Source organism: Solenopsis invicta, chromosome 13 (assembly GCF_016802725.1).
Source record: "Solenopsis invicta isolate M01_SB chromosome 13, UNIL_Sinv_3.0, whole genome shotgun sequence".
Lineage (NCBI taxonomy): Eukaryota > Metazoa > Arthropoda > Insecta > Hymenoptera > Formicidae > Solenopsis > Solenopsis invicta.
The window spans coordinates 3,751,680-3,823,768 of NC_052676.1; the positions used below are offsets into that span (position 1 = coordinate 3,751,680).

Here is a 72,089-nt window from a genome sequence, read left to right on the forward strand (position 1 = left end):
TACGTGATGCGTGTAAAGCATCACGAAGTTGCACTCGAATTCCACGAGCATGCCAAACTTTGCGCGCGCTGAGTTAACGAATCTTATTATCTCTATCGATATCATAAAATTATCTCGCACGTAATTTGTTCGCGCGGTCGATTTGTTCGCACCCTCGGTTCGCAAGATCCGAGACGCAGCTGTAGAAAGTGAGGGGGACTGGTCGGGCGGGCGGCGATTTCATATGTAAATTGTCGCACGGTGAATAGGACGATGCACAAATTGCATCCGCGGGGGCGGAGGGCGGAGGCAGCGATCGCGTACGGCCGAGACGACGGACGTGAGGCGAGGCGACAACCAACGTAAGGCTACGCCGCCGTAAGTGTGTCGTGGTGAAGCGGTACACGCGACGGATCCTCTGTCATAATATGTAGTTTCACAATGGCGGCTATCGAGGGCAGAACACCGTTAGTTCCTTCGCTGCTCGCTCGGCACCGTGTTACCCAGAGAAGAGAAGGAGGAGGAGGGGGGTGGACCACGTACGTCTCCGTTTCGTTTCGTCTCGCCGCCGCCTCCTCTCGTCATCGTCATCGTCATCGTCATCGTCGTCGTCGTCACGTGCGCCGCGTCGCGTCGGTCCCGGCGTGCACGTTTTACCGGTGCGCACGATCGCACGAGATCCCCGTGACGGCCGACGACGACGGATCGGTTATCCTCGAACTAGACCGCGGCCAAGAGTCGCCCGCGGGTCTTGGGAACGGAGGGACAGATGCTCTTCGTCTGCCAGTCAAGCCGCCTGACATTGCTTATCGTAGCTTCGTGGCTCGCGGTGTAGTATCCCCTCGGAAAGATAATAAGCTGTCTTCTTGAAATGTTGTCAAGCAAAGTTGAGCCCTTTGCAATAATATTTGGTAAACTTTAGCTACGAACCAAGATATCTGAAAAAGGCCCACTTATTTGATTAAGAGAGACTTTTGTTTTTCCTAGAGTTGGTACACAGAGAAAAAATTGCTGGTGAATCGACAGCATCGATTTAATTGGAAATATCTTGTTAATTCAATAACAGTATTAATGAAACAAAAAGATTAAAAATAAAATAAAATGTAATAAACAAATTAATGAAAGTAAACCATTTTAATCATTCCGCAAGAATAAATAATGAAAACTTTATATATGATAGCAATTTAATCTTATTTGAAATTGGTATAATATGGATATTACATATTTTTTTTTTATTTATTTATTTTTTTTTCTAATAATTATTCTCCTCCGAAACTTTAAACATACGTACAATCTCGGTGAAAATCCGAAATATAAGGCGTTTTATCAATTATTTTCTTAATTTTTTAAAAATACTGTCATATATTTCTCAAAATATTAAGAAAATTGTGGAAAAATTACAGATTATCAAATTGATCTTCCAAAAACCTTTATTGTGTGTGTTCATCTTCTAAAATTTTGTTCCAATCTGACGGATATCTTTATATTTGACATTTTGTTAAAGGACTAATCTCGTTACATGTACGACAGATATATATTATATTTATAACGACGAGCGGATGAGACGCGGCGGGCGTTTATCGGTCGTCTTCCAACGCAACGCGTAAGGTTAACGACACGCGTTACATGGGAGGCTGTGCTGCAGCGCGAGCGCAGCATCCAGGATGTCCGCAGTGCGCGATAGGAACGTCGCGGGCTGCAGTATCCTGGGCCGTCTGGTTGCGGCGGAGTGTGCGTTGCGAGTCCCCGTATCAACGCAAGCGCGTCCCTTTTTCTCGGAAACTCTGACCGTGATAGAGGGTCCCCCGACGATCTCCGATCTCAGGCTCCGCGGCTCTCGCGCAGTCTTCCTCGTTGATGTAACAACTTTTGCCTCGAATATTTCCCCGTTTCGAGCCTCGCTTTCCCGCGGATTTGCCTCTCCGATTTCCGCATTTGCGACATATCGATGACGAATGATCGATGATGACGCAATGCGATCGCAAAGTGTAATCATTAGAAAGCTCGATTATCGACAAGCAGCTACGAACGTAATTTGCATAATCGAATCTTGCAAAATCTAGTTTATTTACCTCGTTCACATTTAGTCTGTCTCATGTATTCTACTTTTCATTTTAATTTAGTTAATTAATTTGCACTAAATGTTAGTTTCCCCGAGTACTTCTTCCGTTCTAATTTAAATTCAATTCCGTCGCTTCATGTTCTCGTTTATTTAGCTCTGCGATTGCGAATTTTTCACTCACGTGCTAATTTAGTACAGTTTTTATTATTAAAATTTTGATAGTTTACAATAACACTCGATACTATTTTTTTACATTAAAATAGTGTTGATTTAAGAGTATTAATATCTTACAACCTGTATTAAAAAAAAGAAAACTTAGAAAAAGTGTAAAATTATGCATTGAGAAAAAAGTCATTAACTTTACTAAATTTTTCAACTCGATTAAATTTTTTCAGTTCAACCATTTATGTTTTGACTCAAATACGTAAAATGCTTAAATTTCAGCTTAAGTATTATACCTATATTTAATTTAAATACATAAATATTTGAACTGAAGAAATTCGATCAAGTCATCGTCTCGTTTTTTCATACTCCGAATTTTCAGATTCGAGCTTCACCGTTGCCCCAGCCAAATCTCTTCAGAATCTTTTAGAGATATCTCTAAAAAATTTCATTACATTTTATTTGATTCTTTTCAAGGCGATGTGTGTCTTAAAAGCCAATGTATCTCTAGATTCTAAATTGTCTCTCTTTATCCTTGCCGTAACTTTTTAATCATAAATGGGGGGGAGGGGGCACTGACTTCACGGACTGAGAAAAATGCCTTTAATTTTTTTTCCTTAATAACAAAGCCTCGTTTCTTTCCCACTCGAAAGTCTCAAGGTCGATAGATAGACTAAATCCGCTCGGGTTTTGTACTAGCTCGTCTTCTACGATGAATTAGGAGACATTTCGAGCGATGTGCAGTCGCATGTTTTTTTTCTATGACGACTATCCCATCAATACGCGGTGGCGCGCGCTAAAACCGGAGGCTCGAGCCTTGGCGAGGGGGGGGAAAAAAGAACGCGGTGAGATAAGTGAGTTTCACGTGCATCCTTTCCGTGCATCGCTTCGTTTTCGAAGGCTGTACGCGGCGCTCACGAGGCTTATGCACGAGAACTCGACAGCTCCGGCGTCTATTTCTGTCCCGACACCCTCTTTCCTGTGCCTGCCTCTCTCCCTCCCTCCCTCTTTCGCCACTGCCCCTCTCTTTCTCTCTCTCTCGCACTCTCGCCCTTCCTGGCGTTTCCCTCCGATATCTTCGCCCTCCGCGTCCTGCGGCTGTGCCAGGGTGCCGTCTCCCTTCTTCCGTTTTGCCCGCTCCTCTCCGTCCGCCCGGTTATGTGTCTTGCCTGCCGCCGCTTGCGTCATCACCAACGCCCCGCCATAACCTTCCTCAAACGTTAAAAAGATCCGGCCGCTTTTGCAAGGAAGTCTTGTTAAATCGAATTCAAAATTACGGGAAGCAGCGTATTTCCATCGCGCGATCGCGCGAATTTGTATTATCACAATTCCCGCGGTATTCCGACTTTCGTGGCCGCGAGAGCACGCGAGCGACCGCGAAAACCGAACGATCGCGTTTAATCCGAAAATAATCGTCAGTGGGCTTAATTCTTACCTAGATACATTGAGAGAAAAAAGTTGTTGACTCGACAGAATTTTTGATTAAACTTTAATTCAAGATATTTATTTAGATGTTTCAGTGAGTATTTAATAAAAACCTATATTTACTGGCCTTAAATACTTCTAAATACTTAAACTGGAATTTAATCAAGTTGGAAAATTTAGTTAATAAATAAAAATTTATTTAATAAATGCCCATATTTATTAAATATTTATCTTAAATAATATAACATAGGTATTTATAAGGTAATTAATAACATAAGTACTTGAACCAAAGAAATTTAATTAAATTGAAAAAATTAGTCAAATTAACTACTTTTGTCCAAGTGTACAATAAAAAAAGAACTACGCAGCGATAACGTAACGATATTGAACTGTCTTTGAGTAATTTTTTGTTCAAAGAATTTGAAGCCCAATTTGTACAATTTATGACTCATATATTCAAAGTACCGATCTGTTGAAAGCACTATTTGAACGTAGAAAACAGGTGACCATTTATGTTATAAAGTTGATCAAGCATGATAAAAGTTTATATTATAAATGATAATACAAGTTTTTAAACGAGGTTTGAGTTAAAACGTATTACAAGCTATTAATATCATTGTTTTTCTTCTTTTTTATACGATACAAAAAAGTTCATCATGTTTCTATAAATGTTTAATGAAAAATACTTTATATAATTTTTATGTTACACATAATAAAATAAATTATTTTAATAATTTTGGAAGAACAAAAAAATGTATAAATAATTTTATATCATAGCCTTATCTTAAATTTTTACACAGTCGGAAAATCTGTGTTAAATTTAACATATATTCCATCTGTCAAACGGCCTACTCAAATTTTTGTGTTAATTTTACACGATGAATGTGTTAGAAAGCAACATAAATATTATGTGAATAATTAACACGAAAAGTGTCACACTGACACAATATGGAAACAAATTTTCTTCAGTAAAATAATTAACATTTACAATATGTTGACACGTACATTTTATTTTATTTACCTTGGAATTTATGTATTATTTTTATGTTATTTGTAATATTATTACATTATGTGTTAAATTAACATTTAGATATATTAAAAATTCAACGGGAAAATTTCAACTGTACTACGATAGGTGTTAAATATCAAATGTTTTCTACTATACAGAATGACTATTTAATTTTTTTAAATAACTATTTATTAAAAATACAATCCCAACTAAAAGATGCAATATAAAAATTTAATTAATTAATTATTATTCTTCATTTGTTAGAAATATTGTTATAATAAGCTGTGTGCTTCTTCCGTTTGTTGAATATTTTCTTGGCTTCTCCTTACTTTTTTCAGAAAATATTGATTGACTCTATATACATAATGCCCTTAGATATTAATAAATTATAGAACAATCAATAATATATCTACAATATGTAGTTAATAAAACATTGACTTTTAACTGGGGTGTAAAAATCAAACCCCGGGCGATGATCGTTCACGCAAAAAGGAATGGGGGTGGCCATTCCCGGATTAAGTGCCGCGTTCCGCAGTTTCCCCATTTTCGTTCACTTCCTTCCTGTCGGATTTTCGAAAGCGGGCGAGTCCTCGTCGGCCGATGACGCGACATTTCGCAATGCAACGGGACAAATCCATCGCGTCCACGTAATTCGGTCGGGCAACGTGTGTCGCGTCGTTCTCGCCGTGGACAACGGGGGTTGGGAAGGGAGGGAGGGGTAGTGGCTAGCACAGATAACACGATCGATAGAGCTAAAAGTGCACGCAGTGAGTCACGATGAACTTACGTGTGCGTTACGTATCGCGTCGCGAGACTTCGCCGCTATGCGCGACAGGGCGTTCGAGAGGGAAACGAACGAACGTAGCGAGTTTTTCTTCCCTCGAAACAATCCGATTTTTTTGCGCTACCTCACATATCGAACGCGCGAACGGATGTTCGCCGATACGTCGAACGATTTTTGCGCTAATTATTGGCTTGTCGTCGACTTCCGCGCGCGCTCTCTCTCTCTCTCTCTCTTCCGCGCCTTTACGAGGCGCCATAAATCATTTCGCATTCACGTGTTTTATGAGCGACTATAAATTTGTCCCGGTAAATCGTTATACACGCGTACAACAACAATCCTCGCGGGTAGCGTCTCGCTGTCAATGCAAATGATTTCAGCCCCCGTCCCCGCCCGCCGATTATTATTGTTTCGCTGCTGCGAGATCGCTGGCGCGCGCGGGGCGAAATGCCACGCGCGATAAATTACGCATCCGGTGACATAACAATGCGCGACGCGCGCGGCGCGCTCGTTAAAATGTTTTCGCGGAGCGCCCCGCGGGCGCTTAATACGGCCTTAATGACGCGATTGATTGAACGACGAGCGAATAAATCTCCTCCCCCGTGCGTCCGAAAATTCTCTCCATTGCGCGTTCTCGCGTAATCCCGGCCAGATCACTAATTTTATCGCGCAAATTTACGACTAAATCGCGATCCGTAATGACGATACGAGAAGCTCTAGCGATTCGCCCATTTCTCACACGTGTGTGTGTGACATGTAGCAAGGTCTGGCAATCTGGCACCCCGTTTTGTTTTTGAATAATTTATTATATTTTTTAAACGAAAGCTAAATATATATAAAACTTTTATAACACGTATAAATACGTATTAGAAAGTGTCTTCTATTAGTTTTCGTAATATTTACAGCGACTTGTGTTTCAAATCGCATTACGATGAAAGTATGAAAGGGAAAAATATGAATAAAACAGAGTTAGGAAGCTACAAACATATGAAAGGATTTAACATTGCCAATAATACACTCATTATTGTTTCAGCTGTGCAATATGCGAGAGAAAGTCGTGCAAATTTTAGTTTCTTTTTTCGAGAATTTGTTTTTAGCGGCTTTTAGATTTCATAGAACAAAGTCATGAATATACGAACTATGGGTCTTTATTCCTTTAATTATTTATTTCCATTTTTTTTAATTATTTAAAGATCATATTTTTATCATATATTTATATTGTTTTTAATATTAATGTGGTGCAACGTTGAGCTTCCGAGAAATGCGGAGGTGGCCGCTTCAAGAGAGGTGGGCCAGTATCGACGATTTTCCTTCTATACGCGATATGGAATTGAATAATGCATGAAATTGGAGACCTTAGCGCGAATAGCCTCGCTCGCGGTGTTTATCGCGCAAACGGAAATGCATATTTTTCGTGACGTCACGCCTCGCGGAGTCGGAGTCCAAGTGTCGTTGGTATCCCGTGCGGGACAGAAGACGACGGAGAGACCTATTCGTGTAGGTGTGCGCGCGCGATTAGTAACGCGAGCAGAAAATTGCATTACATAAGCCACGCGACTTATGACACCTCGGTTAAGGGGACCCGCGGTGCCTTAGCACCGGGGAATCACGTTGACACGAGACTCGCGCGCGAATATAATCACATACTCCCGGCATAATAGCGCGGAATAGGTGTGTTAGGTATTCCTGTTATTTTTCCACATCGCTCGTTTCACGACGCAACAATGGCGCCCGCCTGCAATCTATTCTCGTCCGTGGTGAGAAGAATGGCGTCTGCATACGATAATATAATAATGCTCCCCCGTCCCCACTTCCTCCTTCTTCTCCTTGCAAGTTTAGTTACCGAGAAATACCGAACGATGAAAGGGTTAATCAACCCCCGTATGCGGGACGCACAACAGGTGCAATGTCTAGAGTGTCTAAGTTGAATTTTTCGGGGGAGTTGAAAGGGTGTTCTAGCTTTTGGGATTCAAATTTTCTAATAAAATTAAGTAGGTTAATAATACAATGGTCAGTAACGAGCTAAAATAATATGGATTTCAAATTTCTTATTATTTATTATTTTCTAAGTATTTAGTTTGAATTTTTTTCAGTAAGAAAATCCTGGGAAAATCGATTTTTTTTTAATTTAGCTGTTTATACAAAAATTAATTTTTTAATTTGATTATAAATCGGGCAAAAACTTTATTTATATAAGAATTTTTAAAAATCTTTGTCCTGGATAATTTCTGCATCTTAAATGATGGCTACAGTGAGCCGCTATTTTTTTAACATTCTGATGCAGTTTTACAAATAATTTCCAGAAAATCTTTTTCAATGTTTGTAGGAAATATTCACATATAAAAAAAATAAATATTGTATGTATATCAAGTTTCAAGAGAGTTTGCAGCTTTTATACATTTTTTCAAAAAATTTCTAATAATAGATATAAAAATGGCAAAGGAGAGAAAAATATATCTCTTTAATTTTTCTTTTATCTTTATTTTTAAAAAGTCCTCAATCTAGAGATGTTTAGGCTTAATTAAATATCTAGAGCTAATTAACTCTACATACAAGCCTTATAAATTTGCAAGTGTTTTTGCGATATTCAAGTTAAATTTCTCGAGAGAAAAAGAAACTAATCCTCTCTGCGCCTTAATTCTTTTTGGAAATGTGTCTAGACTTAAACATATTTAGTGTTAATTAATTTCCGTTTATGCACGGAAATGAAAGTGCTTGATATTTGTGACTTTAATTGCATGAGATTTTTATAATTATTAGTGTTACAATGTAAATAATAATATACTTGTATTTATAGTTCTCTCAATTGTGAAAAAATTTTACTCTAAATTTTAAATATTGATATCGTAAGATATCAAGACATGAATGGTAAAAGTAAAATAAACACTTTTTTTGTAGTAAATGCCATCACAATTATTTTTTTAGCATTTGCTCACAACTTACGTAGCAATAATAACTAATAGCTATAATTTGCATGGTTAAGATTAAAACAACTGTAAATATACAGTTGGTACCGAAAATAACTATCAATTATGGTTAAATCATGGTAGTTGCAATAATTTTTTTTTTCTTTCAATATAAGTTGCATAAGTTTCCGCGTGTTTTCCGCAATCTTTAAATCAAGTTTCTGGAAAGAATTTTATATCGTTTAAATTTCAATTTGCTCGCGAAAAAATTTTAAAAGTCCGAAAGTTAAATCTTGAAATTTAAAATCGCGACGAATATTTGCCGAACATCGAACGATTTTCGACGACAACGCGCACGCCGTTGCGTCGTTACGCGTGCTGTCTCGTAATCAGGAGATTATTATCTCGGGGACTGCAACGGGGGCTTGACACGCGATCACGGGACGTGAAATTGTACGAGAAAGTCAGGCGGCAGCCCTTGAATGAGCGGCCGGTAACGATCGACGACATTTGAATGATAAAGAACGTATATATAGCGTTGTCGCTCGAAAAACCAAAACTTTCCGTCCACATCACGAACGGGAAACTGTACCTTTCACGCTTTACATCCCAATCCCGATCGCCTAAAAATACCTAGTAGCTGCGGCGGCCCCGAAACTGCTACACCCAACCACTCTCTAACTTAATCAAGATTAATTCTTTCCCGCTCTCTGACGAAGGCAAGAATAATTGGCCCTCGCTCGCAGATGTGCTCGAGAACGTTGGTCCCCCTCGTGCGTAAGGCATTTCGCTTCTCATTAGTTATTCTCGTCCTGTCAACATCGTTCACCCCCTGTTTCGGTGTGAAATTATGGCCGCGAGTTGGGGCGCTTTCCGACGACTCGTGCGCCTAGCTTAGTATCGTTTTTCGTGACACGGGGCAGCAGATTTTATTTTTAGCTCGTCGACAACCTGATGTCCCTTCTTGAAACCAAAGGACGTATGATCGAAAAATCGAAGCGCCTCAATATGTTTAATATTTATGTGGAATATTATTTAAAGCGAAACTTACGTTACATTAAAATTTCACATTGCTTGACCGTGTGGTTTCTAAAAAAAAAAAATAAAAGTTGGAGTTTTATATATGGCATCTTACGACAGACGTATCGAATGACTGATATCACGTTACGTAATTTTTAAAAATGCTTCGATATACATAAAAATTATATACACGAATTAGAGCAAAATTTTTTTATATGCCTTTGCAGAAATTCAACTCCATTCGTGATGCAGTTTTTTCGCATACAAGTAAAAGTACGCTTATGAACTGAAGAAATATAACGAAAAATTTAGCAGCACTATTAACAAATTACTTAAAACTTGTGATAAAAAAATTAATTAAGAGCATTAAATTTTTTGTACACTGAGGGAAAAATTACTAAATGTAAATATATATTTATTTAATACAAGAACCACTAATTTAATTTAATTATTATATTTTTTTAACTGAATTAAGTTAAAGTTAATGACTTGTAAAATTAATTTAGTTACGCGAACAAAAAATCAACTAATTAAAAGTTAGTTTAGAAAAACATTATTCATATTAAATTAGAAATTTGCAATTTTTTAAAGTCAAATTACTCCAAATAATTGCAATATAGATCATCCAATAAATATTCAATGTTTTATTCGTAAATTAAATTTATATGAAATAAATGTTGGAACGTATTTTTTCCTTCCTCATAGATGAGATTTTAATTTAGAAAAAAAATTTAATAAATAAAAGTTTGTGTTTTAAAAACATTTAGTTGACAAAGTTAAAAAATTGCGTCATTTAACATATTATCTTTTTAACTTTTAACCTTTTAACTACAGTCGCTACCAAATGTTGCTTAATACCGACCCTACAGGTCGCGGCCCTTTTCTTTATCGAGCCCTCTAATCGGCTCGGATTATTATCGAAGAAGGAAAGAAAGAGATTGCGCGAGACCGCGGGGACACATCGCAAGCCGCGTTACAAGTTTCAAGTACGTGTAACGTGGCACTCGCCGTTCCGCTTTCTTACTCTTCCGGAGCAGTGCCACCACCAGGTTCGCAGCTGCAATTTCTAGAGCAATGCCGCGGTGGGGAAACGCTGACGCGTCCGCGAACTATCGTTGCGATTCCGTCGCGCCGGGCACGCAAGGTTTCTCCTGATTTATACCTCGTAAGAAACTAACTTACAAAGCTCATCCATTGATCGCCGCGGCACGCACGGCAACCTTACGTAATCGGGATCGAGGGGAGGCACGAGGGCGATTCCGCGGCCCTAACTGATCACCAGGAAACGCGGTGCGCGATGTTGATTTATTATCGCGGCGTCAGTCGCGGAGAAATTACGCTTCGTGCAAGAAACGCAAAAATTTCTTGTTCCGACAGGCCCGAGTCGACGATAGTTATCTTACTAACGAGTTATCTAATGCGAGAGATATCACGTGTATTTTTATCCGTTCTGTTCCATCGACGCTGCAAAAAAATCGCAAGTAGCCGTTGCAACGCGATTGCGGAGCGACATTGTCTTGCGCGCGCGAGTAATCGGAGAAAGTCGTTGACCCGCGGTTAGGACCAGTATGCACTTGCGACAGGAGGATCCTGAATCGACAGATTTTTCGCCGAATTGGCGGAAGTAATGTCGAAAACGGCAGAGCCGGCCGGCCGTTCGTCGACCCCGGCACGTCGATCTCCGAAATCGCGGACGAAATACGTGACAGTATGCAGTTCCTTAATCCGATCCTCTCCTTATGACTCATGGCTATAAATTTAGTTTCTGTCCCACCGCCGCGAAAAGAAAAAGAGAGAAATACACGTGCAGCGTTTCCCACAAAAATCAAACAAGTTCAAAAAGTCATATTTTTCAGAAAATTAGAAGCTTCTCATCTTTAAACCGTTCGTTGTATAAATATGTCAATTTTTCCAGTCATATAATATAAATACAAGGACAAAATTGTAGACTCTAATTAATTACTTTAAACGATCTATTTAAAAGAAAAAAAATTGAAAATATCTGGACTTGCTTGATTCTGCGAGAATTTTACATTTATTAATGATAAAAGATGAAGGTGAAGATGTTATTCAAAATATAAAGCAATAAGATTTTTTCACTTTCTATTTGCAAAGTTTTATAGGCTTTAGGATTAATAAATAAAAGGATTTAAAAAATTCGTTAAAAAAAATGCAACTCTTTTGGACTTGTTTAGTTCTTTTATATTTACATTTTCCATTTTCGGTTTGATTTTTGAAACAAAATTGTTTACGTTACGAATAGAGATTAATTTGAAAATTAATCCAATTTTTGAAAAAAATAATGGACTTGTTTGATTTTTGTGGGAAACCCTTTGTATTCATGTACGATATATATGACTCGTGTTTGTTCATAAATGGGAAAATACATAAATCACGCTCGCTGGCACGTATAATAAGTTTGAAGTAAATAAATAATTTTACTCTCGGCTGAATTGCGGTCGCGCCTGCCACTGTGTAATCGTAATAAAATTTATATAAAGCCGTTCTCCATTAGATCGGCGTGGACTCTGTGTAACGTCTAATAACAACTGTGTAATGTCTAGGATACGTGTGTTGTAACTGCGCTGCGTTTCCGCAGTATTTCAGATAAAGCAGCATTACGCCGAAAGTTCAAATTACGCGAGACAAGAGAAGTAGGGAAAAGCGTGAAATTACGTCAGGGCAACGAGAGACCGGGTGTAGTAGTTTGTTGGCTCTCGGGCCCTTGTAACATAGGGGCCACTGCGCCCGTTATGTTTCCCCCTTCCTCTCCCTACCCCCGCGCGTTACGGAACGTTAAGCAGTTATGAAATACGCTTATAAGGGAGCGAGTTGCTTTCTCGCGCGCTCTCGTCCCGTTTCCGAAGAAAGTTTCTACGGCAAGTGCATTCGTACATTTGAAAGTCTTCTCTCCAATCTCCTGTCCAATCGGTCGATGCTACTCGCTCTCTTCCCCGTCCGTCGCATTGCTCGGTGCACCGCTATGCAATTCTATTCAGCTCGCGATGTATGCGGGATCGGAGCGAACGGATTAATCTGCGTGATGCGTCGAGGAAATCGACGGAATCGCTCGCCGATCCTCGCGGATACCCGACTCGACATTCTAAATTATGAGGTTTATTGAACTTAGAGTTCTTCGAGAATGATCCCTATAAGCGCTAGGTTATTATTTAATATTAAATAATATTCCTGAAACGATTCCTGATTTTAATAAAAAATAGGTGTATGTCCACTCCTGATATTATAAATTTTACATGTAGTAATTATTGAGTTTATGAATACTTTGTGAATAATAATTCACATAAATTGTTGATCATAATAATATTCGCGTGGAACATTTTCGTAATACTTCCCGGATATTGAAATAATATACCACGAATATTATGTAAAAACGAGCATGTAACATTAGCACAATATTTCCATAATATTAAAAATATTGAATAATATTCTCGGAATATTACTTCAATTTTTAATAATATTCGTGTAATATTCTAGGAACATTGTGTGCTCGTAGGGACGGATGAAAGAAAAATATGTTTGATTCAATCGATTTCTTAATTCTTAAATAAATAATTCAGAGAACGTCACGCGGAGCGTCGCATAATTAATGTGGGCGACACATTCAATCTCTGAATTAAATGCGCTCGCGTCAGTTTCTTTCGAAAATGATGCACGTAATTTAAATTTAATTTGCCCGCTCGCACGCAAATTATCCAATTTCCACATAGTTTATTCGACGACGTTGTAAGTACTTACGTGGAAATGCGCCTCGAGGATTCTGAGAAGAAGAAAAGGAAAAAGAATTGCACATGGACAGCCCACGCGCGTGTTCATCCGTTTCGAGCGCGGACGTGTCGTTCACCGCGAAAGAGAAACCGCTCGAGCGGTGCATTTCTTATTACGACGCGACGTCGTCGTCGTCGTCGTCGTCGTCGTCGTAGTACCGATCGGTCAGGACATTGGCCTTCCACAACGCGCGCACGGTACCCGGACTCGACTTTTATGTAACTCATTCCGCGCTAAAGCGAAACGCACGCTAACCTGCCGAACGCCGCCGCGCCGCGCCTCGTCGCCGCTAATCAGCGAGCGGCGCGGCTCGGCTTTCACGCGCGTATCGCTAGCTCGCCGAGGGACGTGCGTATCGCGCGCGCATTAACGAACATATTGCGAATCAATTAGGTGTATTTAGTACGACGGGCGTGCACGCGTTAAAATAGTGGCGGCAGGCAGGCGGAACGTGTATATTGCGTACGTGAGATAACGTCGACGGCTCTGCGGCTTGCGTTTATCGTTGCAGATTTATTCGACTAAACGATATTTACTCTCGATCGCTCCAAGCAGCTCTTTCATACTTTCGATTGTGATTTTCGTGTGTAAACGCGTGAGAATCAGAACTTGAGTCGGAAATCAATTTTTCTTTTGACCCGATGACGTCGCGTTTACGAACGACTTGATTCGCTTCTGGCTCCTGCATGGCATATTCTTTGAAAGACGTTTTTTCACGGTTCTTTAGATTAATTAACTATTAATAGGGTTGGGTATGTTAATGTATTTTTAAATTAAGTTGAAGTTAATGGCTCATAAAATTAATTGAGTTGCGTTAAAAGTTATACGAACAAGAAGAAAACTCAAAAGTTACGTCAAGATTGCATTAAGTTAAATTAAAAACATTATTCATATTAAATTAGAAGTTCGTGATTTTTTAAAGTTTGGTTACTCCAATGAATTATAATGTGGATCTCGTCAAACAAATTTAACATTTTTTTTTTTTTAATTATAATTGATATAAAGTAACAAAGAAGCATTGTCTTTCATATGAAAATGTATTTTTTTTTTTTTTTTAGATAAATGAATTTTTAATTTGAGAAAAAAGTTAAAAAGTCAAAGTTTCAAAGTTTTGAGAAACTTCCGTGGATAGAAATTGGTTGGGCACGGAATACCGGATGATTTGGATCTTGAAGATTAATTTAATTCGCAGATCCTGGATCTCGGCGGAGGATCTGCAGACGAGCGTCGTACGGTATCGCGGACGGTTACGGAGCGAAGATCTTTTCTTCACCTTATCCGAGTTACGCGCTGTGCAATCGCGAACTCGTATAAGAACAGGCGCCGGCATTACACGCTATTACACGCGGTAGCGCTTTGCTGACTATATAAAGCGGATGCGCGTTACGCGCGGACTTGCGTGTACGCTTGCGTATACGCGGTTAAGGGTATGTAACATCGTATCTCGTGTTATACATTTGCAGCTAGGCTATACACATGTTTATACGCAAACTGTATTCGCTTGAATAAAAAAGAACTGATAAAATGTTTCAATAAATTGATTATTATATCACGGTAGCCGATGATATTTCGGTTAAATGAATAGTAATCATCAGCTGCTGATATAGTAATCATGAGTTTATTGAAACACTTTATCATTTCTTTTTTTAAAGGTAGAGTAAGTATTTTTTTTAAATTACGGATTCTTAAATAAAAATAAAAATTCATATTTTTATCAAGAAAGATGTTGAAGCAATAAAATGTTTTATAGTTACAAATAGTCATAAAGAATACTTTACACACCAAGAGAAAAAAAATTGTTGTAATTATCATAATTTAACGCATTTAATTGTAATTCATATTTTTGATACCGATTATATATTTCTAATTATTTTAATCATGCCAATTATTAATTATTATTATTACGTAAATTATACGTGAATGTTGAAAAAATAATATTCACTGTAATTCACTTGTGATTTATTACATAGAAATATTTATTTTATTTTTACCATCTATATCTTGATATTTTACTATATTAATATTTGATATAATCACATTTTATAGTAAAATTTTTTCATGATGTTAGAACTATAAATTCAAGATTATTATTACTAACATTGTAGCTGTAATATAACTATAAAAATGATGTTTCTAATCATAATTTTTTTTATCAAATATACCAAACTTTTCTCTCAGTATAAAAATAACATTCGACAATGATTTTCCTAAAATTTAATTAGGATCTTTGAAACCAGGGTAAAAATTATATTTATAAAAAATCATCGTGTTTTTTTGTTTATTAAATATATTTTTAATGTTTTAAACATGATTTTTACCAATTCTGTTTTGAATCCGCTTTCTCGGATTTGTTTTCAGTCCAACTTTAACGGACAACAGCTTTCATACGCTACGCGTACCTGCGTATGAGACACGCGTTGCGGCACGCGTGACGCTGTCCATCGCGCGCGATCGGCTTATCTCTCGCACGTGCGCACACGCGTGTCCCTCCCTTTCTTCCGCCCTTCGTTCGTCCCATCGTCGGACACTTTCTCTCTCTCTCTCTCTCTTTTTCTTCCTTTCCTTCGCCACGGAGCACGCGCGACGAGCAACGATATCCGCGGCGTCTTGTCTCGCTGCAGCGCGCGATGCGCGCGAGTCGCCAAGACTCGCGATTATTTTGATCCCTTATGCTACTTCCTTCCCGGAAGACACATGAGGCACGCGTGGCAGAGAATAATTAACAACGCGAGCGATGGCAGCTTACGTAATTTGCAACACTTTACGTTTGTCTCGCATTTGAACGCGCAGCGGCCGGGATTCCGCATCTCTGACTCCATCATAAATTGTGGCTCGTTGATTATAATTAATTCATTAGTTACACGTTTCATAAGCAAACAACGATAAATCAGCGAATAAATTTGGCGTCCAGTCAAGCGTGCAAATTAAATTATTTCTTGGTAATGATGTCGTCGATTCACTTTCTTCTAAAAGAAATTTCTAAAATTTTTCGTTCATTTTTCTAATTTTTTTAAATCCTCTGTATTTCTCTATTTGTCTTTTTATTAATAAATCTTTGAGTGTGTGTTGCCGGTCGATCTCTTTTTTTTTTCTAAAAAAAGATTAAAATTTTCCATCCATTTTTCTGTTTACTTCTCCAATTTTTTAAAATTCCAATTACTATTCTATTTATCTTTTTATTATTAATAAATATATAAGTATTGCCGATATTTTTTTTTCTTTCTGAAAGGAATTTCTGAAATTTTTCATCCATTTCTCTGACTTTTTTAAATCCCCTGTTTCTCTATTTATCTTCTTATGTAAATCTATAAGTGTTGGAATGTATCGCTATCCTTTCTCGCGGCGGCGCGTTAATTTTTTCCAGCGCGATTTTTCCCCATTGTTCCGAGTCGATCAACTCGGCTGCCGCTCGATTACAACATCGATCGTGTAGCGGTTGTTGGCGCAGAAATGCTAATGCAATGCCGAGTTAGCATCGACACCTTTTCCAATCCTCGTCGACTTCGTCATCGACACGCCGCGCGCCGGGTGTCAACAACCTACAGCAGGATGTGTGCGACTCGCGCGAACGTGTACACACGCCTCTCCTCTCCTCTCTTCGCGGACTAATTTTACTTTCTACCGGCTGCCGATCGTGACGCCCCGTGATACTTTTTCATGCTTATTTTATAATCGCCAACCCTCCCCGATCGCGATAATAGCACGCCACCTGTTTTGTGCTTACGTAAGCCCGCGATCGGCTTAGCGATCGCCGTAATTACCGCCTGGAAGTGCCGCCGAGAGAGGAATTCCCGATGACTTTCTTCGCGCCAACTTGTATTGTAATCCCTTACGTTAATTTAAATTGTAATCGCTACCCGCTCTACAACGTGCACGCCGCGCGAGACGCTACTGTAAGCTCGATTATTACTTCGTAAACACGGCCTCGCGCAACGCGTTATGCAGGCAAACGTATCACGCGTCCAGGTTTCAGACTGTAATTTATTTTAGTTTGAAATATTAATTTTCAAACTTTCCTCGCATTTTTTTTTAAGTTTGTAATCTTGAGAATATGTGCACACACTCAGAGAAGAAATGGTTGCAATTACTCATGTAATTTAATTACAATTCATAATTACTTTCGGTTCAAACTATGTAGGTATTTATTATAATTATCATTATAAATAATAGGCGAATGTTAAAAAATATACCGAAGGAAAAATTAGTGAATTTTAATAAATATTTATTCGAATGATATTAATGAAATATTTACTAAATGTAAATATATGTTTATTTAGTGCAGTAACCACTAATTTTATTTAAGTTTTAGTTTTTTATAGAGTAAATATTTATATACTGCAAATATTTTATTAGTATTATTTAAAGAAATATTTATTCAAATTAAAAATTGTTTTTCTTAGTGCAATTACATTTATTATATCTTTTATTGAATTTACTGCATTAAAATGTGTATTTTATTTTTGATATTGATACTTTGATGTTGTGTAAGATTAATATTTGAAATTTTAATTTGTAGTTGGTAGAACTATAAACGCATGATTATAAACGCATGGTTGTTATTGCTAATTATAGCAGTAATAATTACAAAGACGGAGCTCCTTAAAATTAAATCATTAATTATTTTACCACGCAATTATAGTTACAATATAATTTGCATATTTTATTTCACTGAAATTTTGTTTTAACAAAAATATTTGTTTTTCCTGTATGAATTTATGCGCACAGTTTCATAAGCCTATCTATTTTCAGTGCTGCAGACCCCCTTAATTTCAAACGGCCTTGAATTGTATGTCCTTGAATTGTTTGCACTTGCCGGTGGCAATGATCTTGTATGCAAAGATGAATATTTTTAGAATCCATTTACGTCAACTTGTTGTATCAAATTGAGAGCTTACATATACATACCTGTTTATTAAATTTTAACCTTTAAAATCAAATCGATAATTGATTTCTTTGAAGAGATGTATAAATAATAAAAGCAATATAATGTAATATAAATAATTCCAGACTTTTTTTTCAAGGATGACTCAGTATTGAAATTATTAATTGCGAGTTTCTTGGGTTTATTATTTTCCAAAATGAAAAAAATTTTATCGTTAATATCGAAATTGTTGCTCTGAAACCGACTACAAAGAATAAAACGATGATTAATTTAGCTTATAACAATTTATAGAGAGAAAATAACTATGTTCAAATAATTTTTTAACACGTAAATAAACTTTTGCATAAACAATTTTTACATTAGAGTTTTATAGTACATATATTTAATAAAAAATTTGATTTAACTTGCAATACTATTTCTTCATAAAATTTGCAAACAAGTATTACAAATCGCAATTTTGCAAAGAATCCAAAGTAAACAAAAAATTAATTAACCTTCAAGTCAATAATAAAAAACAGTGCTCAAATGTTACACAGTCACTCAAACACAATAACATAACAACCTTTAAAGTTTTCATATTGTTGGTAATGCTTTGAGACGCGACAGGTACTACTCATCCTTAAACATTCCGTCATCCTCCCCCGTCATCTTCCACGTGAAAATTTTCCCAGGTGTGACAGCGACATTGCATCCCGCGGTTGCGCGCGCGCGCGCGCAACCGCACCGCGCTTTTACGTGTGCGCGCGGATATTCTCGCCGGTGGTACCGGCGTAGAAAGTGGGTCGCAGAAAGCAAGGCCACTGACACTGGCCGCAACACACAACCGCGTCTTTCTTCCGGCGGCGGTGGCAATTCCTCCCTTCCTTTCTCCCTCCGTGTCGCGTCCCCTTTCTCCCTTGCTCGTTACGCTCGCGCTACTCCTCGCGCGAGAGTCGTCATCGTCATCGTCCAGCCTCCGTAATGTTTGCCGGTGAAAATGCCGGGACGACACACGAGGGCGAGACCGGGCGCCGCTCGTCCGCGACGCCGCTCGTTATGTCACGGACAGGTAAGCCACCTCGATTTCGCGTTGCGAACAGCTCCCTCTCCTCTCCCCCTTTTCCTTCCGGCCAGGTGACGATCAATGCCATCGCACTCGTTCCGAGAGCCGAGATACAATCTTGTCCATCATTGCGAACGATCGAAATTCGGCTAACCGGATCGAGTGCTCGCGTCAAGCCGCAATCTTTGCGAACTGGTAACTCGACGCGGGAAGAATTCGCGATATTTTGTTGAAGTAATTAAAAATGTAGTTAAATAGCAGAGGTGTGCAAATTGAATCGAATCTTCTTGATACGAATACGAATCAAATTCGAATTGAATTTTTCCTAGATTTACATTGTATTTTAATTTAAATGTAATAAATGTATATTTTCAATTGATGTTGAAATCCTTTTTTTATTTTATTTTATACGATCTGTTTTATCAAGCTAATTACTTCTGCGCCTTCCTTCTGCAGACGAAATAATAGACAATTTTGTATTGCGTATAATTTAATGTCAACCGATTATACAAGTGCAGAGATCGTGAGTACGCGAAGAAATTTTGTCTCGCATCTATAAAATCACGATTCAAATTTTCTGAATTTGTAACGAAAAGACTTAATAGGCTCTTTCAAAGAGTTTATTAATTTATTTTTAGTTTTTTTATACTGATGACCAATTCCAATAATGTTGGGATGAATCGGACACTTTCCTTTTCTTAATTTTTTTTGTTGTACAATAAAAATTACTATGTTTATATATTATTTTATTATATGAAACTCAAGTCAAAGAGAATTTATGGTAAAACCTATGATAAAACAAAATTAGTTTTTATTTTTTTGCCTGTGAAGAAAAATTGATTTGATTCGCCTCGATCTATCCTTTATAACACAAAAAAAATTTTAGACTTGAACTTTTAGATATTTTAGCAAAACCGTTTTTTTTCGGAACCAATCCTCCAGTCTGCAAAATTTAGTAACTATTTCTTTAATTTTAATAAATATTTGTTTGAATACTTGCAATGAAATAATTTATTAAATGTAAATAAATATTTGTTTAGTGCAAGATTTATTAATGTAATTTAACTATCATTTTTTTTTTGTTGAATAAATATTTATGTACCGCAGGCAAATATTTCATTGCAAATTTTTTTCTCAGTGTGAAATTTCGTATCACACACTGAGGAAAGAAAAATTATTAAATTGAAGTTCTTAAATTCTGGCTTGAGTAAAGTTTTTCAGTTCAAATATTTATGTGTTTAATTCGAATATACTTGAACTTTAATTCAACTTGAATTGAAGAAATTTACTCGAGTTGAAAATTTTAATCAAGTCAACAACTTTTTCTCTCAGTGTACGTCCATACTAAATTGTTAATTGTGAAAAGTTGAAAGTTCACAATATACCTTTAAAAAAACACGTTTGCTAAGAAAGAGGAATCGTAGTTTAAATAAAAAAATATATTCGTTCAATATCGTCGCGTGAGTCTTCCGATCACTTAAGTGCGATCATGCGACGTTTTCTCCGCTTCGAAATTCCGCATATGGTGGAAAACTGTTTTCCCATTTCACGCTCACTTTCTCCGACATCGCTCGCTGCTGCGAGAGGGTAATCCAGCTCGCGGACGGAGACGCGGTCAGTTACCTCGATTCGCGACGACGGCGGCGACTCTCACTTCGTGAATTTCGTGAATCAGCAACGCGTGGTCGTCCTTTTTTTTCCGGGTGATACAACAATGAATCACTGTGCGTCATCGGTTAACGTTATCGTCGTTATTAGACTGCAAGGGCATGTCTGCGAGAGCAGCTAATATTTCGATACGAACTTTCCAACCGCTTGGATCTGTGAAGTTGGCACGACATTCTGTTAATATTAAAAAAATACATAGAGTTCCAATAGCACTTTTCGGAGTTCTTTATAAAAATAACGAAGAGTTCTGCATTTTTTACACTAAAAAAACAAAAATTAAGAAATGTGTTAACTTCGCAAATCTAGCACGACACCTCCTCCTCTAAAGTACAAGAAAACATTAAATATTAATACATTTGACAAAAGTTCCAATTAGTGCTATCAAAGTTCTATCGCTGATTGCAATTTCAAAAAAAAATTTACACGATTAACATTTTTTTTACAATAAAATGTTGAACATATCGCAACACTTGGACGAAAAGTGTCGTGCTGATCATTTAACGCAGTTCCACTGACAGTTCTCGCCAGTTCTGGCAGAGTTCTGTGCTGTAAAATCATTTTCCAAAATAGTTCTGGCGATTGCAATTTTTTAAATAATTTTTTTATTACGCGAACTAGCACACTTTGACGCGATACTATATCTGAATTTTCCTGTTACTGTCTTGGATAATAGTTTTAGAGCCCAATTTCTCAGATGCCTCGCGTTCACTATTTTATTGTAAAAAAATCGAGAAAAAAATGTTAATCGTGTAAACAAAAAATTTTTTTGTTTTTTTTCTGGTACTTTACTCTTGTTCCATTAATGTGTATTTGTACTTTCTGAACGATTTTCTGCTCGTAGAGTTTGAGTACGATTATTTATTTATATATCATTGAAAAGCACATAAAAAGCACTTAATTCTAGTGTATTTATTTTTTTATTTTATTAATTATTTATATGAGTGGGTGCTGGCTTAACATTAAGCTAGCATCCCCACCTGCAATTTCATTTTCCTGCTAAACCGCTCGAGCACAAAAATTTCAAATTGGGTACATAATTAACACATAAAAAGCACTTAATTTTGGCATAGGTGGCGTTTCGATTTTTTGTGGTGGGGGTGCTAACTTAACAGACGTAATCAGTGGCCATTTTGTACTGGTTTGCGTATATCACGCCCTTTTCGTTCTCGTTCTCCTTGAGATCTTCTTTGGGCGTTCAGCTCCTTTTTTGAGAGCGTTCAGGTCGTTTTTTTGTCTGTCATGTTCTTCATATCCTTTCGCTTTTTAATATACGCTTTGTTATAGAAGTTCCGGAAGAGGAAATAGAACATTATGGCGTGCAAACCGATCCACCAGACGAAGACTTTCGGGAAATCACAATCGATGAAAAGCAATTGGAACGCATGGAGCATTACGAGAACGAACTGGACCATTTGCATAACGGTCAGATATTTCTTCCACCACAGATATGGTTGTATTTTCGGTCCCAACGTCGCCAGGAAATAATACAAATACATTATGATGTGTACAAAAGTGTTCACAAAACCGAAGAAAGTGGCGTGACCACCTGCAAAATATGAAGATCATCAATATTAAGAGAAGCTGCGTCTTATCAACTTTATCAACGGAATTGAATATTATTTAAAATTTATTTCAAATTTGTTTACGGAAAAATCCTGAGTTTATACATTAAATAATATTATTGAAGAAAATGAAAAGCATATTTCAAGCAGTCTAAGAGTGAACAGAATGAAAAAAAGGTTTTTAATTAAAGTGAATGTGAAATCAATTTCACAAAATTTAAATTTATATATGCACATTTGCAAAATTAAATGTGATTTCTCATATCGATGATGATAATGTAAAATTTCGTATATAGACTCGAATTTTGAGACAATTTGGATATTGATCGGTTGTATTCAACATATTAAATAGAAGATGGACCAATACAGCTACCAAATTCATTCATACTGCGCGCCGGTTACTTTTCGGTTTCAAACGCACTTTTTGAAAATAAACTTGAGAAAACAATATTATCATATAATTAAAATTAAAAATTAATTTTAATAATACCGATGCTAACTAGCTTCTCTAAAATTTCCCCTATCCCGAAGAAAGTGAAAAATTTATTGCGAAAAATGTTATCTCAGCCAGGAATATTTTTAAGCTGTATATAAACACCGCATATGAAATATTATTTCAACACCAAGATCTTGCTATGACCATTTTGGTCCATCTTCTATTTAATTTGTTGTATACAAATCACTTGTCTTGAATCTATATTTTATTAATCGATTATGTTCTCTAAATTAAGGATATCGATCGTATGCTTACCGGGGGTAAATTTAACTCCGAACCAAACGGATAGGGGCATGACACCATGATGAATGACATGGAGAGTACTAATGTGATCGTTCTTTTTCCTCAATACAAAGAAGATTGTGTCTGTGAGCTCGATGAACTTTGGCATATAATACCACCAGCAACCTCGTGCCACACGCAATGCATACGGATTGTTTGAGTAATCCACTGGTTGACACCTAAAGGAGTATCGTCCTCCCCAGCCTGAAAGAGCCTGCGAACACAAGACAAAAGATAAAATATCTTGATAAGTTTCTCTTAGATGAAGTATGAATTCATTAGGCAACTTACTTCGTTAAATAGCCAAATGGAGATGAATACTTGACAGAAATTGTACCACATCATCACTCTTCTGAGATCGAAGGGTTTTCGATTTTCCATCAGTTTTGGTCCCAAGACCTTAACGAAGTATACGTAGAACAAGCAAATCGCTACTGTAGGGAATGGGCCGCTCATCATCAGCCAATCGTTGACCCTCGGATCGCTTTTGTTGTCCATCAGATGTCGATAACCATCGTAAACCATTTGTACTAATTGCGCCATCTAAAATCCAAGTACTTTTTCATTGTTTTTGTTACTTCAATCTTGTTAAAGCAAAGTCGTTTGTAATCATGGTTTAATGTGCTTTATGTCGTTTTATTTACAAGTTACAAATCTGACGCGTTTTGCGGTAGAGAAAAAAACAGTGCTGTTTTAAGTCAATTGATATTATGACATAAGATGACCGATTATTTCAGATATCGTTTCAAATAAAAGACTATATTTATTGCTTGAGCAATGCGATTTAAGTGCATGGTTTAAGCAATGCGCGTAACGCCCGTTGCAAAACTAGGAAATATAGAAGCTGTTAGAATCATATGTTTATTATATAATTAATAGTCATCGATGACGTTTGTCAACTGTGAGATTTATCATGTATGCGAAATTATGACACAGACAATTAGAAAAGATTTAAGAGGGGGGTTTATTTTGAATATTAAATTTAAAAATTAAATTTTAGAATATCGTTTACAATAGTCTAATAATTAAACATTGAAATATAAGAAACGTGCTACATTTAATTAAAAATTTTTTTTTTTAATTATATTAAATCAGAAAGAGACAAATAGACAATCTGCGGGAGCGCAGCGGTTTTAATTAGACCTTGCTTTTCAATTTTGTATCAATCGTACTTAATGACATAAAAAAATATAAACGTCAAAGAAATATTTTTAAAATCTGATAAAATAGAATTTTTTAAAATCAATTATATTCGAAATATTGGAAATCTTGGTAAAATTATTTGTTCTTTCCGTTGATGAGAATATGACTATTTAAGAAGAACGGTGAATTAAAACGCATAATTAATCACACACACTGTTATCGTGATTTTTCTTTCTTGTCACTTTGAGATCGCGAAACGCACAACAGAAACAAACGGAACGGCTTGAACAACTCGATGAACTGTTGATTTGATTCACGAGACACGCGACTCGATGTCAGCTCTATTCGACTTTGTTCTACTCTGTTCGACGCAAAATTTCGAGAATCTGTGGATCGCCAAGTCCCTTCTCGGAAGGTTAAACTACTGTTCTTTCACTGAGCTTGAAGTGGATCGGAAACACACCAGTGATCTAAATGGTTTTTCCCCCGCGAGCAGAAATCTTTGTGGCAGATTTTGCACTGCTCTCCCCTTTTGCTCAGGAGAATTTTTAGAGTGCTTTTCTAGAACATTCTATAATATTCCAAATTTAGACAGAGTATATGTGAGTAACATTCGCGAATCGACCTGTTCAAATGTATTTTGTCCAACTTTCTTATGAAAAATACTCACAAAAAAGTTTCACTTACACACTATATGGGTCGCATTGACTCTAACAAAACTTTGCTGCCGTGCCGTTCGAATTCTAGTTGACCAAAAAAGTTGATCAACCATATCAATCGAAAGAGGAGATTTCAAACTTTTTTTACGTCTTGGTCCGAACCTCCTATCTCATTCCGTTTTCACACAACAAGCGTTCGAAACTTCATATGGGGTCTCTCAGATCCACTTACGTGTTTAAGGGTTAAGACTCATTGAAGAATTGTACTCTATTGAAAAGGCGACAAATCGTAAAAGTTGTTCCATGTTTTTGAGATAAAAAGTGCAAACCTTTTTTAATGTTTAATGAGCTATTAATCCGCGGAAGAATGGTAGAATTAGTAGCTTTTTACCATATTTATAAAATTTATTATTCAAGTTATCCACGTATATTTCTTAAATTTATAATATGAGAAATAGAACACAAAAATGATATTATTGCTTTGTTAATATTTATATATAATATTATTTTAATACATTTTTAATTAAATTAAGCAGTTGTTAAATTGTTATCATTTTTTTCGATTATTGTTGTTAACTTTTACAGCTCAGTTTACATTAGTTAGCTACTTTTCCTTTTTTATATCTTATGTCATATGGCGTATATATATTGCATAGATTATAGAACTAAATAAAATTAGAATTATGTTGAACGTGAAAATGTCGAACAAATACAAAAATATATTGAAAGATTGAAAGATCTTTTAATCTACATTAAAATAAAAATTTCTTAAAATCAAATTGTCAAAATTATACCCACCTCAAAAGAAATCTGGTATGGGTTTCGTGTAACACACTGTGCACGCTTAGCAAATTGACAAACGATACAATAGTATCGGCGATGCAGTCGCTTATATACCAGATTCTTATGCCGGTTCCAAGGGATTAGGTGGAGGTATTTTTATTCGGCGTAGAAGATGCGATTTTGAATAATGTGTGTAGGTCAAAAGTCAAGCGAAAGAAAATCCGGTCTATGAGATCAGACGTTACTATTATACGTCCTTGTCGATTGCATCATAATCGGGCGCCAGACCAATTAATTTAAAATTTGTAATTCAAAAGACGGCCGTGAAACCCCGGGTTTAGAGGACTACAGGATAGAGTACCAAATTGCCTAGAAGAATAAAAACCGAGCGTGAGACGTGCGCTATCGCACGTACGAGAGATTCCGGTTTTTTCATAGGATAAAGTCGGCATATACGCTGCAGCTGTCGAAAATTTAATCTATTAAGTATTATTTACTATGTTTAAGGAAAATAAATTAGGCTAATAAAAATTTCATACTGTTTACTATTATAAAAAAAATTTTAAGTATGAAATATTTTTTTTCTCATACTTGAAAAAAAAACTTAAAAAAATCCTTGCATTTTTGTCATATAAAAAAAGTTGCGGGATTTACGACTACTCATGTGTAAGATACACGGCGCATCGAAATTTACAAATAATATTTAAAAAATGTATCCGATGCAAATTTTTATAAATTTAAGAAATATACGTGGATAACTTGAATAATAAATTTTATAAATATGGTAAAAAGCTACTAATTCTACCATTCTTCCGCGGATTAATAGCTCATTAAACATTAAAAAAGGTTTGCACTTTTTATCTCAAAAACATGGAACAACTTTTACGATTTGTCGCCTTTTCAATAGAGTACAATTCTTCAATGAGTCTTAACCCTTAAACACGTAAGTGGATCTGAGAGACCCCATATGAAGTTTCGAACGCTTGTTGTGTGAAAACGGAATGAGATAGGAGGTTCGGACCAAGACGTAAAAAAAGTTTGAAATCTCCTCTTTCGATTGATATGGTTGATCAACTTTTTTGGTCAACTAGAATTCGAACGGCACGGCAGCAAAGTTTTGTTAGAGTCAATGCGACCCATATAGTGTGTAAGTGAAACTTTTTTGTGAGTATTTTTCATAAGAAAGTTGGACAAAATACATTTGAACAGGTCGATTCGCGAATGTTACTCACATATACTCTGTCTAAATTTGGAATATTATAGAATGTTCTAGAAAAGCACTCTAAAAATTCTCCTGAGCAAAAGGGGAGAGCAGTGCAAAATCTGCCACAAAGATTTCTGCTCGCGGGGGAAAAACCATTTAGATCACTGGTGTGTTTCCGATCCACTTCAAGCTCAGTGAAAGAACAGTAGTTTAACCTTCCGAGAAGGGACTTGGCGATCCACAGATTCTCGAAATTTTGCGTCGAACAGAGTAGAACAAAGTCGAATAGAGCTGACATCGAGTCGCGTGTCTCGTGAATCAAATCAACAGTTCATCGAGTTGTTCAAGCCGTTCCGTTTGTTTCTGTTGTGCGTTTCGCGATCTCAAAGTGACAAGAAAGAAAAATCACGATAACAGTGTGTGTGATTAATTATGCGTTTTAATTCACCGTTCTTCTTAAATAGTCATATTCTCATCAACGGAAAGAACAAATAATTTTACCAAGATTTCCAATATTTCGAATATAATTGATTTTAAAAAATTCTATTTTATCAGATTTTAAAAATATTTCTTTGACGTTTATATTTTTTTATGTCATTAAGTACGATTGATACAAAATTGAAAAGCAAGGTCTAATTAAAACCGCTGCGCTCCCGCAGATTGTCTATTTGTCTCTTTCTGATTTAATATAATTAAAAAAAAAAAATTTTTAATTAAATGTAGCACGTTTCTTATATTTCAATGTTTAATTATTAGACTATTGTAAACGATATTCTAAAATTTAATTTTTAAATTTAATATTCAAAATAAACCCCCCTCTTAAATCTTTTCTAATTGTCTGTGTCATAATTTCGCATACATGATAAATCTCACAGTTGACAAACGTCATCGATGACTATTAATTATATAATAAACATATGATTCTAACAGCTTCTATATTTCCTAGTTTTGCAACGGGCGTTACGCGCATTGCTTAAACCATGCACTTAAATCGCATTGCTCAAGCAATAAATATAGTCTTTTATTTGAAACGATATCTGAAATAATCGGTCATCTTATGTCATAATATCAATTGACTTAAAACAGCACTGTTTTTTTCTCTACCGCAAAACGCGTCAGATTTGTAACTTGTAAATAAAACGACATAAAGCACATTAAACCATGATTACAAACGACTTTGCTTTAACAAGATTGAAGTAACAAAAACAATGAAAAAGTACTTGGATTTTAGATGGCGCAATTAGTACAAATGGTTTACGATGGTTATCGACATCTGATGGACAACAAAAGCGATCCGAGGGTCAACGATTGGCTGATGATGAGCGGCCCATTCCCTACAGTAGCGATTTGCTTGTTCTACGTATACTTCGTTAAGGTCTTGGGACCAAAACTGATGGAAAATCGAAAACCCTTCGATCTCAGAAGAGTGATGATGTGGTACAATTTCTGTCAAGTATTCATCTCCATTTGGCTATTTAACGAAGTAAGTTGCCTAATGAATTCATACTTCATCTAAGAGAAACTTATCAAGATATTTTATCTTTTGTCTTGTGTTCGCAGGCTCTTTCAGGCTGGGGAGGACGATACTCCTTTAGGTGTCAACCAGTGGATTACTCAAACAATCCGTATGCATTGCGTGTGGCACGAGGTTGCTGGTGGTATTATATGCCAAAGTTCATCGAGCTCACAGACACAATCTTCTTTGTATTGAGGAAAAAGAACGATCACATTAGTACTCTCCATGTCATTCATCATGGTGTCATGCCCCTATCCGTTTGGTTCGGAGTTAAATTTACCCCCGGTAAGCATACGATCGATATCCTTAATTTAGAGAACATAATCGATTAATAAAATATAGATTCAAGACAAGTGATTTGTATACAACAAATTAAATAGAAGATGGACCAAAATGGTCATAGCAAGATCTTGGTGTTGAAATAATATTTCATATGCGGTGTTTATATACAGCTTAAAAATATTCCTGGCTGAGATAACATTTTTCGCAATAAATTTTTCACTTTCTTCGGGATAGGGGAAATTTTAGAGAAGCTAGTTAGCATCGGTATTATTAAAATTAATTTTTAATTTTAATTATATGATAATATTGTTTTCTCAAGTTTATTTTCAAAAAGTGCGTTTGAAACCGAAAAGTAACCGGCGCGCAGTATGAATGAATTTGGTAGCTGTATTGGTCCATCTTCTATTTAATATGTTGAATACAACCGATCAATATCCAAATTGTCTCAAAATTCGAGTCTATATACGAAATTTTACATTATCATCATCGATATGAGAAATCACATTTAATTTTGCAAATGTGCATATATAAATTTAAATTTTGTGAAATTGATTTCACATTCACTTTAATTAAAAACCTTTTTTTCATTCTGTTCACTCTTAGACTGCTTGAAATATGCTTTTCATTTTCTTCAATAATATTATTTAATGTATAAACTCAGGATTTTTCCGTAAACAAATTTGAAATAAATTTTAAATAATATTCAATTCCGTTGATAAAGTTGATAAGACGCAGCTTCTCTTAATATTGATGATCTTCATATTTTGCAGGTGGTCACGCCACTTTCTTCGGTTTTGTGAACACTTTTGTACACATCATAATGTATTTGTATTATTTCCTGGCGACGTTGGGACCGAAAATACAACCATATCTGTGGTGGAAGAAATATCTGACCGTTATGCAAATGGTCCAGTTCGTTCTCGTAATGCTCCATGCGTTCCAATTGCTTTTCATCGATTGTGATTTCCCGAAAGTCTTCGTCTGGTGGATCGGTTTGCACGCCATAATGTTCTATTTCCTCTTCCGGAACTTCTATAACAAAGCGTATATTAAAAAGCGAAAGGATATGAAGAACATGACAGACAAAAAAACGACCTGAACGCTCTCAAAAAAGGAGCTGAACGCCCAAAGAAGATCTCAAGGAGAACGAGAACGAAAAGGGCGTGATATACGCAAACCAGTACAAAATGGCCACTGATTAGGTCTGTTAAGTTAGCACCCCCACCACAAAAAATCGAAACGCCACCTATGCCAAAATTAAGTGCTTTTTATGTGTTAATTATGTACCCAATTTGAAATTTTTGTGCTCGAGCGGTTTAGCAGGAAAATGAAATTGCAGGTGGGGATGCTAGCTTAATGTTAAGCCAGCACCCACTCATATAAATAATTAATAAAATAAAAAAATAAATACACTAGAATTAAGTGCTTTTTATGTGCTTTTCAATGATATATAAATAAATAATCGTACTCAATCTCTACGACCAGAAAATCGTTCAGAAAGTACACATTAAGAGGATGCTATACTGACGGAAATTACCGACCATTACAGTGTTCATTAATTTTTGAATTGGCTTTACAGATCACAAAATCCTTTTGCAAAATAAAAGTACGCACCAAAACAAAGTCTGCTCTGGTAAATTTTATGAGAAAATCGATCAAAAAGTTAAAAATTCATTTATTTTCGACTCGTGGATCTGTCAACCAAGATTAATTTTTGTTATTTACTGACGTTCTATAGCTCGTATGTATAAAATGAGACCAGGGCGGACTTCAGAAAACTCTAACAAACAACACTGACTGTGTATCGTTTCAGTCAACAACCTAACAAAAAAGTTTAATAGGTGAACAGCTGTACGTGTCCAAATTTCGCTTAGCGTACGTAAACGATGGCAAGAAGAGCAGTGGCTGTAGTTAATAGGTCTTTTCGCAGATGGCGAAATAATCGAAAAACAAAGACAGATCTATGCGTTGGACAAAGAGCGATAGCCTGGTCTCCCTCGAAAAATAATCTGCAATGCCGACGTCGAGGAAGTTCTTCGGTCACTATAGCATCCTCTTAATGGAACAAAAGATCTTCACAGATCCCAACCGCTTGCCTTTTGGATCCCCGCGGCTTCTTCCGATATCCCGCGCGTTTCCTCTGACATAACTAACGGATTCGGAATATTAAGGAGCTGTCGCGAGGTAGGCGACGAAGGCTTCCGCCTTCCTTCTCCGTGACAGCCTGCAGCCGAGCCGGCGATCGCTTTTCCATCGCGCGGGTAACATCGTGACGCAAGGCGCCCGCCGCGCGCGTGCTCTTCTCGTAAGAAAATAATAATCGCGCGATTTCCGCATCCGGCGAGGGGGAATTTCGCCCGCGAAAGACCACCGGGGAGAGCCCGCTCGTCTCATTCGCAAATCCATCGCTTGTCAATGACCTCCGGGAGAGAGAAACTCTCACTCGAGCCTCTCCTCCTTCCCCCCTTCCCCCCGTCTCCTCATTCGTTCGCTAACGAATCTCGTTTCACGTTCGTTCAACCTTCCGCTCCACTTTACCTGCTCCAAGGCGAGCTCGAAAGCGAATTATCACAATTTTTTCGAGTCTCGCAGCACACATGCCGCGTGAGCAGGTAAATATTCGCGTTACTTAATATAATAATTACTCCGGGTGATTATTACCTGATTACCGCGGCTCGGTGCCTGATATGCAGCTCGCGGCGATAAGAGACCTGAAATACCTTTGTCTTTATGTGCCGGGTGATTCATTTTTACTTTATCTCTATGTTACACGAGCGCTTTTGCAAATTGTATGTAATTTGTAGTCGCGCGCGACTTCTTAAGTCTTCAGCTTAACGCGCAAGGTAAATGTCGCGCGTATTGAATGTTAATAGCGATTGTAACACGCCAAACAATGGTTTTAGGAGTATTTACGCCGGACGGATTACGATGTTTGACTCAATGACTTCGTGATTCGTTTAGCGGCACCTCAGAGAGAATTTTTCGTTACATTTCATCGCGAAATTTTATCACGTTTGGTGATAAGTCTAGAGAAACTTGGCAGCGCCTATCAAATATTAACTGCAACGATAGAGGAAATTTTGAAATATATTTGATGAACACAAAATAAATTAACACAAATGAACACAAAATAAATTAACAGTAATTGACAATTTCAGCGTTTTTTGAATTTGAAATTGTAAAGATTCTATCATTAGATTATTGCAAGCACAAAACTTAACACTTTTTGAAGAGATAAGTTGTTGGCGTTGCAGTGGCGATGCAATTGAAAATTATCAATGTTGCATTCAGATAATTTGAAATTATGTAGATAGAGTTAAGGTAAATTATGTGCAAATGTATCTTGGGTAAGATAAAGATAATTTAATTTTAATTTATACGGCTAACAGATAAAATTATGGTTTTGTCTGAGGGGGAATTCACAACCCAAAATTTTGTACACCAATGCCGATTTTTGGCATTGCTGTAAAACACTGCCGACATTTTTGTACACTGCCGACAATGCTTATTGTTAGTCAATGCCTACAATGCCGTCGTCCTATATTAAAATTAAGGCAATGCCATGCAATTATGAACACTACCGCGTGCCCATTATCATACGCCAATGCCTGCACAAGAATTCTAAAGCTTTCCCGAAGTATTCAAAAATTTTTGTGCTCAACCCCATGATCGAAAAACCGACTCTGAAGTGAGCTCACCACTCCCCAAAAGTTTGTCAAATTATTTAATCAAAAATTATTTTTCTTCAATCAATACACAAATAAAAATAAAAATCAAATTATTCGCCGTAATATCTGTTGTAATAAGAGTAATTCGAGAAAAAGATCAAAGCCAGAAAAGACATTTTATAATATATACTTTTATTTTATATTAAAAGTTACGTAACAGATTGTAAAATTTAATCAAGCATACCGTTTATTTTATTGCGTGTGATAGATGTTAATAATAAATCAGAGTAAATCGAATATAAAATTCATCGAAATAACACTAGCTTGTCAGCGATTCATCATTTTAAGAGAAGATAAATTTTAAAAGAAAATTAAATTCCCCCTGTGCTGAAGGGAATGTTTGGCGGATTCTCGGGTATTCGAGGGATAAAATTCAGACTGCGAAAGTTCACGTGGCCGAAACATTGGCAGCGCTCACGTGGATTTTACACGAGGTTCCAGAGATAAAAACGATACGTAAAAATTAACGCGAATCTTCTCTCTCTCTTTCTTACGTAATCACCTGCGACGTACTTTTGTTTACGAAAAGTATGACGCTTAGGGAAAATCCTAATATTACAGAACAGATAGATATATAAATAGATAAGTCAGGTAGAAGTAGATAGATAATAGATAAGTAAACTCCGTCTTTATCAGTGTCGTAATGGCTCTTCAAAGAACTCGCGCGAAACCATTTTGATAATTTTAAGATAATGAGGAACGCGGTAAGAAATTGTTTGCTCGATTTGCGTAATTGATGCCGCATTGTCGTGATTCGTCGAACGCGAAGGTGCGTAGTCATTCTGCGCGCTTTCGCGGTTTAGCGGAAAAGAAAAAAAAATATATATATATATATACATATATCGCGCGTAAAGCGAAGCCGGCATTTACCGCCTTCGATAAACACTCGGGTGCCTCGGTCTCATTTCGCGACGCAATATCACCGTCTTGATTTCGCGGCGAGTTGTGGAGAGGAAAAAAAAAAATAAATAAAATAGGGTCGGTGCTCACGACGACGCATCACACTCATCCCCACGTTTTGTCCCACGGTGCTTCCTTTTGTCCGTTTTCGCGCAGACCCGTTTCCATCCCGGCGATTTATCGCGAAATAAAAGTTCGAGCGAGGTCTGACGAGAGAGAGAGAGAGAGAGAGAGAGAGAGAGAGAGAGAGAGAGAATACGTATTAAAAAATATCGCCACCCGCGTAAACACGTTCACCATTTTTCGCGGATCGTATCTCGGATCGTTTTATGCGCGCTTCTATATACTCGTATACATATGTACATCTCTCTCTTCTTTTCTTTGATTCTTTCCGTTTTCGCATTCTTTTTTCCGCCCGCTCGCTCACAGAGAAACTTTGATTTAATTAAAGCGACGGTGCAGGTGGCGAATCTCGGAACGGCGCGCGGCGGCAGCTTCTCAGGGAAAGACGGGGCAGAAAAACGAGGTATTTTGCGCGAACGAGAACAAAGACTGTCGGGAGAGATTACCCATTCGATCATTAATTTAATTACGACATGCGATCACCGCCTCTCTCATCCGTCACTTTCACGTTGTAACACTGTGGCTTTTCCTTCTCCTCTTTTTTTTTCCTTACGAAATCGTATTGTTTCTTTATGCAAAATGCACTCGGAAAAAATTGTGAAAGCGATTGAATACGGCGTCGTTAACTTACGTAGTCATTCGCCAACGAAAATTGCTCGGAGAAGCGAGGTGGCGTCTAATGTATCCGAAAAAACTCACGAGAGCGTTCAGTAAACTATAAAACTGTTTCTCATGCATTGAGAAAAAGAAATTGTTAACCTGACTAAATGCACCTGACTGAAGTCTGACTAAACTTCTCCAATTGAGGAGAGTTCTTGCTTTCGCGATACCATTTTTATATTTAATCTTAGAAATATTTTTTTTAGGAAAAGTATAAAAGTTTATAAAATTGAAACTTGATATTTATTCTTTAATATTTAAATGTTTTTTTGTAAATTTGTTCAAGTATTGGGAATATTTTTGGCAGTTGTTTGCAAATTTATATAGGCATTAAAAAAATATCGATTCACTGTTGTCATTCAAGAAATGCATAAATTATCCAAAATGAAAAATAATGATAGAAATTCGTGGTTTGTATAAAGGTACTTCTCGTTCGATTAAACCAAGTTAAAAAAAATTGAATTTTGCAAAATGGCAAAGTTTTGAAAAAAAGAAACAGTTTGCTTTGCGCTTCTTTTTTCGCGACTTTTTTGTTTGTTACCGAAAAAAATTGTCATGTTGGAATTTTTATTTGATTGCTGGTCGAACAAGAGAAAAACGTGTAGTGAATATCTCTTAAAAATTTTGAGTTAATCGGATTAAAGCTAGATGAGTGGCGACAACAGTTTTAAAAGTGTTATTTGGGGAAAAAAAACAACGAGCTAGAAATTTTGCAAACAGTTTGTATTAAAAAAAACGTTTGTAAGTATTTTATATCAATCTGCTCTCTTTGTCTCTTTCTTAAGGTTCAAACTTAAATGAAGAACGTTAATAATAATAGAACGGAAATAATAATCAGTTTCTTGAAACTGCCTTGAAATAATTATATTAAATATAACATATTTAACTTAAACAATTAAACCGAAGCAATTTAATCGGATCGACGCATTTGGTTTAGCTAACAACTTTTTTTCTGAATGTGATACTTGTCTTTTGCTTTCATCCTGAATTCGTCGTTCTTTCTCGGCCACCGGGGAGTACTGTTCAAACGAGCCTCGTATTCCTTCATCGGTGCTCTAAATTCAGGAGCTTTGTGATTTTATTCTCTCGATTGATCGTATCCAGAAAATTTATAGAGCCCGCATTTTTATCCAGATTGTGCACGGAAAGGAGCGCGCGCGTGCTGGAAAGGGTTAAGCGGTGGCGGCCGCGAAAGAGAATGGTTTACGATGTTTTCACACGATAATATTCGTATGCGCCCAAGATGCCGCGGTGACTATTCTTAGCGAGAGCGCGCGGTGTGCTACTCGTGATTTCTTTCTCTTTCTCTCTCTCTCTCTCTCTTTTTTTTTCGCGCAAGAGACGTCGTCGGCCGGATCGCCTTGGACGGGCACCGGGGTCGTTGCATCCTGTCGAATCTCCTTGCAAAAATTCATATAGAATGACCGCATCTCTTTTTCCACGAACCCGTTCTCGGATACGCGTCCGGAAATATTTAATCCGCCGAATCGAGACAAAGGGTATCCGGATGCTATCGCGGTTAACACGACAGCTAGACAATCGACGTAATAAACGGTTTAATTTCGCGAGAGGGAGATGAATCAATGCGTAAGATAAGGAAACCAGATGCGTGAATCTAGTCCCACGGAATTTTTTTTATTGTATTTAAATATATGTTGCGTGTATTTTTCGTCAAATTGTGTTACAAAAGTTTTTAGCATTTATTTTAGCTTTATCATTAATTGTTTCTTTTTGCGCCAGCAAGAACGCGATGATTAGATATCATTGCTGAAATTTTATTATTACGTGCTGTTGTTTATAATTAAAAATGTTTTGGCTTTGTTTCTCATTTTGTTTAATTAAAATTAAAATTAACAAAAAACTGTAACGAAATGAAATTAAATCTATAAAATATTTTCTGCAACTAATTATGACTGCTACGTATTTTACTGTTTGTTCGATATCTTTTTGTGTTAAAATATGAATTTTTTTTAAGGATGCTTTGGTTATGTAATACGAGCTAACAATTATCGAAATTTAAAAACTGAAGATTTATTTTTTTCCTAATCTACAACAAAAAATCGCTCTAAATTTATTCTTGTTTTTTCTAATCGACAAAAAATTTTGGTTACAAAGGTTCTGAAACTAGTAGCAGCAAGGAATGAAACAATGAAAAATTAGATTTAGGATTTTTGCAGCGAAAATTACTGTATTTAGTTTTAAATAAATAACTTTTAAGCGAGTAAATGGATCTAAAAGAACTTTTTCATGAATATTTGTTAGAGTTTTATTAGTATATGTAAAAATTTTGATTTAATTAGTGATGCTACTTCCCCATCAAATTGACGATTAAGTACTGCAAAACGCGATTTTATAATACATAAGAATCAAAAGTAATCGAAAAATTAAATAACTTTTAAACCAATAAGTAAATTGGGCTCAAATTTTACACCGATACTCAAACCTAGAATCCTAGAATTATTCAAAATAAATTTTTATATTTTTAGTAATGTTTTGAGATACGACACGTAACATCCTTAAGATCCATAATTAGCGCTTTTATCGTATCCTCTCTCAGGCGCGCGATAAAGCGCGCTAAGTACGAGAAGGATACGATTAATCCATGGCGTATCTCCGGCGCGTCTGCGTTATACATCGCGCGCGGCATCAGATTACAGGAACAAATGGCGGAGAAACGAGGCCCCTGTCGCCTCGCGCTCGCGCAAGAGCGAGCGAGTGCGCGCGGTGAGATCGGGGCGCATACCGAAAGCCCTCGAAGCACTTGACGTGACCTTGCTTTGTCACTGACCTGTCCTAGGCGGTGCCTGTGCGAGCTCTGCTGGTGCCATAGCAACGCGCTCGCTCGCTCGCACCACGTAACGCACACACGCGTGCACGCACCGCGTCGCGGCGCGGAGTCGCCGCTCGCTCCCGAGGGCGGGCCACCCACTCGCGCGACTTGGACGCATCCGGTGCAACGGCACCTTAAATTTCGGCGTTCGACAGAAATAGCGCGTATACGCGGGATGAAGGCGAGGTCCGCGACCGTGAGAAGAAGCGCGTGCGGGAGGCACGGACGCCGGATCAACGCCGACCTCCCACGGGGCTCCCACAGGAAATTAAAAAAAGAAGAAAAGGAAAGAGGACAAAGGGTAGAGCGAGGGAATGTGATGCAACGAATTCGGACGCGATTTTACGTCTCGTGACTCAAACTGCGGGTTAAAGTTGTTCCGACTGTACAATACCTGTTAAAAGCTGGAAACTGCAGATTAGACAATTAGACCTATTCTTCTTCTTCTTTTTTTTTTTCTAATCAACGACGAACAATTTTGACTGTAAATACTCGAATTTCAGCCTTGAAATCAACTGTGAAGAAAAAGAACAGTGAAAAAAATTTTGCTGACGACATAGACAGCTTAATGACCTTATTTGGTTTATTGGTAATTAACTTTTAAATGAGTAAATGGATCCTAATGAACTTTACACGAATTTATTATGCGTGTAAAATATTTGATTTAATTTGTAATTTCCTCATCAAATTTGCAAATAAATTTTACAAAATGCGAAAACTAAATACCTTTTAAATGAATAAAAGAATTACGCTTAAATTTTACACAGACATTCAATCGTAATAAAAGGACAATCTATGAAATTTTTACGCGTATAATACAATCTTGAAATCATCACTGCAAATTTGCCAATTTCCGACCTGGGATACCGCGATAAAAATGATACTGCGAAATTATATTTCAGTGGGCGACTTTCTCTTTATTGAACTTAACTATCTCTGACGATTACATGTATGAAATTAAATGTCTATAAAGGCCAAGTCCGGTTACGATGAGACGTAAACGTCGTGCAAACAGCTTTCTCTATTCTCGTTTCATAGATAGTTCCCATTGTCAGACGAGAATACGAGATGGGTTAATATGGATAAACTAAATTGCATCCCACGAACATGGCTCGAACGCATCGTCGTGTAGGTGCACTTACCTGGAGGTCAGATGCCTCCTCGGTCTCGCCTTGCATCCCGGAACGCTCGACGTCACGTCACGTCGCGTCGTCCTGACAACGTTACGCAACTTACGAGAGAAAGATTTCGGTTTTTATCGAGCGACATCGCGGCGACGAGCGGAGAATGCCCGCCGATAGACAGGAATCGTACATCCCGAACGGGGGTCGTCGTACGTTCAGGAACGTATCTCCGGTCGGATTGTCCGGGACGGAAATAACTCGAGAAGAAACGCGACTCATAAACTCCGTTGTGCGCGCGGTGCAATATTATCCCTCTCCCCTTTCTCTCTGTCTCTCCTCGCGATGCGGACAAATCACTCCTCTCCGCGTTCGATCCTCCGTGCGCCAATTTTATGTAGCGCGCGATTTACCTCGTTAACCGGCCGCCGACGACGAATCGCGTGCCGAAAGCCAAACGAACCTGATTCAGACTCCTCCCTCCTTCCCCCTCGCGGGGAGGGTTTCGTGAAATTTGTAGATACATGCACATTCGTATTGTTGACTCTCATTCGAGCAATCTACTTTCTAAACTCGCCAACGTTATTCCTTCTGGAAAATTTAAACCCCCTAACCGCTGCGTTTTATTTAATAAATAATTTTCCTGAAATATTATTTGATATTAATAAAAAGTGCTTATCCCGATAATATTATATGAATATTATATGAGAAGTAAAAATAATATTATTTACTTCAATATTTTAAATTATGGGAAATCTAACTTGTAAATGTAATAATTATAAAGTTTATGAATATTTTGTGCATAATAATTCACATTAATTTTTGATCATAATAATATTTGTGGAACATTTTCATAATATTTCACGGATATTATGAAATAATATATCACGAATATTATGTAAAAACCGACACGTAACATTAATGTAATATTCCCATAATATTAAAAACATTGAATAACATTTTTGGAATATTATTTCAATATTATTTTTAATAATATTCGTGTAATATTCTAGAAATATTGTAGCACTTACAGGGTAATCGGGGACACCATGCATTAGATACACTTCTGTCTGTGTAATTTGAGATCTAGTAACATTTTATAAGGAACAAAGAACACGATTTCGGGATCGATCGCAATATAAATTTCATTTAGAAACCCATATCGCGTATGCATTGTCTTTTATAACCTGAATTCCATTTTAGAGACACGCGCCTTCTTTCAGGACAGAGCTATTTCCGATCGCATGTGTTCGGTGTCCGCGCTTTTTTCCCCTGACGTCATACGCCTCGTGCCCGCTTGCAGAACTGAACTGCAGTTGCATCTGAAATTTACGTGGCGCGTGACCGTGAATATCGACGATATCGTTTTATGGGCTGTAAATGCCGTATTTTACGACCTGCACGAAACCCATTGACATAACGTTATTTTTCGGCAGAACTTTGTTGCTTATGCAAATTTATGCCTGGTAAAATTCACCTGTTCCATTTAGCGGACCGCGGTGTTATAAAAGTAAAAAGAAAAAAAACCGAGGAAAAGCGAGTTGTGTTCGCGTAAGTGAACGTTGTATGTAAATACAGTGACATTAATTCTTATTTTTTTACGAGCGCATTGTCGCGAAGGTGATTCCGGCCAATTAACCATTCATGGATTCTTGGATGCAAAAACAAAAGAATCGTGGCCTTTGCGAACAATTGCAAGTACGACCGTGCTTTTTAGGAGGTATAATCGAACAATCAAAATGGTTCATCTTGTTTAAAAATTATATAGAATATTATTTAAAGCGACACAGATATTGAAATCGATTGTAGTTTCTAATAAATAAATAAATAAAAGTTTAAATTGGAGTTTTACATATTACATTTTATGATAAATGCATCAAACGACTGATACATCACTTGCGTTATTTTTTAAAACACTTCGATACACATGAAAAATATATGAATAGTTAGAACGAACCTTTTTGTACATCCTTGCAAAAATTTAACTCGCATTTGCCACGTAGTTTTTCGGTATACAAATAAAAAGCTGACGTGAGTATGCTTATGAATTTCAGGTGACTTTATATAAATTTTAAAAAATATAACGAAAAATTTGACGATGTTGTTAGATAAAACGATGATAATAATTGTTACAAAGATTATTAATTATAGCTAAGCTGTTATAAGATTTTAAATGTAAGTAAGCATTGAAATAATTTTGCGGTGATATGCGATAAGCATTGAAATTTTTTTGTGTAAATATTTATATAAAGTTTTATTGTTATTATTTGTTTAGTTATTTTTTAAATGAATAAATAAATTTTGTTTATTTTACAAGATTGATCTCTGCCTGCATCGCAATGAAACTTTATATAAATCGTCTTGAATATTTAAAGTACTTAAATAAAAAAGTTCAGATTCATTATTTCATTATTAATTATATTTTCATTAGAGCACGTGTCTGCTGCTTATTGCAATTTTTTTTTATTCAGATAGAAAATTGCTGTCAAATTTTTTCTACTACTTTCAATTGTAATACAAAGCAATCTATAATTTTTTAAATTATTCTTAATTATTAAATTTTGAGAAATGTCCTATACATCCTTCATATAATATGGCAAAATAAATTTTTAGAACAAATATATTTGTTCCTTACTGTTTTTCTCAACATCTAGTCCTAGTGTTTTGATTGGAAAAAAATACCTAGTGTTTCCGTGACAGTGTCCTACGATTAATTTTCATGATTCGGACTTTTAACAAATTATCATTAATCGATGCGCGTTTCGAACGCGTCGAGTGCAAAATAATTTCATTTTCGCGTTAGATTAATACACATTTCGCGCGAAGCCCGGTTTGCTTGGCACGTGTGAGATTTCCCGTCTGCAATTAGATCATATACTGTACGACTGATTTATGAAGAGAGCGCAATTAAATTCGCAACGTCGACAGAATCGGGAAATGATGCGAGGTAATAATGCCACGTGTCGTGTGCGGAATAGATTAAACGCGCGGGTAAAACGAAAGCAACCTACCTCATTGCTTAATATATACGCGCGAGATTTTAATTCCGCCCTTCAATTAGATTAATATCGCGCGATTGATTTACGCGCGGAGGAGGCGGTTTTAAATTCGCAGAACAGACGGCAAATGCGCGAATGCGTGGCGTAATGACGTCGCCACGTGTCTCGATCGCCTCTCTCCGGGCCAAACTTTCCTCCGTCTATGGAAAAGTCCGTGTTTTGCTGCGAACGGCCGCAACCGTCGGAAGTAACGCGTAAACAAAGCCACGCGTCGAACCGGATTATATCACGGCGGAGGGCCTTGCGAAATCCTTCGAAAGATCGAAGTGCCTCCACGCGCCAAACGATTTTCGCGTCGTCAGTCAGATGCAACGCGATTCGACGTAAAAGTGACCTATTTTTACGTTTGGCAGCGCGCGACTCTCGGTTCCTCCCCCACGCTCCCTTTCCCCCTTTCGTCTCTCGTCGAACAGTATATCTTGCATAAGTAATCAATGACAGACAGATAACGAGCGCTGATAACTCGCGGCCTGCATCGGCCCACGCTTCGAATGGCGCAATTTTTTTATTTTTTTTTCTCCGAGCAAAACTCGCCGACGCAGAACGCGTTTCGGGAAAACAAACAGGGTAATCTATCAATTACTCGGAATTAGTCTGAATGGCGCGACCGATACGCGCGCGTCGCAGAATAATCGATTTGATGCTGTGGGAACACAAAACCGCGGGGTGGAATTGCGTCATCGCGAATTCGCGGGGAGGGGGGAAGAGGGGGGGGGGCGGCGATCGCTGCGGTAATTAAATTTTGGCGAATAACGTATCCGACGTATTCGTTTTCCGTGGAAAACGATTTTCGCGCCCCGAATGCAAACGAATTAAAAAATCGCTCTTCCCGCGCGCCGAAACTGCGCAGCGCACACTATTTCGTTCGCGCGTGCGAGCCGTATGCCACGCAGCGTGCAATATAGACGCGATCGCGTCGACAACGGGAGATGATATTGCAAAAAGAACTGGCTTAATTGGGCGTCGGCCAAGGCTGTGACGTTCCGCGTTAAAAACAAACGGCGAGCTTCTCGAAGCCACGCGCACTTTTTCCTCGTTAACCCGCGAGTGTTACTCGCGGGGTCAAATTGACTCGGACGCAAACTATAGATTTGCTAATTAAATGTTTCGCGGCAAAATGTTTTTAAAAGCGTGCGGACTGTTTTCATTCTTTTTTTTTCAATGTTCGAAAATTTGTTTTTATGTTTGGAATGTGCCTCGGCTTGCAGTTCGTGTAAATAAAATTAAGAGCATGTGGAAAAGTCACGTACTTACTTGCGAGTTGACAAGACGTTCTAATGATTCGTGTGGCGTAGAAAAGAACCTTGTGACGTTGACGGATTTGGAACAAGTGTTCTTAGCCCAGAGGAACTCTCGGTAATAAAAAAAGAAAGAACAATCTTTCCTTGCCGTATTTTTTTGACTTTCTTTCGAGATGACATCATCTGTCCTCTACGTCGACGGTTTTAAGGTTTCTTTCACATTCTAATAAGCAGGTAGTTCATAAATAAAGTCCGCTGACATTATCACAGTCGTTTTTTCTCATTTCTTTCGAAAAAAACTGAAAGAGACCGGGATTTTTCTCCCCCCGGTTTCCTTTTTTCCCTCGAGTCTGTTTTTTGAAAATTAAGGAACACTTATGGTACTTCATTGTCATAGTTGTATTTTCCCGTATTTTTCATAGAAAAAATGGGAAAAAAGTTTATCTTTTTCCTCAATTTTATTTTGCCGAAAAATTAAGAACACTAGTACTTCATTCTGTTACACGATTTTTTTAGTATTTTTCGGAAAAATGGAAAAATCTAGTTTTTTTCTTTGATTTTTACCAAAAATTAAGAACAATTATGATACTTCATTATATCATAGTTTTTTTTTTTCGGAAAAAATGAAAAAAATTTGATTATTTCTTCGATTTTATTTTGCCGAAAAATTAAGAACACTAGTATCTTATTACAACTGTTTTTTTTTTTTTTTTTTTTTTTTAATAAAAACCTTGATTCTTTTTATTTTATTTTTCCGAAAAATTAAGAGCACTATCCAGAATCCAAGAATACCGAATACAAAGAAAACCGAGTGAACATTTCTGTGATCTAACCGCTAAACTTCCGAGAAATCGCTCAACTGTTCACGCTCTACCGAGGGGGAATTCACAACCCAAAATTTTGTACACCAATGCCGATTTTTGGCATTGCTGTAAAACACTGCCGACATTTTTGTACACTGCCGACAATGCTTAATGTTAGTCAATGCCTACAATGCCGTCAATCCTATATTAAAATTAAGGCAATGCCATGCAATTATGAACACTACCGCGTGCCCATTATCATACGCCAATGCCTGCACAAGAATTCTAAAGCTTTCCCGAAGTATTCAAAAATTTTTGTGCTCAACCCCATGATCGAAAAACCGACTCTGAAGTGAGCTCACCACTCCCCAACCACTGACGACAATGCCGTCAATATTATAGGTCACTGCTTACTTTTTTCGGCAGTTCACTGCCGAAATTTTGTACACCAATGCCGGCTGTGAATTTCCCCTCGCGCTCTACCCAATATAGCCTTTGACGAGACAGTTCTGTACAAAATATTTGTTTACAGGAGAATTTATCCTGCCGAGATTTTAGGATATTAAAGATCGACTTGTGATATTAATCTAAAAAACACACACCGTTGTAATATCGAAGATTAAGTATATTTCTGGATTCAATAACTTTGAGGTTCAACAATCTTACACATCAGGAATTATAATATATAGTATCAGATTGTTGCTACTAAAATATTTTGCTTCACTTTCTTAAGAATTATAGTTTTCGAACTTTAGTTCGAGGCACGATAGAAGAATAACTTTCTTCGCGTAATTGATCGGTATTAGGTCCGCGAGTGTTATTATTAGAATACTTGAACCCAGTGTTCTCTTTAGCGCGCCGTTCGATAAGAATGCGTTACACGCATATGACGCGTATACATGTATATGTATTTTATATATATATTTTTTTTTTTTCCTTGTGCTCTCTTTCATTGGAGACGCGCTTGACTTTCATTTCAGTCCCCGAGAGCGTCATCCGGTTTCGTCAGCGGACGGATGCGCCGTAAACAAAATATTCCACGAAGCCGCTCGCGATAGCGTGCGTGCGCGAGCGCGTCCGTCATAAAAATAAGTAGCGCCGGGGCGTGCGTGATGCGAGTACGCAATGGCGACCGCTTTTTTTTCCGCCCCTCGCCCCTCGCCGTACGATTTTTCGCGCAAGAACCTTACCGAACACGTGTAGGCACTTCATTTCTTTCACCGCGGTTTATGCGCGCGAGCCTTAACCCTTTCCCCCGTCGAGCTCCCCCACGCATTTATTTACGCGATAAATTTGGACAGATGATGTACAACTTTGTTACGTAGTGGTGCGTAAAAACTACGTTGCAAAAAATTATATGTCACATTGCAAGGTAGAGTGAAACCTACCATTAAAGATGAATTCTTACGTGTGCACTGAGAGAATTTTTTTTAATGAAAAAAAAAACATTTTCTTAAAACCGTATATTTTGATGCAAGCATTTGTTTGTTCCGTTTAAGTAAAAATATTTATTCTTAGGTAAACGGACATGTCATCTTAAGTATATATTTCTTTGCATTTATAAATGGTAATTCTTAAATAGTTATTAAATAAGGATTTTATAAATAAGCTAACAATAATATTAAACTTAATTAAACTATTTTCTTAGTTAGAATTAAAAAATTCTATTAAAATGATTGTCTTGAATATAAAAATTTAACGGTAGATTCTTTGGAACTGTAGGAAAAAAATTACTTGATTATAAATTATTTCTTTATTTTATTTACATAAATATTTCCATTAAGAAATTTTTAAGCTGTTAGGACTCACCGAGTAAATAACTTTTTTGTGTCAAGTAAAGTTTTTGATATTTTAAGATCTTTTTCTCTCAATGTAGGAATAAAATTTTATAATTCTACAAACAAGTGATTAAATTAAATTAAGTCAATATCACATAGATAATATTACAATATGTGCAAAAGTGAATTTACAGTTGAAGAAGACAAGTTTAGAAATATTTATGTCACTTCACGATAACGAATGACGTACAATTTTTCTTGAATTATATGTGCTAATGTAAAAATGCAAATATTGTATAACGTGTGTTATTATGTTGGTCATTTATATAATACCATTTATATAATACCATTATGTAATACAAAAATTATAAAAACAAGTACATTTACGTAAAAATTATAAAACATAATTTTCCGCTATTATAATTTTCTGTTTGATATGAACATATATTTGCACAATTACAGATAAAGGTACTAGCAACTTTTCCGTAAAACGAATTTTTTACATTTTCATTGTTAATTATGTAATTTTTACACGTATTAATTATGTTTATATATTGTACATACATTGAGAGAAAAAATCACTAAATATTAAAATAAAAATTTTAATAAGTATTTGTTTGAATAATTGCAATAAAATATTTACTTACGATACATAAATATTTACTGATCAAAGGAAATAGTTGAGTTAGTGGTTTTTGTACTGAATAAACATTTATTTATATTTAGTAAATATTTAATTGTAACTATTCAAACAAATATTTATTAAAATTTAGTAATTTTTCCTCTCAGTGTACATGATGATATATCAATTTACTTTTTTTTTTAACAGTGTACATTAGGCTGTATAATCAAATCATAAATATTCAAGGTCGATAACCAAGCAGTAATATGAGCTGATTATTTAATATCTAATTTATTCCATAAATGATTTAACATTTAATTATGTGATGCGTTACGACTTACTTAGCCTTACTTAAACATCAACCGATGGATTTTAAAAAAAGAATATATAATTAATGAAAACCTGAATACGTGCAGATTATTTACGATAATATCATTATCAGAACAGTTCAACATTTGTGATCGAGTGTATTGAAATTTTAAAAGTTAACAAGCGCAATAATTACGTAAGAAGAAAAAAATAAGAAATATATATAGGCTATATAGTATCTCTTTTTCGATCGATTTCCTCAAAGGAAGCCACAGAGCGTTTCTGAAGCTTTTGGGCTCCGCGTTGGCGGAGTTGAGCCGTGAACTTGAAAGCACCAGTCTCTCTCTCTCTCTGTTACTTTACATAATACTTATCTACGTTATCTCGCGTCTCATCGATCCAGCAGTTCGTAGCGCATAAATTATCGCACGAAGATCGGAGACGTCACTCCGAAGACAAATCAAGCGGAGCTCGCGCTTTCTTTCGCGCACGGCGCGGCGCGGCGTGGCGCGCATTGCATAAGCGCTCTCGCAGCGCGCTGCGCCGCGCCGCCACCGCTTGCACCGGGCTTTAACCACGAGGTTCCCTCTCGCCTCTCAATAGCGGATTCCAGGGGGAGAAGGAGGAAGAGGAGGAGGAGGAGGAGCGGGTTGGTTTCCTCCTCCGCCTCCCCGCCGTCGCCGCCGACGCGCCGCCGCCGGAGCGGAGTGTGTGCTTTCGGCCGAGTGGCTGAATTTGTCCTGCATAGGGGGCATCGGGACATTACCCGGGTGACCTTGGCTGGTGCGGACCGCGACGCCCGACGCTGTTTGTGCATCGCCGCCCGAGCATTGCACCTTGCTCTATCATGCGAGAGAGCGATGTCTCGCTCGCGCACGCGCCCGCCTTCTCTCTCCCTCTCTCTCTCTCTCTTTCTTTCTTTCTTTCTCTCGTTCTTGCGGCCTTCTGCTCCGCCACGCGGCAATTCGCTCTTTTCCTCTTTCTTCTCTTCGGCGAGCCTTCGCAGGCGTAATCGGCCGGCGAATCTCATCGCCACGTGTTAGTCATAATTAATATCGTTAATTGGGAATCGAAATTCGCAGTGGGAATGCGATTTTCACGAGACCAGATCTCCCTCGTTATCGGAGCAGGAAAACGATCTCTGTATTTACGCCTGATAAATTGTAACGCACACGTTCCGCCCATTCTATCGGCGTCGACAATCGCATCTTCGTCAGAGCTCGATTAAGGATGTACGATCGATGTAATCTCAGCATAAAGTATGACCGTGTATTACCGAAAACACAACAATATTTGCGATTTTTGCATGTATAAATAAATTTATTTTACAGGATTGATCCCATCGCAATGAAACTTTATACAAATCATCTTGAATATTTAAAGTACTTAAATAAAGAAATTTGAGATTTATTATTTCATTATTAATTATATTTTTATTGGAGCACTTCTGCGTCCGCTTCTTATTGAAGCAACCTAAATAGAAAATTGTCGCCAATGTTTTCTCATTATTTTCATATGCAATCTATAAAACAATCTATAAAACAATTTTATTCATAATTTTCTTAATGTTTTGAAAAGTGTCTTATACATCCTTCGTATTTTAGAATCAGTTTCCTCAATGAATATTAAATGTAACGCACAATGGATAAAATGAGGCACAAATATCGTACGAGACGCAATATAAATTTATTATTTATTTATTACGTTCATTGAGGAAATTCTACTCGTATGATTTATTATTTATCTGTAACGTTTATCGACTGATTCTAAAATTCGAATTTCCATTCCTGAATCTAACCTGCTTGGGCACATGTAGCTTAGTTTTCAATTAAATCTTTGTAACAATTTTTTCAATAGTGTTATTAAATTTTTTCATTATATCTCTTCAGCTTATCGGAAATCATCTTTGTAATACATAAGCATGCTCTCATCAGCTTTTCAGTTGAAAAAGCCGCATCGTGTGAATTTTTGCAAAGACATGCAGGAAAGCTCGCTCTAACTGTTCGTATAATTTTTATGTACAGCGAAGCACTTTAAAAAGTAGCGTAACGTGATACCATCGGTCGTTCGATGCATCTGTCATAAGATGCCGTGTGCACGACACTTTCATTTTCTTAGAAATTACATGGTTTGAAATTCTAATGTAATATCAGTTCCGTATTAAATGACATGCTATATATAACCCGGGCGGAAAGATTCTACAAAATTCTAACACAAATTTAAGAAGCGTTTATAACAAATCTGTAGAAAGTGCTCAAATTGGAACTTTTGTGGATTTTAATAATTAGATATATATATATACATATATATATATTTTTTTTAATTAAAAAATAAATATTTTGATGAAAAACAGTTTTCTACAATAATTTCTACAAAGATCTATTTTTAGTAAAATTTTATGTAGAATTTTTTCGCCGGGGAATTTTTAAACAGATCGAAGCATTTCGACTTTTCAATCGTAGCTCCCCAAGATTTCCTGCGCTTATTGAATTTTCTTTTTTTTCCGCCGCCTTCCTGTATAGCGCGCGGAAAATTGCGGTCGTCACGCTTGATCGAGGTATCTCGCGTCAAACGATTACGACGGAGTTAAAGAAATTCTCTCTCTCTCTCTCTCTCTCTCTCCCTGAAGATCGTGTATAGGTTTTCTTTGAATCTTCTATTTTTTTATCAAGTCTTCTTTTTCCTCTTTTTTTCTGCTTCTCTTTCTCCTCTCCACTCTTCTTCTTCTTCTTCGCTCTCCTGCCAAGCCGTTAAAACCTTCACTCCCACGGTCGCCTCTGTTTATCGAGCGGGCGTGGGCAGTCCTCTCAGGCTCGGCGTTCGCGGCTAGCAAATTCTCGATTACGACCGTCTTCCTCTCGCATCGTTCGCGTCGTTCCGGATTTTCGACGCGCTGCTCGTCTCCCCTTGACTCTCCGCGTCTTCCTCCCCCCTCCCCCTCCCGCCGGGATGGATGGAAAAAAATGCGGTTTCGGGTTTAGCCCCCTCAACCGGTTTGGATGACTTCTTTTGACGCGCGCGCAAGGTGCGCGGGGACGAGCGAGCGCTAGAGGCGTTTCTCCTCTCTAAGCAACACTTTGTAGGGTTCGTTAAGACGACGCGAGCACGCGTGTCTTATTTTACCCCCTTAAGTGGCCGCGTGAAAAAAAAGGAGGGCGCGAGAGAGAAAGAGAGAGAGAGAGAGAGAGGCGTCCGTCGCACGGGATTAAATATAAATGTCGGTGGAGCCGAGCGGATAATATAGGCGAAGGTCTCCGCTTTAGAAAAAGTGCACTTCACAGTGCGATATCATCATACGCTCTCGATATAGACGTTCGACGTACGTCTCGGGAGCCTTGGTTTAATATACGCTCGAGATGCGCGTATCGAGTTGCATAAGAGAGAACGAAGCGCGAGGGGAAGCGCGCGCGAGATGGATCGAGGCACGAAGCGATCCCACATTACGGCTTATTAATTGGATTACGGCGAGCGCATTGCGTGCATCCTGTTGGGGTGAGAGAGAAAGAAAGAAAGAGAGAGAGAAAGAGACGAAGGAAGAGGAGGGGAAGCGTTGCCGGCCATCTGCGGTGGTATCGGCGCGCGATTTCGTCGCCGATATACATTTGTTCGCCCTCGATCTAAGCGAACCGAAGCGCACATCCGGCGGCGCGGCGACTGGTTAATTGGCGGTGGCGCGGGTGGCCGCTCGAGATAACGGGCGATTGGTGGTTGGTTAACCGAGAAAACGACTGGGAAAACAATTAAGAGCCGCGTGACGGAGAATCGGCGGACGGACGGACGAACGGTCGAGCGATCGATCGGCCGGAGCAATATCGGCCCCCGATTGCGCAACCGTCTCGTCTGGCGCGACGTTTTTTCTGCGAATTTCAGCTGGGGGGACCTTGCCGCCACGGTAATAACCCTGTAAGCGCTACAATATCGTTTGATATTAAATAATACTCCTGAAATGTTAATAAATGGTTATATATCCTCTCCTGATAATATATGAATATAAGATTATGATGGAATATTATTAATATTATATGATATTATACTCGTATGAAAAGTAAATAATATTACTTACTTTAATAATATTTTAAATTGTCGGGAGTATTATAACTTTTAAATGCAGTAATTTTTAAGTTTATGAATGGTTTGTGCACGATAATTCACGTTAATTTTTAATCATAATATAATATTCGTAGAACATTTTTATAATATCAACGAACATTATATACAAACGGACATGTAATATTAATATATGTAATTAATACAATATTTCCATAACATTAAAATAATATTAAAAATATTGAGTAACATTTTCGGCACATTATTTTAATATTATTTTAATTTTTAATAATATTCGTATAATATTCTACGAATATCGCAGCTTGCAGGAAAATCGTATATAGTCGTATGTATGAAACGTGACGCGCGTAATCGCGGGAAAAGATGAAAGGAGAGATTGCTCGGTTCTCCTTACGCGATTCGCCGTTAATTTGTTGCAAGAAAATATTTCCTATTTATTTCCATAAAAAATTTGCGCTGTTATTGCGCCGCACATTATCGGCATGTGCGCACGCACGCGCACCCACAATTTATATTTATTATCGGGATCATCAAAACCGGGACCTTGGTCAATGTCGCGCCGCGACGATATCGGCATTGACCTGTTACGCTTTTGCGCGTCTCGCGCGCGCGAGCGAGCGAGCGAGCGAGCGAGCGTGCGCGCGCGCGCGTTTGCTGGCCGATTGGCTCCTCTTATGTCATTCGCGCGCGTGAGGCTCCGTGAATATCGGGGCTTCCTCTCGTGGAATTGAATAAAACACACAGGCCGCGTGTTTCACGGCCATCCGGTGCAAGCGAGCGAGCGAGCGAGCGAGTGCCGGCGATAACGCGATCGATACTCCTTTCGCGGCGCGCGAGACGCAATTTCGCTCTTTCTCTCTCCCGTTTTCTCCTCTCGCTCCGCCACCGCGAGAGACAGAGAGAATGAGAGAAAGAAAGAGAGAGAGAGAGTGAGCGAGAAGGAAAGAGAGAATGAGAGTCTCGTTTATTTTCGACCCCGCGAGGGACAGGCGTCGCGGCGCGGTGCGGCTCGGCACGTCGGCGATACGAGAGGTCGATATCGTTGTCGCGACAACGAACGATGCACCTCGCCGAAACGTACGAACGCATTCCCCGAAAGTGAGATCACCGACACTTGAGCACATTGGATGTCGTGTCGTTCTCCCCCCTCTATCGTCATCGTTAACACTCACTTTTTGTGCAGCCGCATCAAAAGCATTCGAAAAATTAAATGCGTTTATGTTGAGGATGCGAGTGTCACACATCTCACAGCATTGTCAAAAGTAGAAAAATTTTGTAGATTGTTCTGTTATTACGATCGAGTATTTGCGTAAAATTTGAACGCAATTCTCTTATTGGTTTAAAAGTTATTTAATTTTTTATTTGGTCTGGATTCCAAAAATTGCGGTTTACAGTGCTTATTTTCAAATTTGATGAAAAATTAATAATTGAAATTAAATCACATTTTTTATACAATATATACTAATGAAACTTAAATGAATATTCATACAAATGGTCATTTGAATCTTACTTGTTTGTTGAAAGTTATTTATTTTATTTAATTGCAGCATAAAGCGTTTAAAAGCGAATTTTTTAAATTCTTCAGAACCAAAATTCGGGTGTTCACGATTTAAATTTTTTGTGGTTGATTAAGAAAAGAAACAGAATAAACCTAAAAAATTTGTTTTTAAATTTCGATAACTTTATATTTAATTTAAATACGTAAATACTTTAATTCTCAGGGTATCGACATGAACCAATCTTGAAATGCAAACTTAAATGAAAAATTGTTCCTTCTGCATTTCACATTTTTGCTATAACGTATTTTAATAAAGCGTTTTGGAAATACGCCTATATTTTTTTTTATTTCGTAGAATACACTACATTGAGAAGAAAGAGTACTTATAAAAATTCATTTTCACTGAACTAAATTTAAATTTCATTTAAATACGGCAAAATAAAATGTTATTTCTAACAAATAAAGCAATCTATAAGAAAATATATGTATAATATTTTACCGTCAAATTGTATATTTTGTCATGAAATTTTTTATAACCAATAAATACAGAAGAAAATGTCACAAGCAACATTTGCTTGCTAATACCTGGACTTTTTTCTCAGTGTATTGGCAAGTTTGTAAAACGTGGGATACCTTCTATATAAATGAATAAGAATATGTTCCAGTATCTCACCACCAAAAAAAAATTTTTTTTCAAACAAGAAGCGACAGAAGCATTTTTTCGTTGCAATTACATATAATAAAAATTGACATCATTAAAGAGTTACACACTCTGAAGGAAAAGGAGGAAAGTAATTAAGTGAATTAATCTGTTATATATTAAGACTGTTTATTCGTGGGTCGAAGATTGCAGCACAGCAAACATTAAAAGATTAAAACACTTTTAACATATCGAGAGTTTAATAAACGAATGTTATATAATTTCCAAGTAGCGATAAGTCGACGGAGTCCAGAAAAAAAACACGATAAACGACGTTATCCAAAATTCTCACGGCATCATACGTCAAGAATTTTTTGTGCTCTCCACTTTTTCTTTTTTCTTTCTTCTCGTATCCGCCCGTCTCGCTTTATATAACAATGACGTGTGGGCATTGTCTCGAAAAGGCCCGGGCCGATAAAGAATCTCGTGGATTCGCCGAACGGCCGTTAATCGGCCGTTAAATAAGGCGCGTGTAAGCGAGACAGAATTTCGCAAATGTTTACGCGCGTCTTAAGGTGATCAGGACGATGAACCCGCTGACGTTTGCGTCTTGTTTTTCGAGGTATGACATTGCAATCCGTCTTGTGTCATATCGATGTGCCGCGTACGCGCGTGCGTGCGCGTGCACACGCGCGCGTCTTCACACGCACGTAACGAGGAGTAACGACGGTTGCAATAACGACGACAACGACGACGACGACGACGACGACTGCGATGGCTTACGGCATCGTTCGATCAACTTGAGGGAATAATCGGGAGATACGTTTTTCCTCGAAAAACAGTCGAGATACGAAATTCCCCGAAATATCAAATCCCGATATTTACGCAACATCGGCCGCGCTCTGCGGGAGGTAGTACGCACGTTACATTCGAGTCTCGCGAAATACGCTTATCGCCGACAGATCGATTGATTTCAGCAATCGGTGTCGATCGGGATATTCATTGCACCGAGACGGTATATGCACGCGAGACGTCGTCGTCGCATTGCCTTTTTTTTTATCGCCCGCCGTGTTTTTTTCCTAGTGTCGTAAAAATTAATCGTTCGCAAATATCGACCTCGTAATCAGTTAATGGCACTGCGATTCTAAGAAAGGAACGAAAGCGCGCCTCGCGATGCATCGTGCCGTATTTTAACGAGGGAGAGAAAGAAAGAGAGAGACGCCTTAAACATGCGCGAATCGGAAGAATTTAATTTAAGGATGTATAGGACATTTCTCCAGGCATTAAAAAAATTACAGATCGCGCGTTTTATATTGCGCCTGAAAGTAGTAGAAAAAATTTGGCTGCGATCTTTTTATCTGGATAAAAAGTTATTTCAATAAGAAGTAGACATGTGGTAATGAAAATATATTTAATAATGAAATAATGAAAAAAAATCTAAATTTATTTAAATATTTGTGTTAATTTGTGTAAAGTTTTATTTACGATGCACAGATGAGTTTTGTGAAATAAACAAAATTTATTTATTTATTTATCTCACAATAAAACTTTGCATTAATCATTTTGAACACATTGAGAAAAAATGTTGTAATATGAATTAAAACGTAGTTTGATTCAATGAAACACGTCGAATCGCAGGCAGTCATTAATATATATAGTTGATTCAATTAAATTTTATTCATTCAATTATTTGTTATTGTCTTTACGTTTAATCGTTTTGTTTTATTAATACTGAATTGTTGAATTAACAAAATATTAATTAGACTGATGCTGTTGATTCAACAGCATTTTTTTCCGTGTATTTAAAGTACTTGCGCAAAAGAAAAATGAGATTTTTCTTAACATTACAAAGATAATTTAATTAATAACAAATAAAGTAAATAAATCATGTATAAAAATGTGTTATCGAATAAAAATATAATTTTACTCACGCAACTTTCATATATACATAGTTTATATTTGAAGTATTAATAATTAACACATTTCCAAGTTTCATTTACCTTGCAGAGACCGAATGTCCGATGCATCCTTAAAACCGAAAATAAAGAAAGCTCGCTCTTTGAGAGTAACGCCTTTCCTTCGTTCTACGAATTTTCGGGGAGGAACGGGGGGGAGGCGGAGGTCGATTGCTTTTCTACTTGTCGCTTTAGGTATGCGGGGATCTTAAAAACTTTTCTCCGACCGTTCTCTCCTCTCTTTCTTTCTCTCTGTCTCTTTCTCTACGCTCGTAGAAATAGCTCATCCGCGGCCTTTGACTGCGATTGCACTTTCCTCGCAGGCGAAACGCATTCACCTCTCTCCCGTATGCGCCTCGTAATGTCTTTTCGCGGGCGAGCGGCGGCGGGACGGGGGCGCCTCGCTCGTCCGTTGGTTCGTTTCGTTCACAAAACGAACGGAGACAGAAGCGCCAAGGGTATTTATAAATACCGCGCGTTGCATCCTGTGCGCCGGAGAACCTTCGCTTTTAGAAGAAGGAAGGCGGGGCGAGGGGGAGGGGGAGGGGGAGGACGACGGGAGGAGGGTGGATGCTTCTCCGTGCGGCACGGCGACGATGGGAACGACGACACGTCGCGCATCGGCACCGGGCTTATTCCAGGCTCATTCCAGACCTCTCGGCATATGCAAGGTCATTCCGCGCCGCAGCAGTCGGGCCTCGCCGTCATTTCTTCTCTTTCTCGCCCCTCGCACCTTCCCCCTCTGCCCCCCGCGTGTAATATACGCGTTTGCGCAAACGTGATTCATGACGCTATTACCAATCATTTCGAAGAAACGGCCTCGATCGGCACCGAACAACGAACGTGCACCAGAGCTTCCAGATCGCGTCATAAAACTTACAGATGTGTTCGCGCGTTTAGGCGAACTTGGAAAAAGGCCTTGGAAATGCAAGAAATTATTTTGAGCCAACGAGTCTGACTTTAACGAAGTTTATTGAAGGGTTTCTTCACGAAGATCAAACAAGTTCATTTTTCTTTTTATTGTAGCTCCGAATCGCTCTCTGTCAACAGCGTCACAATCGCGAACGATTTCGATCTGGTAAGAATCAAAACAGAAAAAAAAAACAAGAAATATGAATAAGTAGTAAATGTAAAATTTCCGCAAGAGCCGCACAAACAAGTCGAGAAGTGTTTTTTTTTGTATTTTACATTTTATGGGTAGTAAATATATTAAACAAAGTCTAAAACCTTGTTCTTATGCCATGCCTACATGCCTATTACATGTTTGGTGAAAAATTATTATTACAGAGAAGAGAAATATAAAAGGATGCGAGAAGGATGTTTTTGTTGGGAGCAACTTGTAAAATATTGTAAATAAAAAGTGAAGAAATTGTTATTTCATATTTTAAATAATATTTTCCTCTGCGTCGTATTATTATTAACGTTACAAAAAAAGGTAAATGTAAAATATTACATGTACAGTGGTAACAAATGTGAAAATTCCGCAGGAACAAAAGTTCAGAGGGTTTCTTTCTTTTCCTTTTATATCCTCAAAATGTCAATCAAAACGAACTTGGAATCTTGAACTTTATTCTTAAACCTATTACACGTTTGAAAAAAATTTGCTGTAAAGAAATTCTTTTTGTTTTATAAAAATTTAATTTTTTTTTTGTTTATTGAATTGTAGGAAACCCTTTAATTATTATGAATGGACTCGATACATATTTTATATAAGGATTTGATTAGCATTTTCCCCGGTTGGAACTATAAATCTTCTAGTTATATCCGCTAGACGTTTCTTTCATTAAAAAATTATGCTGACTCTAATATCATTAGCATCAAGAACTCTGGTACGTTTAACAAGGGGGAGTTAATTACGCTCATTTGATCATTTTTAGAAGAATTTTTATTCATTTTCCGACTACATTATTATACCGATTGAATCTACTGGATTTCCAATTTAATTAATTTTTTTTTTTCTATTATTAGTATACTTTGTTATATTACAAGAAATTTATTTTCTATTTAATGATTCAGTTGCGTCGACAAGTCAACTTCATCTGCATATTGTAAAGTGCATTTTGCAAGTGCGTGCCGAGATATTTCGCTCGCTCGTAATTATTGACTTCCCGAAAGCTCCTGGAACGTTTTCCCGCGAGCTTGTCTCTCACTGTCCCGGTTTTTGCTCGCGTATCTATCGCGTTAATCGCCGTTGCGTGCGTACTGTGCCATGCGTGCCTGCCTACGTGCGTGCGTGCGTACGTACGTACGTTCGCACACTCGGACGCGCCCTAACCCACCTACGTGCATTTGCAAGCCCTACCGAGCATCGAGAATGCGGCGATTATGCAATCGTGGTTGCGGCGATGCCGGGACGGTTTTATTTGTCCGACAACCGTGTCGCTTCCATATACCACGCGAAATCACGCGTTTTTCGACGTTTCGCGTTGCCTTCGTAGCGCGAAAATAATTCTCCGCTCTCTCTTCGCGGATTTATTTCATATTTATTCCCGGGTCCCGGCCACGGCCGTAAATCTGCTTAAAGGGATCTCGGCCGAGACTTAGACGACTCGCGGGAACGTGCGAGAGAGGATCCAAGTCCCGTTCGAATGAAAAATGCTGTTAATTCCGCCACGCGCGCGAGCGCGCGTAATCGTCGCCGCGTCTTCCGTAATCCACGCTGATGCGCGATTTGCATTCTTATTGAAAGCGCAGCACACGCTTGACTTCGCCGCAATTGTTAACCGAGCTAAGCACGCGAGCGCCTCGCTCTAGGCGAGAGACAGAGCGAGCGGTCAGCAGTAAATAGATTCTTTAACATTAATACGTCTCAACACTTTTCTGTAATTTTTTTTCAACATTGGAAAAATGAAGCTCGCGTCATAACGACTTTGTTTACCGATTAAAAATTTATAGCTATCTTTTGATCGAAGATTCCCAATTTGATTTGAATAGAAATGAGTTTTGACTCATATGTTTATATCGATCTGTTCGAACGATGTAGCTGGAATGTCGAAAGTGCCTCGGAATTTACGTTATGAAATCAATAAAGTATGATAAGAGTTTATATTATAAATTCGAAATCATATGAGTCTGAATGTTTGCGTTGAAAGTTTTATTAGTTATTAATATACTTGTGTTTGTACAACATAAACAGTTTATATCATGATTCTATAAAAGCCTTTTTTTTCGTTTTTCCTGAAAATACATCATTTATACATAATAAACAAATATAATGTAGTAAACCATTTTAATCATTCTGCAAGAGTAAATACAATATAAAAAAACTTTATGTATGATTGCGATTTAGTTTTATTTTAAATTGCTGTAAAACGGATATTATACAATTTATTTCGTTTTTTTCTAATAATTATTTTCTAAGAACTTTCAAATATACAGTCCCCACGAAAATCCAATAAAAGCATATTATCAACTCATTTTTTTTAAATATCAATAAATCTCAATAAGTTAATTAATTTGTTTTTTTTCGTTTTTTTAATCTTTTCTTGGCTTCTCCTTACTTTTTTCTGAAAATATTGATAAAATCTGCGTATATATAATTTTCTTAAAAGGATAATAAATTTATACACAGTTGAAACATTTGTGTTCAATTCAATATTTCTTCAATAAAATTGACATTTATAATACGTTGATACATACATTTTATTCACTTATCTTAGAATTACCGTTTTAAAAATTAGTTCATTTACTCATAAACTGCTTTACTTTGACACTAAGAAATACTGAATATTAATTTAACAGAAAATATCACATTATCTTAAATTAACACTTGGATATATAAATTAAAATTCGACACAATAATTTTAACAAGAGCCAGTTTCAATACATCAAATGTTTTCCACTGTGCAAAATAAATAATGTTGTGCAACATGTGGTTAACAACAGTAACTTTTAATTGGGTTGAGATCGTTCATACAAAAAGAAAGGGGGAGTGGGGGTAACTAGTCCCGGATTAAACGCGCATATATTCCGATACTTGTGCATACTTGAGATAAACGGCGGCGTTTGATTTCGATCAGCGTCGATTATTATGCGCGTTCGCGTTCCCCAGGTCGCCGCCGCCGCGGGCGGATCTCTCTCCTCTTTTTCCTCTTAAAAATCCACCGCCGCCGTCGTCGTCGTCGTCGCGCGCGATTCTTGCCCGTCGGTTTACTTACAATTAATGCGGCGGAATGCACTTGAATGCCGGTGCTAAATGCCGACTCTTTTCAAGACTCGTTACGTAAGGCGACGCCCCTCCGTCGCGCCGCACCGCGCGCTGTCGCGTAGAAATTCGTCGAAGTTTCGGCGTTCGAGACCGCCTAATGACCGTGGCTCATCGACCTAGACGCATACGCAAGGTCATGCGGCCACTGCTCCATTGGTATTATAACCTCAACCTTCTCTCTCTGCCGCAGCCTCCTCCTCCTCTTCCTCCCCCTGCCGCGGCGTCCCTCCGCGCCGCGCCGCGACGGCGGCACCCTTCCTTCCGTCCTGCTCGCCTTCTGTTGCCTCCGCTCGTCCTGCGCGCGAGCGTGTGCGAGCGCGCCCTAACCGCTTACCTTCTCTCTTTCTCTCTCTTCCCCCTTCGTCGCTCTGTTCCCTTTTTTCTTTTTTTATCAACCGACATCAACCGCGTTGCGTTCGACAAAGTTGCGCGCTCGCCGCGTATATTACGTCGGACAATCCCGTAATATTTATTCGCTTCCACGCAGAACGCAAGCGTAAGACAGAGCTCTGTTTATAATTTTATGTATCAAATTACATGCGTGATTATACGTGCGAGAAGAAATTATTTTATTACGCGAGGCATAATTTGATTTGCAATTATTTACGGGGCAACGTCTCGTAGAGGCAGGCGATGATAAAAGAATATAATGTATGCGTAGTCCTGTTTACAGAGGCCGATGACCCAAAAATTATGAAGATCTAAATATATACATGCAAAAACATGCGCTCGCTGCAAAGCCGATGCAACTCTACATATGCTTGTGGCTCAAGTAGGTTACTGTGGGTTATAACGTTTGCTGGGTAACATTTGCTTTTCATTAACCCAGGTACAATTGATCAATTACAAGTTTTATGCACCGTCGACATTTGACGTGTTTGTTCTATATTTATAACCAATGTTTCCTACGCTACGCGCTACGTAAAATTATGAATAGAAATTTCTCTTGTAAATTAAGTTCACTGTTTTTTTTTTTCACATAGGAATGTATTTTTTCTTTTACAATTCTTTTTATGCAAATTTTTAATTTAGAAAAAGATTAATAAATTTAAGTTTGTGTTTCAAAAATAACTAATTAAAGTTAAAAATTAAATCAATTAAAATTAACTGAGCTAAGTTACTTGGATTATAGATCCTGCAAAGCAGGGGTGGGTAGTAACTAGTCAAAAAGTTAATGACTTAACTCAATTAATTTTAATTGATTTAATTTTTAACTTTAATTAGTTATTTTTGAAACACAAACTTTAATTTATTAATTTTTTTTAAATTAAAAATTTGCATAAAAAGAATTGTAAAAGAAAAAATACATTCCTACGTAAAAAAAAATAGTGAACTTAATTTACAAATGAAATATTAAGTTTAGTGATCCATATTAATCTAATTTTAAAAACTTGCGAATTTCTAATTCTATACGACAATACTTTTTAAATTAACTTTCAATTTAACTTTATTTAATCTTCAAACTCAATAAATTTTATAAGCCATTCACTTTAACTGTCTTAGTTAAAAGAATATATTAACTTATTCAACCCTGGTGTTAAGCAGTAATTAATGCATTACGTGAAAAAACTAAAAAGACGCTGATTCATTTGCGTTAAATCCATGTTCGATACCTGTGCTTTCCATTTTTAATCCAGTCAACTCGACATATAAATTCACGCATAATTAAAATACATTACGTGCACTTAACGGTTCAAGGTATGTCGCTTGTTTTCTAAATTACAATTTGAATTGAACGCACTTGTAAAAATAAAAGACGTCACATTGAAGGTTATCGGAACGACGATAAAATTTTACCTGTCGCTGTAATCGAACGCAAGACATTTTAATGACAGACGACGTTACATTTTATACGAGACAATATCGTTTGCAAGAGAGATGCGCATAAATCTTTCCTTTTACTCTATAAACGTGTACGTACAGCGGACGGCTTACCCAGAAAAAAAAATGAATATTTATTGTTTCATATATAAGCAAGAATATAAAATCTTGGAAGAATTTATGATTTTAAACAGACATAATTTGCTTGGATAAAGAAAATTTTTCTCTTCATGTAAGCAACTGTCCGTTTAAGCTTATAAAGTCTTCCAAGAAGATTTATATTCTTGCTTATATATGAAACAATGAATTACTGATTTGATATTAAATTTTTTTCTGTGTGTGTACGAAAGAAACCGCCTACATAGCCGGGGCTGGAATGGCGTTCACGAGCCTCGTGACAAGTAAGCGAGTACGGGGAATGCAGCCGATTATGCAACTAGTTGCACTGCTAGGTTCTTGTGTCACCACAGAGGGACGCTCTGCTGCAGGTCCACGTGCGCGCGCGCGCGCGCGCGCGTTGCATCGCGTCGATGCACTTTTGCGGGTGGCCGAGCTCGCTCTTTTTCTCCTCCCCTTCGCGCCTAATTGTCGCTTAATAATCTCGCCGTTAGATCACCGTCTAACGCAACGTGGCAGGCCATTAGCTGACCGGGACGGCGCGACGAGGTCGCGTTAATTCGCATTTACATAGCGATCGAACTCGAGCAAAACAAAATTCTGGAAATCAACAGACGGGAGAAGAAAGAGAGTCGTGAGATAGGTAGGGGACGGTGAGTTACCATGTTTAATTTGCGTTGAATTCTACGAACAACCGTTGAAATTACTTGGTTACAGTCTATTTAGACATTGTAGGATGGATTACCGACCACTATGTTTTTATTACACGGAAAAAAAATTAATATTAAATCAATAATTCATTATTAAGAGAAAAGATTTTGTTAATTCAACAAACAAATATTGTACATATAGTGACGACAAATCTTTTCTTTGTCATTCTTTTATGTATAAGCAGGAACAAAATTCTTCTTGAATAGAATTCATAATCTTAAACGGACATAATTTGCTTACACGAAGAAACGAACTTTCTTACCAAATTCTTTCAAGATTTTACAATATATTCTTGTTTATATGTGAAACAATGAATCGTTGATTGATACTAATTTTTTTCCGTGTATTAAATATTTTTACAGATGCATATTCTTCACGTAATTTTGAGAAATTTTAATTTTTCTACTTTAGTCCACCCTCTTCTAAAATTCGCAGAGCTTAAATGTCCGATGCGTGTAAAAGGTAAAATACCATTTCTCGATGGTGAGGTCTTTTTTTTGTTCAATTTCGATTTGTAGCAGTTTATCAGAAACGCGATATGTCTCGACAGGAATAAACGGAAAGATGATGCATTCGGGACACGCGAGCTCTATCGATCTGTATATTTAAATGCGATAACGTGAAACCGACACGTGAATCTCCGGCGAGAGTAGTCGCGCCGCGCCGCGAGTGATGTAACCAGTTTCTAGGCTTTCGTGTCATTCGCTGTCATGGGAAAATACAAGCGACACACGCTCCCCGGGGCCGGGGAGTACGTAATGTCGTAGCCGTCGTCGGTGAATCACACGATTTCACGCCGCTTTGCAATGTATCGGGTTGTACGTAGCGCCTTTATACCTGTCACTCGCGCCGCGCGACGGGATACGGTCTTAATCGATAACCCCGCCGTACGTGTCGTTACGACGCACGTTGCGCCTCGCGTCATCGGTTTTACGATCCTCCCGATCGAATCGTCCGGCCTTTATCCTGTTCCCTTTAACGGGAAACAGCCGCCAATCAAAATCGCTCCGGCCATTCGTATCGGATTAATTTTATTCATTGAAATTTCGATTATTAAACTCGATTAATTCCTCGAACGTCCTTCTCGGCTGTTCGATTCTTATTAGCTGTTTGCTAGATATTTATTGAGCAGGTTCTCCATAAAAAATTATTTCTTATAACTTATTCACTTGCAGTCAAGTTAAAAATTTCTGAATTGAAATATTTATGTAAATAAAATAAAAAGGTAGTTTTTTTACATAATTTTTTCTTGCGGTTCTAGAAAATATTTTAGACTATTTTTATATTGAAGATAATCAGATTTTTTTTAATTAAAAAAAATAATTTAATCAAGTTTAATAATATTATTAGCTTATTTGCATTATACGTGTATTTATCCCACCTTTAATTATATACTCAATTTGCGCGCGTCTTATTGGCTGTTGCTTTAAACACAAATTTTTTTTGTGTTTACAAGTGCCGAGGATCGCCGTTACGCAGCACTTCGGTGAGTCTTTACGATGCATCACGCGCGAATGAAAGCGCATAGCGGAGCTAAAAGCGCACGTGCCCCCGTCCTTTCGCGCTCTCGTGTTTGGAAACATTTCCGTCCGTGAGTTAAAATACCAACGAGCGAGCGAGCGAGCGAACGAGCGAACGAGCGCGCCTCGTCGCCTTAATTAATCAGGCTGGACACGCGGCCGCGATACCAGACGTTGTGCATCCGCTATGCGATTCCGCCGCAAACAATATTCGCGCGAGGCACGAAAGCTTCTCTCTCCTTCCCTCTCTCTCTCTCTCTCTCTCTCTCTCTCTCTCTCTCTCTTTTCCCATTGGCAAACGAGAACGTTGTTGCCCTTGAATGAGCGGAGTGCGGTCGATCTTTCTCGAAGAAGCGAGCCTATAAGGCCGCGACGACGACGGTAGGAATACCGAAACTCGATTAACCTACCGAAACATCTGCTCGCTGTTCGAAAGCAACAAACGCTGGAAACTATTAATAGTTCTGGTGCAACTTAAGCCGACCTTGATTTTAACGTGCGGCGCGCGCGCACACGTGTGCAGCTCGCGCTGCAACCCTTTCGTTTTGTCAGTAGGTACGGCGTGCTCGTTGATGACTGTGAGTCGTCACATTCGCCCCATTCGTGACGACCTTACGTTCGCATTAAACGGAGAAGTAAATGAGAACTTCTCGTGTTGCTGGCAATCGACAATTTTTAAGCACGATCGATTAAGAGGCGATCGATAACCGTGATGCAATTATTATAATCGCGTTGCACGCGCCCGTTACGCGCGCGTTACGAGATGGAGTAAAGAAAACGTAAATAGAAAGGAGGAAGTCGTTCCGAAAGTTTCCTCTAATCTTTCTCTGTTACTTGCCACGTAATAATATTACAAAAATGATAAAAAGAGTTTTAATCAAAATGCTATTAGTTTGACTTTCTAAAAGTTTCAGATGAACATTTGATACTCCGTTATATAGTAGACTAATATTACTTTTCTGAAAGAAATATTAATAATAAAACGAATTTTGAATTGGACTCTGGAAAATTAATAAACAATGCTCCTAGAAGGTTAATAAGAGTTAATGCGCGGTTACAAAGGCGCAACAGTATTTAAAACTATCTTCTTTTATTGGATAAACAAATATTTATTTTCATTTCTTTCTGGAGTCATCCTCATTAATATTACGGAATTCCATAAAATTACATCGTCCTCACCAGTCAAAAAACATGAATGTATAATGTTTTTTGCACTGAGAGAAAAAATTCCTATACTTTAATAAGTATTTATTCCAACAGCACTAATGAAATATTTACCTACGGATACATAAATATTTACTCAATAAAAAATGATAATTAAATTAAATTAGCGGTTCCTGTCCTAAATTTAATCAGGATTGGGTGAAAACTATTTAAAAAGTTAAAAGTTGATAAAGTTCAAAAGTTAATAATTTTTTACCTTAATTATGTTTGAAAGGCGTAAACCTTATTTTATTATTTTTTTCCCCCAAGTTAAAAAATTTATCTCTACAAAAGAAAAAATACTTTTCCTTGTGAGAAAAATAAGTTTCCTTGTTATTTCATATAAACTTAATTTTCAAATAAAATATGAAGTTTGTTTGATGATACGTATTATAATTGTTTGGAGTAATTGAACTTTAAAAAATTACGAATTTCTAATTCAGCACGAATAATTGCTTTTCAAAATCAACTTTTAATTTAACGCAAGTTTATTTACTCTTAACGTAACTTTTAACTAGTTAGTTTTTTATGTAACTTTTAACGCAATCATAAACTAATTTTATAAGTCATTAACTTTAACTTAATTTAGTTAAAAAAAAGTATATTAACTTATCCAACCTTGTCTTAAGTAAATATTCCATTAGCACTGTTCGAATAAATATTTATTAAAATTTAATAATTTTTTCTTCAACGTGGAAAATTTAAAGAGTAAATCTTATCGCGAGAATCATTTCGCTCGCGATGCAATTTCTGCAACACGGAAATGAGACGTCGAGACGCTAGTGACGAAAGGGTCGATTTGCTTTTGAATCTGCGAGTCGAAGTGCGACTCACCCCGCGAGTCTCCGCGCTCGTTCCAAAATACCGTGAAAGACGTCGAAAATATCAAGGGCCGATACCCTAGGAAATCATATCGCCCCCGAATCGAGCGACGTCGACGCCGACGCCGACGATGACGACGACGACGACGACGGTGGCGGCGGCGAGGGCGACGAGAGCAGGCGAGGCGCGGCGCGGCGTGGCGTGGCGCGCCTCCATCGAGCGCTCGCGCGCCGCCGTCGATAGGGGGTTTGTGGGGCGGCGGGAGGGCGACGAAGGGGAGGCGGCAGCGGACGCCCTTGAGCGACGGGCAATGCACCGTGCGAGGTTCAAGGCAGAGCGGCGGTTGCCGTCGCGCTGCTGCCGCCGTCGCCGCCGCCACCGCCGCCAGCCCCCTTCTCACCCTTCGCCGCCCCCTTATCCGGACACCCCCACCTCCGCTGCCGCAGCCGCCGCCGCCGCCGCCGCCGCCGTTCGTTGCTGCACTCCCTCTCCTATCGTCGTATCGCCTGATGGCTCGGTGCAGCATGCAACTCTCTCTTTCTCTCTTTCTCCGCGCCCCTCTATCTGGCTCCGCCGTGTCGCTCCCTTTCTCCTCTCCCCTCACCGTCCCTTACCCTCCGTCCTCCCGAGTCCTCCGAGGACGCGCCATCACGGCGGATCTTGACCTATTTTTGCGGGGGAGGGAGGGATCCGAGGGGTAGATAGAGCGCCGCTGGTTTTCTTCTCTGCGTTGTCGAAACTTGAAACTGGAAGTTTGATGGTGGAAGGAAGATGAACGCGAGTGAACCCTGAAACAACGGAGGACCTTCATTCAGGCCGAATCCGAATCGGATATCGTGAATTGAAGATATTAACGTCGACTAATACAGCGTTACTATTATATGCATTACGCTAATTATTAATCAGGAGCGTGCGAATCAAGGTTTTCGAATCGAATCGAATTTCGTTTCTTTGTCCGAGTCCAATCGACTCGAGCCAATAAAATCAACAAAGCGCTTACCCGAATCAAATTGTCCAAACGTAATTTTTAATTAACAACGTGATTATTGTTAGATTGAAGTTTAATATATATTAGATAAAAAGAATTTCTATCGAAGAAATATTTACATTGGTTACACGATGTAAAGTTATTTTGAATATGCACTTAATCAACGCTGCATATATAAATGCAATGAAAGTGTTAGCTAATGAAAAATATTCTACGTAATGTTAATAATATTACTTGAAAGTTTACTGTATCAATGAATTTAAATCAATGAACGTCATTCGTTGATACGTAATTCGTATTCGAATTTCTTGATTTCAAAATTTTTGAATAGTTCGATTTGAATCAAAGAGATTTAAATATGAATCCAATCGAACCTTATCAGATTCGATTCGCATTTAAATTCACATTTAATTCGCACATCTTTGTTATTAACATAGCGATTAATGAACAATAATTATCAAGCAGTATATTATTACTTTATAATAATCAAGAATTAATTTTATAATAGCGTGTTATTGCACACACCGGAAACAAAATTTGTCGAAAGAACTGAAACATCTAAATTAAATATCGAGTTAGTTTTTTTAATTTATTCTTGATTAAAAGATTTAAAAAAATAAACTGCTTTTGTGTGCAACTAAATAATTTTTGAAAGAATCCAACATTTAACTGTGCGTAACGGACTGAATATTTTTCGCAATGAATTGTTTAGTTTTTTTCCAGGTGCATCATTGTTAAAATATTTTAAATTTTCTTCAACATTTTTTTTTCTGAACGTACACTTGCGTAATATTAAAAAATCAATGTAAATTCGAGTTGTTGGTCAATTTTTAAGGTCCGCGTTAGAAGATAGAGTGTTCAGCGATACAGTATACGAGTTAACGTACCGTAAATCATTGCAAATGCATTCGCGGACTCGCGCCCGAGGTATTGCTATCCCACGTCGCGTCCGCGGCCACCGCCGCCGCCGCGTTCTCTCCCTTCCACGAATTTTCGTAAACCTTCGTAAACCTCGTTAAGAATCCAGATGACGATGTGTTTAGACTTTCGGCGCGCCGTTCCCGTCGCATCTGCCTCTGATACTGCGCTTGATCGGAGACACCCTGTATACACGGTTGAAGGTTACGCACGCGGAGGGGAAACGGACGACCACGGTCGGATGGAATGCGTGTGGAACTGGAGGAAAGGGTGGAGGAAGGGGTGAGGAAGGTGAGGGTGAGGGGGCGAAGGAAATCTACGACCGTCCGCGCGCGTGTTCCCGCGGCGGCGCGGCGGTGTGTCGCGCTTGCGTCTCCTCCTCGCTCTTTTGTTTCGCGCTCTCGCGAAGAGAGACGGACTTTTAGTCACGATCATCTGGAAAACTATGAAACGCGATCCCCCTCCCCCCCCCCTCGTCGTCCCTCTTCTCCACCCTGCGCTCGCAGGGCTTGCGATTTACGCCCGCGAACCTTTCGCCCCGCGTCGCGGCTCGTTTTTATTTCGCCTTACCCACTCAGGCCCGAGCGAATATAAACGACGGACGACGCCGTAATTTACGGCGCTTGCACTCAAGACGTAATGATTTTATCTTATTTTTAGTATCGCGTTTCTCTGCACTTTGCTAACTGCAACGGCGTTGCAACGCCGGCTGCGAAATATATGTAAGACGCTCCTCGCGATTCCCGTAATCGCGGCTCGCCGTGAGACGTAACAAAGAGAGGAAGGCTTCTGGACAACGTTTCGCGGCATTCATTGTGGGAGATCGTTCGGAGGAGTTTATCCGCGAGAATCCCGAAAATCTCCCGTACGAGCGCGTGCGTCATTCGCGCCGAGCGTGCGTTGCACCGCCTGTCGAACCGACACGCGCGATCACGTGTGGTTGGTGTAAACATTTTTCTTTCCTCGGCGGCCGATATCCGTTTCGAAGGCTCGCAAAACACCCGCACGGAAAGAACGATTTTATTGTGTTATCTAAAAATTTTTGTTTAGCTAGATAAAGATCAGAAAAATATTTTATGTTGAACCATCAAAATAATTATGTGATACGCTCAAGCATGATGATACTGTTGCAAAAAGTTTTGACACTAGCGATCAGCTTGAACCAATTAAATATAAATATAAATTTCTTCAATATAAATTTTTTAATGATTCAACATAATTTTTTTTTGATCTGCAAAATTGTCCTTTCCTGCGCGCGCGTTAAATTGAATTGTCAATTTTGAAAACGTGTCGTGTCCTCAAATTCAAATTTTACAAGAAACGAAAAAAGTTTATTTTTCTCCAATTATTTGATTTAGCGAACTACCAAAATTTGTATAAACACTTTTATTTAGTGATTCATTTATAATTGCTAATAATTGTTTTTTTATATTTATCCTTCTGGCTGGATTAAATTCAGAACTCCTTTTCGAAACTAATGATACAAACTCACAAAAAGACTTTTTATCAATAAAAAAACACTACGACATTAAAATTTCCAAAAGAACAGTTTATTTTTTTTGGTATATTAAAAAATTGAAAGGTAATTTGCAAAAATTATAGAAACGATTGAACGCCGAGAATAAAAAAATCTTCCTCGGGATGTTCTTTTTGTTTAGTAGATGACACCTTTTCGAAACTCATGAAACCACTTCGAAGTCATTTCTTCCCTTTTCCAAAACAGAATACACCGAGAGAAAAAAAATTATTAAACAATAAATATTTGTTTGAATAGTACATAAATATTTATTCAATAAAAAAATGATAGTTAAATTACAATAAATTAGTCTTGTACTAAATAAACATTTATTTACATTTAGTAAAAATATTTCATTGCAACTATTCAAACAAATATTTATTAAAATTTAATTTTTTCTCTCAGTGTACAATCTGTTCTCGTCGTAGTTAACGATGCACACAGGCGAGCATGAGAATAAGAAAATGCAAAAAATCGTATTTCGAAAAAAGAAAAAAAAATAGGACATGACACCTTTTCGTGATTGACAATTCAATTATATATTTAGTCTTATCGTGCGGCGCGGTGCATCGTTCGACGGACAATGACGACGAGTTAGACGAGCAGTCGAAATAGGGGATTCCGTCACGTTACAGCAATGTGACCGGGGATGAGGCCTCCGCACAGGTCGCCGACTCACGTTTTCCGTGTAATCCGACCTTAAAATAGAACGATTATTCGAACTTTCCCTCCGCGCGCGGCTTCGGCGGAGTCGCGCGCTCGCATTTATATCTCGAGTTATGATCCCTCTCGAACGGTGCGGTGCACAGAGAATAATATCGGCGAATAAAACTCCGCGTGTCTCGCGCGTTGACAGACGAGCGAGCGATGGCTTCGATTAACATCCAACGGAATTGGAATTCGGAGAATTCCCGTTTTAAATAAGATTTCGAAAAATTTCAGTTTCGAAGAAAGTGATCAAAGAAAAGACCAGGCAGCAGAAGTCGTTGGGAATTGCCACTTTAACAAATTCAATGAGCATTAGAAAAATTTGTAAAGCGGAATTCCTTCGTTTCTATTAAAGTAATTCAATTACGTCATTATTGCATTTAGATGCGGTGAACGTAGAGTGTTCCTATCGTGCTCGTTCGGTTAGCTTCGAACGCGGTGTCTGAGTTAAATTGAATTTTGATTTGTTTCTCGACGTCGCGTTCGCCGCGTTCTCCCTTCCACGAATTTTCGTAATGACATCGCGATATTCTTATTCTGTTTTTAATATTTCAAGAAATTCTTTGAATTTGTTACTTTTAACTTCTATGTGCGTGTGCGTGTGTCTGACGAAATTTATTATGCTAATCATGTAACTGTGTGGTTGCAAAAGCAACTGTGTCTAATTAACTTAATTCTAGGGCTGATTTGTTTAATTTCAAAGAAAACGTCCAGATTAACGTATAGTATGATAAATAATAATTTTATAAATTCGAGTCAGTTATACATTTCTTGAGTTAAATTGTTTAACTCCATCGTTTTTAGCTAAATTATTGACATATTAAATAGGAACACTCGCGAAAATATGATTATAAATTATTCAAATCGGGTGTATTTTCGGTAACTATACGCTCTTTATTTTAAAGAACGGTCCTTCATCTCAGATAGCTGTCTTTTAGATTTATTTATTTTCTTAAAACTCAATTTCGTCCTTTTCTTAGCCTTAAACATTTAAACAATTATTAAATTTACAACCAATCGGAAACGAATAATAGGCTTCAAATTAGAAGCATCAAATTAGATAACATGCAATTTTAAAAAAAGATGCTGAAAAAGTACATGTATAATACATTGCATGGTGAAGGGAGTTAAATTTTCGTAAGGACATTCGAAAAGGTTGACTCTATTTGTATAATTTTTATTTATATCGAAACATTTTAAGAAGTAACACGACATGATACACAATAGTTGTTGTATGCATCTACCGTAAGGTGCCACACGTATAGAACTCCAAATTAAATATTTTTTACACGACCAATCAGTTTGAAATTTCAATGTATCGGTTTCGCTTTAGATACATGCACTGCGTAATTTTTAAACGGATTGAAGCATTTTAATTATTCGTCCGTATCCCTTCAACAGTGCACGATCGCGATTCTTCGGCTCTTGCGCGTTTTTTCTGGATGCACTTTTAAACAAGAGAGGCTTATATCTCTCGATGGGCAGCACGGTAGAGTACCTCGCGGCCGGGAATTCGTCATCGAAATTTCTGGAAGGCAAGGCAGGCGAAGCCTGCGGTGAGCGAGCGAGAGAGAGAGAGAGAGAGAGAGAAGAGGATAGAGCGCATTGGCCCGGGGCGTCCGGTCTATGACTCAGGAATGACCCTCGTTGAACCGAGAGCGTGGCGCAGCCCAAATGCACCGCGGAGGGCAGACGTCTCTCTCTCTCCCTCTCTCTTTCTCTCTTTCTCTCGACCGAAGGCGAAATTCACGTTTTTAGCTCCGTTAAAACTGAAAATATCGCTCGCGCCATCGACCGGCGCGCGGCGGCGCGAGAAAAATTCTCGTCTCTCCGGCGTGAATGCACGCTGGACGAGAAAATCCGATTCGCGCGATGATGGATCCTCCGCCGACGCTAGATAAAAGAGAGAAAGAGAGTGCGCGCGTCGCGATCGATATACGTCATCGTTACATTTAAAATATGCCGGTTACTCCTGTTTGCGCTCGCGATAATTCGCGAAATTAATGTCGTTTGAATGAAATCCGATTAAATCGTGCCACGTCGGCTAATTGGGGCGTGACGACGAAACGTGTTTTTCGACGCGCTCCCGTCGTGTTTACGTTATTTAATATGCGCATGCATAAGCCTTAAGAATAAATCTCGATCGACGTTCAACGACCGATTCATCGCCGTCGCGACGATGCGATGACGACGACAACGACGGCGGTTTTTTGTTCGCTCTCTCCGCCGTTTTTGCCGCTTTTTTGCGCCTTTGTGTTCCGGTGCATCGAACGTTCAACGCTCGTCGCTCGTTCGCCTCGCGCGTCGTCGCGCGCCCGCGAATTTCGCGCCGTCTCGCGCGTAATCCGCCACGATTTGTTTCTCGATTGCAATTAATAAGCCTCGTTGCAGCGCGCGATCTTATCTCGCTTCTCCTTTTTATCTGTTTATCCCGAGTGACATCAAGATTCAAGAGACGCTCGCTTATACATCGGCTGATCGTGTCGCGATCGTGTCGTTCGCTCTCGCTTTCGGGTTTTCTTCTCTTTTTTCTTTCTTTCCCCTCTCGACGATAAACACGTCTTACGCGCTTGCAACATCCAGCGATATTTTTTATCATCGCCATTTTCTCGCGTCACTCTCGCGATAAGGAGAAAAAATGTTTGGAAAAAATGCGTGCGAGCTCACGTTGCGCTTACGGCGCATAAAATTACGATAAACCGAAGCGTTTAATTATTCAAATCAGATGCGTACGTGGAATAATTTTTCGATCGCAAATTGATGTGTTTGCTTACATGTAATTGATATATGTATATATAAGAAAATCCACCTTTTTCATGTATGCGTATGTCGTTGAAACTAATCGAGACGCGCGAATTCGTATTAAAATACGAATCGATTTGAAAAAAAAATTAAAATTCGATTTTATACGGATTTGAATGATTTTGGATTTCTACGATCGAAAATTATATATATATATATAAGAAAATCCACCTTTTTCATGTATGCGTATGTCGTTGAAACTAATCGAGACGCGCGAATTCGTATTAAAATACGAATCGATTTGAAAAAAAAATTAAAATTCGATTTTATACGGATTTGAATGATTTTGGATTTCTACGATCGAAAATTTTGGATCTAACAAGGGAACCTCGCAAAGTGTCAAATTTAAACTGAAACTTTGTGTGACGTGAACAGGTGAATTTAAAAGAATATAAGTTGCTGTCCGAAACAATTTTAACTCTTTCACAACCGTTGGTGGCCCCGAGGCAACAATCTTCTCAGATCCATCCAAATGTTAAACCAATCGATATTTGAACAACATTTTGATTTCTTTGAAATCGTTAATAGGAAAATTATGAAAAAAAATTAGATATTATCTTTAAATTATTAGTAACGATAATGAATGGAGAAAATGTTTTTTCAAGTAGAATTAAACCGGAGTTGAAAGGCTTAAGGAAAATCACCCCTTGTGTGTAGAGCTTTTTTGTTATTTTTTAAAAACTGTTCAAAATATAAAAAGAGTATCTATACAAAAGTTTTACAGTAAAAAAAAATTATTTATTCGTGTCAATAATATTTTTGAAAAACAATT

The 72,089-nt window shown here is 37.9% G+C and overlaps 2 pseudogenes; one reads left to right on the plus strand and one right to left on the minus strand.

Moving 5' to 3' along the window:
- Positions 1–20,404: 20,404 nt before the first annotated feature.
- Positions 20,405–26,180, minus strand: LOC105207527 (annotated as a pseudogene).
- A 1,422-nt stretch (positions 26,181–27,602) lies between these two features.
- LOC120359315 lies at positions 27,603–30,256 on the plus strand (annotated as a pseudogene).
- Positions 30,257–72,089: the final 41,833 nt, after the last annotated feature.